Source organism: Plecotus auritus (assembly GCF_963455305.1).
Source record: "Plecotus auritus genome assembly, chromosome: 5".
Taxonomy (NCBI): Eukaryota; Metazoa; Chordata; class Mammalia; order Chiroptera; family Vespertilionidae; genus Plecotus; species Plecotus auritus.
Window position 1 is genome coordinate 97,966,421 of NC_137776.1, and position 69,573 is coordinate 98,035,993.

The window sequence follows — 69,573 nt, forward strand, 5'->3', positions numbered from 1 at the left end:
GTCAGGGGGAGGGACATCAGCAGGTGAGGGAAAGGTGAGGGGGGAGGGACATCAGCAGGTGAGGGAAAGGTCAGGGGGAGGGGACATCAGCAGGTGAGGGAAAGGTCAGGGGGAGGGGACATCAACAGGTGAGGGAAAGGTCAGGGGGAGGGGTCATCAGCAGGTGAGGGAAAGGTCAGGGGGAGGGGACATCAGCAGATTGAGGGAAAGGTGAGGGGGAGGGGACATCAGCAGATTGAGGGAAAGGTCAGGGGGAGGGGACATCAGCAGGTGAGGGAAAGGTCAGGGGGAGGGGACATCAGCAGGTGAGGGAAAGGTGTTGGGGAGGGGACATCAGCAGGTGATGGAAAGGTCCTTTCTCAAGCTGCTTGGCCACAGTGTGGCACAGGGAAAGCGGACAGAAGGCAGAGGGCGTGCGGTTCGGCTATTACTGGGGCAGTAAATTCAAGATGGGGGGTGAAGGAAATGGAAGAAAGATGGCTCGGGGCCAAGTCCCTCAGGGTCTGGGTGAGGGAGGTGAGGGATCTGGACTTGTGTGGGAATGGAAACCACTTGGTATTTTAAACACGGGAGCCATGGGTCCAGAAGTGTTTCTGAAAGACCCCCTTGGCAGCCAGGGGTGCACTGAAGGGAGAGGCAACAGAGGCAGTGGCCACCAGGATCCTGTCATGTTCATGCAGGAGGATGTGACAGGTCTGAACTGGGAGATGAGGGAGGGACAAAAATGATCCAGAATTCTTTAAGAGACCAGCCAGAGGACTTGGAGACAGACACGGGAGCATGGAGCAATCGGGAACACCTGGAGCGCCAACAAGCCCCACAGGTGTGGTGGGAAACACCTGGAGCGCCAGCAAGCCCCACAGGTGTGGTGGGAAACACCTGGAGCGCCAGCAAGCCCCACAGGTGTGGTGGGAAACACCTGGAGCGCCAGCAAGCCCCACAGGTGTGGTGGGAAACACCTGGAGCGCCAGCAGGCCCCACAGGTGTGGTGGGAAACACCTGGAGCGCCAGCAGGCCCCACAGGTGTGGTGGGAAACACCTGGAGCGCCAGCAGGCCCCACAGGTGTGGTGGGAAACACCTGGAGCGCCAGGAGCCCCACAGGTGTGGTGGGAAACACCTGGAGCGCCAGCAAGCCCCACAGGTGTGGTGGGAAACACCTGGAGCGCCAGCAAGCCCCACAGGTGTGGTGGGAAACACCTGGAGCGCCAGGAGCCCCACAGGTGTGGTGGGAAACACCTGGAGCGCCAGGAGCCCCACAGGTGTGGTGGGAAACACCTGGAGCACCAGCAAGCCCCACAGGTGTGGTGGGAAACACCTGGAGCGCCAGGAGCCCCACAGGTGTGGTGGGAAACACCTGGAGCGCCAGCAAGCCCCACAGGTGTGGTGAGCTTACATGTTTTGCAGAAAAAGAAGAACGCCAGGAGACGGCAATCGGAAGGAACATGACTGTAGGGACACCCCTCCAATCTGCTGTGATTAGCGGTGCCCGGTCCTCACGCCTGACTGCAGGGTCTCGGGTGGCCGCTGCACCTCTGGCCTCCATCAGGCAGGGAGAGTCTTGCTTAGGAAGGCTTTGCCGTTTTATTCAGAAGCAATGCCCTCCCTTGCATCGCTGGCCTGGACTGTGCTGTAGGGTGGGACGCGTGGAACCTGTGGCACCTGAAGCAGTGGCATCAGGGGGGCACCCAGCATCCAGGGTGTGCCAGCCTCAGGCACATGAGGTCTGAGGTGCCAGTGGCATCTGGGGAATGGAGCAGGTGAGGACCCCTACCTGAGGCCATAGATGCGAGGTCAGCAGCTCAAAGCCCTGGGCGGAGCCTGCGGCACTGCCCCGCCCATCGCAGCTGCCTTAGCCCTGGTAAGATTTCTGGGTATAAACCTGGGCCCACCATGAACTCACGTCCTTGGGAAGGAGCCGTCCCCACCTGGTCACCTGGCAGTTTGCACGGGGCAGGGCACTTCCAGGACATGAGCTAAACGCTTGGGGGTGGCAGATTGGGGGACAAGTCCTCGCCCACACGGGATCTCGGCACTTCTCCGCTTCTCCGTGGGGCTCTGGCGCTGACCTGGGCTGACAGCGGGAGAGCGGCCCCTGCTGCCCAGCATTGCAGTCCGGCCAGAAGCAGGGTCAGAAGGCAGCTCTGTGCTCACGGTTACTCATCCTCCTGTTTCACTTGAGAGGGGCCTCCCTCAGGGATGTCCGCAGGACAGCCTGGGACAATGTCAGAGCCTGCCTCGCCCTCCTGGCCCACCCTTCTCACCCGCCATCCCAGCCTCCGGACACTGCTCTGGAGGCTTCAGCCCCAGCTTCAGAGCACAAAACCTCCACCTCCCACCTCCACGCAGGGCTCCCCGGCCTCTGCCTATCCCTGGCCTGGGTCTCCCTCTCCTGAGCCCGGCTCCTCAGCAGGAACCGGAAGCCCCACAGGCCTCTCCAACTCAACCGTGACCTCCTGGCCAGACTTGCCTACTCCTCCCCTTGCTTCTCTGCCTAAAACGAGCCTCCCTGGAACCCCATTAACGCTGAAGGCTCAGCAGACACCTCCTCCCGGTGAAGCCAGTGGCTTTCCCTCCAGAGCCTCGTGCACACACAGGTCACAGCTGCTGCAGCCAGAACTGCTTGCTCCCCAGCGGTGAGCGCCCAGGGGAACCACTTCCATCCCCGCCAGCCCTGCCCTTCTGGGAAACATGCGGGAATGAGCGTGTGGGAATGAGCGTGGGAGCCTGAACTTACACAGGGGACCTCCTGCCACAAGCCTCCATGTGGCTGAGGAGGCTGGGAACCAGTGGTGGGACAGGCTCTAATGAGGGAAGCAGCAGGGACAGGGAGGGCGGGGTGTCCCTCTGGGACCTGGGCCGTGTCCCCGGCACACACTGACCTCGGCGTCGGCCCTGAACGGACTGGACGGAGAAGCTGGGGCTGAGCGTGGGCCCCACGCACCAGGCTCAGGCTTTCCCTGTGTGCCCAGCCAAGGCTCTGACCCACCCACCGCTCACCTGCCAGCCACAAACCAACCTCCTCGTGCCTATTACCTCACCTGACACGGAACCCTGGCCCCTGACCCCAAGCTCTCACGTCTATTAAATCACATCACTCAGGGCGGCACCTAGCAAACTTCTTTTTTTTAATCCTCACCCGAGTTTATTTTTTCATTGATCTTTAGAGAGAGTGGAGGGGGGGAGAGAGAGAAAAACATCGATGTGAGAGAGACACATCAACTGGTGCCTTCCGCCCACCCCCCAAACCTGCAACCTACATATGTGCCCTTGACCAGAAATCACACCAAAGACCCTTCAGTCCCTGGGCGACATTAACCACTGCGCACCAGCCAGGGCCCTAGCAGACTTCTTGGCACACAGCTGGTTCTGTAAGCCCGTCTTCCCTCGCTGTCCCCTGGTTCCTGCCATCTGCATCCCATCCAGCCTCCAGCAGGACCACCGTCAGGGGCGAGGGGCGAGAGGTGAGGGGCGGAGCCTCTGTGGGCTCTGGGCCCAGTGGAACCAGCCTGCTGCCCAGCACACGCCCAGGCAGGGGAAAGCACAGGTACCCAGTAACAATGCACAGGAGACAGGAATGGAGAGGAAATACGCACATTTTCCGAGCGCTTCTGTCAGGTTTTGTTTCATTGTTTTGAACACTAAGATTTATTTTCAAACAGCACACAGACGTCTGCGGGGCAGGGCTAGGCCAGACAGTGGTCTGGGTCCTAAGGTGTCTAGGGAGACTGGACCCCACCCCCAGCAGCGGCAGGAAAGGAGGACCCTTGCCCAGGTGGCTCAGCCAAAGCTTCAGGCAAGCGCGGCGGCTCTGCAGCCCCCGGGCCCACCCTGGGCCGGGTACCCGGCAGTTGCGGACCCCAAAGGGCGCTGGCAGGTGGCGGCAGCCAGGAACTCAACTAGGGGCACAGCAGCATCGGACACTGGCGACTCAGCCCCACCTGCCGGAACCGGCTCTTCGGAAAACAACCTCCTCTTCGGGAGACACCTCTTGGCTCAGGTCTCTCCTCTCAATTCCCTTTGCTTTCCAAAAAGTTCAAAAACAAAAACAGAAAGAAAAAAACACACATTTCTTGGGAGAAGGTGTTCTTCACACACCAGAGAGCCGCCCCATCGCCACTGCGGCCCTCACTGAACCCGCTCCGTGAAGTTCTCGGGGAAGACGCCCTGGCACTTGTCCAGCTCCTTGTGCTGGTTCCAGTCGCTCTCCTTCACACCCATGAGCCAGCCTTCGTCCTGAGGGAGCATAGCGCAGGCTGATCGATCGAGTGGCCAAGGAGGGTGCTTGGACCCTGCAGGGTGTGTGTGGCTGGGGATCTGCTGAGAAGATGTCCCCTCCTCTAGCTGTCAGCCCCCAAAAGAACGCCTCGTCCAGGCAGCATTCCCTGCTAACCTCCCCAGACCCAAGCCTAGCTGCTCAGGACCGTCCGCCCTTCAGCAGGTGGGTTAACTCGGTCATCTGGCGAGGCCTTGTCACCCTGGACCCTGCAAGTCAGCCTGACCGCGGCCCTGCTCTGGGCGTGTCTGAACAGCCCTCAGTCCCAACCAGGAGCTCCCCACCGTTCGTGGGCACCTCCCAAAGACATCGCCACCCTCCCAGACCTCCCTGAACAGCTCCAGACAATATGCTGAGCTGGCCCAGTAACAGCTTCCAGAGTGACCCGAGGCCACCCCACCAGCTTCTGCCCTAGTCCTGGCCCCTCCCAGGTCCTGACCCCTCCCAGGTCCTGACAGCCTCCCGAGCCCCAGACCCTGGCCCCAGGCCTGTGGCTGAGCCGTCACTGCCCTGCGGCTGAGCTACGCCTGGTGCCCACCTACATTCTTATCGCTGCACTCTGTCATTTGTCCTATCTGAGCCACTTCTGTTGGCCCCAGATGACCAGGCAGGGGCCAGAGGCCAGGATTCTGCTTCTGAAAACCCCGCCCAGCCCAGGGCTGGCCCACAAGGGAGACCTGAGATTCAGGAGAACCAGCTGACCCAGCACCAGGCCTGGGAAATCCTTGTTACTCACTCCCAGCCCAGTGTGGCTGTCAGTACCTGGTGCCCTAAAGCCTGCCCAGGACCCCCACCCAAGTTGGCCTCCTTCCAAACGAGCCCTCCTCCCACCCTCAGCCACCTGTCAATTAAACCCCACGGACGTGCTGATGACTAAGTAGGTCAGTCCAACTGGGACCCCTGGGCACCGCAGATGTCACCTGGATATCAACGGGGCACCCCGACCCCGTACCGACACCGCGCAAAGGGCCACTCGACGCCCACAGTGAGAGTCCTGCTGCGGCCACAGCCAGTGCACACAGCAGCCATCCCAGCCCAGGAGACAGTGCTGCCTCGCTTGCCGGCCCTGCCCCTACAGAGCTCTCCCTGCCCCCCGCCCCGCCCCCGGGGACAGGCAGACAAGGAGAAGCCACGCAGGAGGCAGGAGGCAGCTCTGACAGGCATCTGGTGAGAAACGCTGTGACACAGCGGGTGCTCAGGGTTCCTGCAGAGAACACACACTGCCCTGTGGGCCCGAGTCCCATGTGGATGAGTGAGCAAGCCTGGAGGGGGCAGCACGCAGGGCCACAGAGAGGGCCCCTTAGTGGCAGGAAGCAGAGCAGGAGGGTTCATAAAGGGACGGCCAGGGGCCCTGCCTGGCAGGAGGAAGAACGCGGGGCAGGGCAGGGAAGTGTGGAGAAGGAAGCCTGCAGAGAGCTGAGAGGCGGAGGGAGCCTGAGTGAGACAAGGAGGCACAGGAGGAGCAGGCACTGTGCGAGGAAGAGAGTGGGGAAAGAGGAGAGACACGTGGGGGACGAAGGAAGGGAGCAAGGCAGGGAAGGGGGAGTGATGAGGACAGGTGAGGATGGGGAGCCCGCCCGGCCAAACCCCGGCCCACCTGCTCCTCAGGGTTCTGGAAGGGGATCACCAGCACCACGTCCCCCGCCTTGAGCTGCAGCTCATCCGTGTCGGTGGCCGCGTAGTCATGCTGGGCCTGCACCTGCAGGGGTTGGCGGGAAGCTGCATACCCTCCCTCGAAGGCCCTGGGCCCCCCCTGCAGCCTGTGCTAGACCAGGCCTTGCGGGGCTCCCGTGGGCCGCGGTGGCCAGGAGCACGGGGACGCTGTGCTAGCTCGCCAGTTGGGTGGCAGGCGTAGGAGTGAGGTGGCTTTGGGCCAACTACACAGCCTGCCTTCCCATCTGGACAGGGGTGTCCCTACCCTCAGGACACCTCGGGCAGTGGCCGGCAAGCTGGGGGTCAGGCCGGAGCTTACCTTGAACATGAACCCCGGGGGCAGGTCCATGCGTGCAGCCCCGCTGCTGCCCTCCACCGTGCCGTTCACTGCGGAGAAGGTCTCCACCACCACGGCCGGCAGGGAGTTCTGGGAGGGAGCACGGTCCATGAGCAGGAGGTGGGTGGAGGGGGGCAGGGGAGGGATGCTGGCCCGGCGCGAGCCCAGCCTGCCTCAGTCTCCCCCACAGGAACTGCAGCTGGACAGAGTGGAACAGGCAGCACACAGAGCTGGGGCACAGGCAGGCGGGCAACAGACAGACAGACAGCGGGGAGGAAAGGCAGGGCCCAGCCCCGAGTCTCACCGAGGCTGCTTCACCGGCTGCTGTGTCCCCGGGCTCCTGGGCTCCGGCCCCAAGTTGGGTGCCCCCCACCACCTCCAAGGCCTCTGCTGGCTGCAACATAAACGCGGCCGGGTCAGACACGGGGCCGCCGAGGACAGGCAGGGGCCACAGGGCAGCACCACGTGGTGCCTAGAGTTGGCCAGTGTCACTGCACAGCACAGGGAGCCCCTGGAGGAGAACGAGGTCCTGGACTTGGGAAGCAGCTGGCCCCAACATCGCCCTCACAGGCCCGCCCCTAGGCCCAAGCTCGGGCCCAGCCTCAGCTTCCGCAGCCCTGCCTGGCCACCTGCCCTCAGGCTGCTCCCGGAAGAGGACGTAGCACAGGCTGGGCACCGTGATGGGGGCCTGGGCAAGGTCGAGGGATGCCACCTGGCTGCAGCCAGGCTGCCCTGGGTCAGCTCCCACACTCGGCCACTTCCAGCTCTGGGAGCAATCCGCACCTTCCTCACTCTTCAAAGGGAATGGACAGTGCAGGGGGAAGTAAGTGAGAAAATTCTGACAAGTTCTCACCCTAAACCAGTGGGTGCTCTACATGCTCCTCCCTCCCCTGTGAGAGGCCTGCGCGGGGGGCTAGGAAGGGGAAGGGGCTGCTCTGAGCCAGCCACCCCGAACACAGGTGACAAGCCCCATCCTGGGGCACGGGCTCCTGGCCCTGGCTTCACCCTCTGGCTCACGCAGCATGTCCATCCTGTGCTCCCTCCTTTAGGCTCATCTTCCGTGCTACACCCCCAGATTCTGGGGGCAGATGGGGCTGGCAGGTGAGCACTTACTTGGGCAGGCCCCGGCTCGGCCGCCTGGCTGGGCCAGGCCACAGCAAAGGTGCCCTTGGCAGCGCTGGGCTCCCTGGAAGGTAAGCTGCCAGCTGGACCCTCTGTGGGCTGGTAACGGCCACCAAGGAGAATGGGTGGGAGGGCGGGAGGCAGGGAGGGAAGGTGGTGGGCAGGGCACGAGACAGAGACAAGCATGAGCGGCCAGTGCTGGCAGAGGGGCGCGGGTGCCTGCGGCGGGTGCTGGCCAGAGCCCCGGAGAGATGCCGACCCTGTGGGGCACCTGCCTCCACTTCCTGGGTCCCCCTGACAGCGACAGGCAGGTGGGAACGCACCGCACTCGACACCCTCGAAACCTGCTCGTCAGAATGGCCCTGCCTGCTTCCCCAAGCCCTCCAGAGGTCGGCCCTTCAATGGGGCTGTCCCAGCTGCCCAAGCCTGAGCCGCGGAACTGTCACCAGCCCCTTCCACAGGGCAGTCCCTGCCCTCGGTTATGGTACCATGTGCACGGCAACCTCCTTTCCCTCCCACCCGCCCTGTCCCCGAAGCCCCGATGCAGCCCCGTGTGCCCCCTGGGACAGAAAACCTGTCAAAGGCAAAGACCCCACCCCAGGCCTCCCGACAGGAAGTCCAGCCCAGCCTAAAGACAGCATGTCCATCCTGGACACCCAGCTGGTCGTGGTGGAGGCCGCTCACAGGCCCTGACGCTGGGTCACACCAGGAGGACCCTTCTCAAGTGAAACCAAAGAGCCCTTTCCCATTGGGACTGGCCAGGGGCAGGAGTCCACTGAAGAGAAGGAGCAGCTGGAGACGCAGCTGCGGCCAGCGCACAGGAGCGCGGCTGTGAGTGCACACGTGAGCGGGTGGCCCCACGCGGAGGAGCGGCCCCGGGACCAGCGCCGAGCAAGCAGGCTTACCTCCCAGAGGTCCCAGGGGATGGGCTGAGCGCAACAGAGGGAGAAGCACAGAGTTAGCACAGGAGTTAGGGGTGGGGCAGGCAAGCAGTCCCGGTGACCCCACCCCATGCCCACCCAGGGCCCTCGAGCCAGCAGGCACAGGTCAGCCTGAGCCGGGCTGGGTCCCCAGAAGGCTGAGTCCTGGACACCTCTCAGGAGACTGCAACCCCAGGCCAGGGAACACCCCAACAGGGCTGCCACCAGGAGAGGCACGGGTGCTGGGAGAAGCCGTCCACTGCCAGGTGAGACCAGCTGGCCCTTCCCCAGGGCCCCGCCCAGCCCTGCTCTCTTCCATTCCTCCCGGTCAGGACTAGCAGAGGTGGCGAGGACCCGGGACAGAGTGGGAGTGGGAGCAGAGCCTGGGACCACATGGCCCACACGGCCGGTGGGCAGACGTGAGCCCAGGGCCCAGTGGCCCAGACACCGGTGGGCACACAGGTGGTGGCGGATGGGACCAACCTGACCAGAGGGTGTGGGCGCCTTCACTGGGCTCGCCACGGGCGGCAGGGGGTCAAAGTCCAGGTCCAGCAGACTGGCCTGCTCCGAGAACGGCCCCGGGGCCTCGAACTGGGCGGCAGCGGCAGAGGAGGAAGCAGTTAGTGACGGAGAAGGCACAGCACAGGCAGGCACGGCTGGCACGGGCACATGGGCACCCGCGCAGACAGGGGCCCCTCACAGGGGGCAGCACGTCCTCGCCGAACACCCTGGTGCACATTCCCACCCACAAGCCCGGCCCCCACCTTAGGCCCAGCCGCAGGCCCCCACCTGCCAGGCTGCGCCAGCCCACCCGCCGCGGGGCTCTGCCTCTCGCTCCTGCACCACCAGCTCCCGGGACCTCACCACACACCCTAGAAGCCCAGGCAGCACACCAGGCTGGCAGGACCACAGGGGGCCCCTCGGACAGGCTCGGTCTCCCTCGCGGCCCCGTACAAACATCCACCCTGTGTGACAACCACCCCATCAGCCAGCTCCAGGGAGCGAAGACAGGGCCGAGCCAGACACACTGCCGAGGAGCCCAACCATGAAGGTGGGTCCCCAACACCTGTGGCACCTGTTTCAAATGAAAGATCCCACCCCAGCCACCCCGAGATTACCATGCAGGGGTCTGGGCGCAGCTCAGGAATGGGCATGTGACAGGCACAGCCGGAGACGGGAACACGGTGGCCCCCGCATGCTGGAGGCCCAGCCCCACTGTAAGGGGGGCCTCACAGCCCCAGAGCCGTCTGCAGAAGACGGCCCCCCAGCATCGAGCCCGGGGGACATGCCGCCCTCCATCGTGTGAGGGTCTCCCCTGGCCTCTCACCCTCCTGGGGGCCATACGCCCTGGAGCCCAGCCCCGCTCTGCCTCTCTTGATGGCACCAGCACTGATGGGAGCGCCCTCCAGCCCTGTCCTCCGAGGTCCTCCGAGACCTGGGGTGTGCGGAGGGGCTCCCCAGAGAAGCCTGCTCAGCTGAGGTCTGGCCTCAGGAAAGCCCTTCAGGCCTAAGAGCACCTGGGGCCGCTGCCCCACATCTCAGGGGACAAGGCACCCCCTCACCCAGTGCCGAGGCCATGAGACTCACGTCCTGGACAGGAGGCCTGACCGACTCAGCCCAGCCCCTGCCTCTTCCTGCAGGTCAAACCCTGCCCGATGAGCCTGGTGCGGGGGGTGTCACTGCTGTCCCCACAACCCTGCCTCTGGGGAACCCATGCACAGGACACGCCAGGTGCGGCCTCTGGGTGCTCCAACCGGCCTGCGGGAGCCACTTCCCTCCCCTGGAGCCCCACACCTGCCCTTTCTCAGAAGTCACCCAGGCCCCAGCAGCTGCCGCCACATGCTCCAGGGACCCGGTGGCCAGGCCAAGGGCAGCCCACGTCCTCCTGTCCATTAGCCCAGCACCCCTGGCACCCCTGCCACGCCCGCCACGCACAACCAGGACCACCAGCCCCGCCCCAGGCAACACACCCCCGGTGTACACTCCCCTCCCGCCGGACAGACTCCGTGTCCCTGCAGAGAGCGAGGGGCAGCAGGGCAGCGTGCGGTGAGCGTGCAGACGGAAGCACCGGGGCAGGTGGTCTGGCTGCAGGGTAGGCCCGTGGCTCACCTGGCAGCCCTCAGAGGGCGGCTGGGAACTGACCAGGGTCATTATGGAAGTGGGGGCACTGCCTGGCCAGGTTCACAGTGCTGGGCACGGACAGAAGCACACACCAGCAGCCAGCAGCCCAGCAGCCTGCTGCCCTGCACTCAGGAGTGCCCAGCCGGCGTCCCCACCTCTACAGACAGGCCGCCACGCCGCCGGGACCCCGGGCCAGGCACTCTCCTGTACCCACGTAGCACCCATACTAAAAGTTCCTACTTCTGACCTGAAGTCCTCCCTGGGGACTCGCCGAGAGCCTGCCAGCAGAGAGCATGGTCCTCAGATCCACCACCTCTCCCATGCTCACACCTGCTCTGCCCAGCACCCGGCCTCTGAGAGGCTGCTACACAGTCCGAGCGAGTGCCCCAGGCAGGGCCACCGCAGCAGCAGCCCAACCCGGACCCACCACAGCCTGGGACTAGAAGTCCACACAGAACCAGGCCGCGCGGGGCCAGGGCCTGGCTGGGAGGCCCAGGACCCAGGCTCAGAGCAGGTGGCTCCCTGGTCGCGCTGCGTATGGTGTAGGCCGCTGCAGAGCGACCCTCCGCTTGGCCCTTCTGCTGTCCTGCTGGGAACACACTCAGCACAGGAGCTCCAGGAGTCCCGAGCCCACCACTCAGCCTCCTGGCTGTCTCTGCCTGTAGCCCTTGGCAGTCACCTGCCCCAAGAAGGACCCCCCCCCCCACCCGCAACTAGCAAGGCCTCCGTGCTCCCACCCTTTCAGCCGTAGCATCAATGGCGCCAGGAGGCACTGCTGAGATGATCACCTGCTAGGACCACCTGCTTACGTGCCTGAGGTGGCCACAGTGCATGCTCAGAGATGGATGAAGGATGACGGATGAAAGCACAGGTGAATGAATGAGTGAGTGAAGGGAGGCGCAGGGCCAATCTCTCTGGCCAAATGCCTGGCTCTTGAGGCAGAGGCACAGGGTGTGGGATGGAGGGAAGGCCATGCACGCCCCAGAGAGCAAGAGGAAGAGAGAACTGGGCCGCGGAGGCCGCGGCTGACCTGGGAGGGGGTGGTCACGCTGATCTCAGGGATAAAGGTGTCACCAAACAGGCTGAGGATCTGCTCCTGCTTGACCTCCTTGGATGGGGTGTGTTTGGGAGGCGGAGGGACGGGTGGGCCTTTCCGGAGCTGAGTCCACAGCGGGTGAGGGGCCGCGCAGGGAGGCGCAGGGAGCACAGGGGTTGGGGGGAGACAGACAGAGACAAAGCCAAGGTTAGTCACACATGGGCCATGGCCCCACCCAGGCAACTGGGGAAGATGAAGCAAGGAGTCACTGCTCCCCAAGACAGACCCCAGGACCACGCCACCCTCCCAAGGGAGGAGGTCCAACACCCTGTGCAGAGAGAAAGAGAAAAGGGAGGGGAGAGAAGGAAGGGGGAAAGAGGTGAGAGGAGAGAAGACGAGGGAAGAGAAAGGGAGTGGCCCAGGAAGGCGTGCCAGGTGAGAGGCTGGGAAGCAGCCGCCCAGCCTCCTCGCCCTGCGGCCTCGCCTTGCACTGCTCCACTGCAGAGCTCAGCTCAGCTCTGCCTCCAGTCACCTGCGGCCCAGAGCAGGGCCCGAAGGAGGCTACAGAAGGCAGTCACACCCCTGCCTTCGGGAGCCTCAGGCACCTCACAGAGCACCTGCCCGAAGCACTCATCAAGCGGGGCTGTCAGTCTGCCTCCCAGGCGACTGTTAGCTTCGATGCAGGCGATGCGGAAGTGCTGCTCAAAGGGGGGCTCTCGTCACTGTTACCATCTGTGTCCTCATCTCTGTTGGGTGGGGTGAGGCACAGGCCCAGCAGAGCTGCTGCCAGGAGTGGAGGGCAGGGACAGCCCACGAAGACACTGCGCCCTCCCTCCCCCTCCAACTCCCTGCAGAAACCCACTGGAAGCCTGGTGGGCAGGGGCAGGGGCAGGGGCAGGCTTCTCCTCAGAGGCCACCAGAGCGGGCCTGACCCCGCCCACCTCGCAGAGCCCTCCCTGGACCCTTTCACTGTCCCATGCAGGAGAGAGAGGCCAGGACAGCGCAGCGGCCGCCTCCGAGGACCTGGTGCTCGGGTTGAGGGCCCGAGCCTGTGTCCTACATGGAAGGGAAGATGGAGGAAGTAAAGCCACCCAAAACCGAGGGGCAGGGGGGCGCTGCAGTGGGCGGGGGCACAGTGAGGAGGAAAGAAACAGTACAGGTGCCCCTGCAAGGGCCAGGTCATTAAGGTGATCCTGGGCCAGGCAGGGCCAGAGGGAGAACAATGCCAGGCTCAGCTCCCTCTGGGCAAAGCCTCTGGCTCCAAACCTGCCCAGGCCCGGGCAGGAAACAGAACTAGGAAAGAGGAGGGCAACAGTGAAGCAGGAAGACAAGCAGGAGAGGGGACAGGCCACCGAGAGACCACGCCTACCTGAGACGGGGACTTGGGCAGGGCAGCCCCGGGGGTGGCCGCACTGGCCAGTTCGGGCTCATGGTTGACTCTGACCTCAGGGGTGGCTGCAGGGGAGCCATCCGGCGGAGGCGAAGGGCTCTTGTTCTCTTTTGCAGGGGCATTGTCACTGCGGAGGGAAGACAGAGGGTGTCCAGTGGAGGGAGGTCCTAGCGCCGAAGAGGACATGTGCAAATCTGCAGGTGTGTGTGGGAGGGTTGTGCACATGCGGATGCACTGGGGTCCATGTGCGTGAGAACATGTGTGAGTGTGTGAGCATGTAGAGCAGTGTGCAGGATAAGTGTGCATGTGAGGATGCCCTGGGGTCCCTGTGCACGAGAACATGTGTGAGTGTGTGAGCATGTAGAGCAGTGTGTGGGTCGAGTGTGCAGATGCCCTGGGGTCCCTGTGCACGAGAACACGTGTGTGTGTGTGAGCATGTAGAGCAGTGTGCGGGACGAGTGTGCATGTGAGGATGCCCTGGGATCCCTGTGCACGAGAACATGTGTGAGTGTGTGAGCATGTAGAGCAGTGTGCGGGACGAGTGTGCATGTGAGGATGCCCTGGGGTCCCTGTGCACGAGAACATGTGTGAGTGTGTGAGCATGTAGAGCAGTGTGCGGGACGAGTGTGCATGTGAGGATGCCCTGGGTCCACTTGCAAGAGAACATGCATATGTGTGTGTACATGTAGAACACTGTGTGAACCCGAGTGTAATGAGTGTCCACATGAACTCACTGGGAACATGTGATGTGCCCACGTGTGAGCTGCGTGTCCCTACACCTGAGGACTGGAAGCAGCACCTGGGGGAGCTCTGAGCTGGGGGCCTGTGGTCCCCAGGGGTCAGGGCAGCCCAGTGGCCTCACAGGCCCCAGCTCGCCAGCAGGAGAAAGCCAAACACCCTAGAGGCAAAGTGAGTCCCCACCAGCCGCATATCAGCTCCTGTGCTCCGGCTGGGCCGCTGAGCTGGACCGAAAGGCCTCGCTGCCTCCCGCCTGCCCCCACTCACACCCGAATGCCTGGCTCCCCGCCCGCGCCGCGCCCCTCTGCCCACGCCACACCTCCGCCCACACCACACCATCACTGTCTCCGAACCTTGGCTCCCAGGGGCCCTTCTAGGAAGACCTGGGACACCCCCGAGGCCATGGCGGTAGGAGAGCAGAGGGTGCCTTAGAGCCCAGGGTGGGATGGAGGGTGAGGACTCTGAGCCACAGCGTTCAGCACGAGAACCAGGCAGCTGTGTGCACAGGCCTCCACGTGGATGCAGAGGGCCAAGAGCAAACCCTGTGTTTGTGCTCAGACACGCTGAGACAGGGCTGACCGACACTAGCCACTAGCCCGGTGGCTGCGTACATTTACATTCAAGTGGAATCAATTAAGAATCCAGCTCCTCGCCCTGACTGGTTTGGCTCAGTGGATAGAGCATCAGCCTGCGGACTGAAGGGTCCCAGGTTCGATTCCGGTCAAGAGCATGCACCTTGGTTGCAGGCACATCTCCAGTAGGGGGTGTGCAGGAGGCAGCTGATCGATGTTTCTTTCTCATTGATGTTTCTAACTCTCTATCTCTCTCCCTTCCTCCCTGTAAAAAATCAATAAAATATATTTAAAAAAAAAAAAAAAGAATCCAGCTCCTCAGGCACACTGGCCGGACCAAGATGCAGCCACATGCGGTGCGCGGCCACATGCGCAGGGTGGCTCGAGAAGGGCACAGAGAAACTGGTCACCGGGGAGGGGCCTGGGCGGCGGACAGCCCGAGACACTGCTGGCACTCCCCGTTACTGAGTGAGTGTCCTGGGAGGTGTGTGCTCCTTGAAGATCAGATATGAGGACAGATGCAGGCACACGCCACTTCAGCACTACCCTGCCCGCGCCTCCCAGGCTCCTTTCTGGCCACTGGCCACTGTTAACAGTTGACCAGTGCACACACGGCTCAGGCTGCCTGCCACCATCCCCCCGCCCTCCACCCGGTGCCCCGCCGCACACCACACGGCACAGCGCGCTCTGGCCCCGCGGGCAGCACCACACGGAGGGCAGGTTAGGGGTTAGTGGTGCCCTCGGAGCAGGCAGGAGGCATGCACGGGCCCCAGCCGGATGCCGGCCTCGGCCCCCACAGCACGCAGTGCGGTACCTGGGCTTCTTCCTGCGCAGCCGGGAGAACAGTTTAGCTTTCTTTCTGTGGGGGCGGACGGGATGGAGGCCTTCACCCGGGGAAATGTGGGCTGTGGGGCTGGCCTGTCCTCATCCCTCCTCAGAGCCACTAACACGGGGCTGGGCAGAAAACCAAGTCTCCCCTAACACTCAGGGGCCACGAGAGGCCGGGGCTGCCCTGGCCGCCACGGTCCAGTCCCAGGCCCCGGGATGTGCTGACGAAACGAGCGGAGCCTGGTGAGCTGCAGGGCACTCGGGCTGGGCAGCACGGAGCTCCGGGGCCCGTGTCCGGAAGGGGTGGGCTCCGCTGCCAGTGCGGCCCTGGGCCAGCTGAGCAGGCCCCTGTGGGGAAGCAGCTCGCAGCCTCCAGCCCTCCTTCCCCTCCAGGTGACCAGGATGGTGACCAGGATGGCCACTGCCCGCCCGCCTCCACTCCATCTGGCCGCTGCACAGCTCCTTGGCCAGCAGCGCAGCAGGGAGGCACCTGGGAGGTCCCCCTTGGCCTTCATTCCACCGCCACTCCACCCCAGCGCTGCTCAGCCAGGGCACGTTTATATTATTGTCAGAGGAGAAGAGGAGCAGCAATATTCACTGAATGCCTCCTTAGTCCTAGGTAACCCTGACCACCCAAGAAGCAGAGTCGGTCCCCCCTCCTATAGACAGGAAAGCGAGGCTCCTTGTCGCTCCCACACTGGGTGGTGACCCGGCAGGAAGGAAACTCCCAGACGCACTGCTGTTTCCCAAGGGCCGCCCCCTCCTCCCTCACTCGCGCTTGCCCCTCTGGAAGGGGTCTCCTCGGAGGCGGTGTGGCAGGACAAGGCTACCCTGGCTGGGGTGTGGAATGCCAGCCCGGGACTCGGGCTTCCCGGGAGCAGGGGGCAGGGAGGGCGCCACCCGCTCTAAGAGGATGCTCACTTCCCAGAAGCCCCACACCTGGGGGTCAGTTACCCCCCCACACACCTTCCCACCTCCCCGCACAGCCCCGGGCGCCTGACACCCTCCCACCTCCCCGCAGCCCGGGGTGCCTGCCCGCAGATGAGGGCATCAGCTGGGCTCAGGTGGTGTGCAGACTGCCCTGCGAGGGCTCCTCCCCATGGGAGGCAAGGAGATGGCAGTGCCCTCACCTGCACAGGCAGGCCAAGCCGGGAAGGCCAAACCCAGGTGACCACAGAAGCAGCCCTGCCCCAGCCTTGCCCAAGTTCTGAACCACAGAGCCCACCCACGGCCACGGCCATGCCCCTCCCCCCCAGCAGCCGGAGCACGGCGCCTCACGCACCTGGGCTGGGCCTTGACCGTGAAGGTGTTGCTCCCGTGCTGCTTCTCCAGGCCGACCAGCACGTCGTTGAGGCTCTGGTTGAGCTGCAGAGGGAGAGCACCAGGTAGGAGGGCCTCTGGAGCCACCCACAGCCACTCTCCCCAACGCCCTCTGCCTCTCCCTCGAAGCCCTCCCGCACCCGTCCCTGCTGGAAGCAGCTCTGCTCCCATCAGTGGGAGCTGCGAACCCACACCCCACACCAGGAAGCCAAGGAGCGAGGTGGAGGAAGTGGCTGCCCTGCTGACAGCTACCGTTTCCAGGACCATCTTTCCTTTTCTTTCTACTCGTAGAGATTTCTCAAAACGCCACACAGAGCTGGCACTGTTTGAAATGTTTAAGCTGTTCTTCAAACTAACTGTGGATCTGAACTGTGAAGTCATCCTGCCAAGATGCTTCCAGGCCACAGCCACCTGCCAGGGGAGTCCCCGGGCACAGGCAGGTCTGCCCCTGCACACGCGAGTCTCACTGCCGAGAATCTGTCCCTCTGGGCTGGCTGACAGGAAGCTCCAAGATTCACCTCCTCCTACTTTACATAAACGCTTTCCTCCCCAACCCTCTCTCTCTGTTTCCATTTTCCTAGGCTGTCTCAGGTCTCTGAAGGGAAAGGGGAAAGAAGGCAGAAAGGGGGCGGCTACACGGCGGGAAGTCCACTCGGCGTGACGCGGTAACTCGGGGAAGGCCACACGGGCTGCTCCCACTGGCCGGGCCTGGGCCCCCAGCATCCCTTCACTCCTCCAGGCACAGCCAGAGACCCGCCCAGGGCACAGTAGGAGGAGGCTCCAGTCGAGTCTCCCTCAGCTCTGCTCTCTAACACCCAGTTAAACTAACATGAAAATAACACAACATGGGGCATAGGCCCATCAGACCCCTTCTCACACCAGGTTCGGATAAAAACAGCCCTGGTTCAATGTCTAAGACACATGAAAGGATATTAAAAACTGAAAAAATTCTAGCTATTTATTTGCCTACAAATTGGGAAGCCACCACCATTTTCTGACACAGCTCCCTGGGCCAAAGCTGCCTGAGAACAGGTTACAGTATGAGCAGGGCTGGCTCTGCGCAGCTGCAGGGAGCGGGACGGGGGCCAGGGCGTGGGACCTGACACTCCGCCCACAGGCCCCTCCCCACCCCCCACCCTCGCACACCGCAGCTCCTGGGGGGAGGGAAGCTGGCATGGGGAGCTCCTCCCAGGGCCAGAGGGGCCTGTGCTGGACCTGGCAGGGAAGCGGGAGATCGGAGATCACAGGCCCGTCCTCTGCGGGCCCTGGGCGGGGCACACGCACTCCCACCTTACTCATCTCCCGGTGGAAGTTCTCCTCCAGGCCTGCGATGCTCTGAAACGTGTTGACGTAGAAACCTACACGGCTGCGGGGGAGAAGGGCGGAGACAAAATGAACACACAGGTCAGGGTGGGCAACCAGGAGAGCCGCGTACATGCCGTCCACTCCACCCTCGCCTGAGACACGGCCCTGAGGGGCGTGTACCCCGACGGCACGAGGCACAGCGGTGGGTGCAGCATGGGAAGGAGGCGAGAGGCAGGCGCCACCTCCTGCCCTCACCTGTTCCACAGGGATGGCAGCTCCTCCTGCAGGTCCACGTTCATCTCCTCAAACACCTTCTGCGCTTTGACCAGCTCCTCCTCGGCCTGCAGGCAGGACCAGTCATGGCTTCTGCCGCCTGTCCCAGCCCACGAGCGAGGCCAGGCCAGGCCACCCCAAGACTTGCTCCAACCTCCCGCCCAGCGAGCTCAGACAGGGCTCTGGGCAAGGAGGGTGGGACCAGGCAGCCCCACCCTCGCAGCCCCTAGGACCCTGCACCAGGCCCTCCAAAGCCCTCCGAGGGGGCGGAGCAGCCATGGCAAAGAGAACCCCTCTCCTGCCCCGTGGCCCAGGAGGGAGACGAGGGGTGAGTAGGGCACAATAAGAAGGTGCAGGCATGGGCCGGGTGCCGGGGCACAGGACCCAGCCACGGGGACCCTGCCCACCTATGTGAGCCCCCAGGCTTGGTGTCAGCCTGCTGCCCAGCTCTCTGGGCCCTGCTGTCCCCTCACAGGACCCCCTACCCCCCTTCTCAAGGCACCTCTACTCAGTCTCTGCCACCAGCCTGCATTCACCTCCCCAACAGTCTTTCCCGGCCCCCCTCCCTACCTCCTCTCCTCTGTCACCTATGCACCCCGCTGGAGGGCAAGGCCCTGGGGGCATGAAGCTGGGCAGCTGGCAAGGTGCCTGAGCCTGCTCCAGCCTCCCCCTGCCCTGCGCAAGCCGGTGCCCTCCAGCCGCTTCCACCCCCGCAGTGGTGCTGGGGCCCAGGCAGAGCCGATGGGGGAAAGCTGCAGCAGCGCCCACCCCCCCAAGGTGCAGGGCCGTCACCAGACCCCGCCTGGAGGGCTCTGCCAACTCTCCTGGAGGCACGGCTGGAAACAGTGACTCAGGGGGTGACTGGGACTCGGTCTGAGTCACTGCCCAGGAGCGTGGCAGGCTCCACCCAGGACCACTTCCCGCAGCAGCCTCTGTTCTCAGGCCTCTGACAAAGGCAGCATCTGGCTGGAATGCCGCATCGCCACAAAGCACCAGGGTCCCGAGCCCACAGGCCTGCCCACCCACCTCAGGCACCAGGACCAGCTCGCGCTGGCCCTATCTGCACTGTGCCAGGCTGAGCCCTATGGCTTGGGGTGCAGTGGGAGGGGAGAGGGACCGCCATCTCTCCTGACTACAAGTCCCTTCAGGCTGCTGGAACTTGCTCAAGTGAGCGTGCCCTGGCCCAAACTTTAAAACCTAATTTAAAAATTAAAGGTAGAAAGGGAGGGAAGGAAACGCATGCCTGGCTGCTCCTGGACGGAGCGGCTCTGGCCTGGGCAGCCTGTGCTGCCTGGGGCTGCTGAAGATGGTCTGTAAAACCGCAACACGAGTGGCCCCCACACTGGGCATGAGCGCCTGGCACTGCCCTACACGCCTCCCTCGCGACAACCATGAGTCTGGCTCTAGGCCCCTGACCTGGGCACCGGCCTTGACCGTCCCAGCCTCGGTGCCTTTGGAGCCCGCCTCTACCCCACAACGCAGGCCCTAACTCCCCAATAAACTATCGTGACCAGGACGATGGCAACGGCACAGTTCTCGGCGCTGTGTGCCAGCACGGTCCCGCATTCCAGCAATCCTGCGAAGAACAGCACTACTCCATTTAATCCCCAAAGGTCAGGGCCTGAGTCTTACTCCTGAGTCACATTCACCCCCTGGGTCTCTGAGCAGCAGGGAGTGCAGGACAGCTATGGGAGTGTGGGGAGAGCTTGTCGCCCCAGTGGCTCTGCTACGTGCTGACCAATGGACATGAGCAGCGGACCCAAAACGGGCTGGCTCGCCATGCGCCAAGGCATCAGGGCCCTGCAGGCAGGTGTTGCCCTCAGTCAAGCCCTGGGCACACCTGGAGCTGGTCAGCTTGGGAGTGCACAGCCCCGCCAACTCACACTGTTTCTGCAGTCAGGCCAGCCCTCAGGGCAGCTGCAGGCCCCCAGCACCCACCTCCCAGGCAGCCAGCCACCCGGGACCCTAAGGCTGCCCCACCCCTTTGGCGTGAGTCAGGGGGAGAACCAAAGGAAGAATGCTCAAAGTTGAATCCAAACGGGAAAGCCAATTTGGCTGAAAGGCGAAACATCTGCAGCCAACACCAAAGATGACATCACGTGCTTTAGCTTCCCCTGCTGCACCCCAAGGGTCGGGATGTGGGCCCTCCCAGCAGGATCTCCAATCACACCCATCTCAGGAGCCCCAAAGCTGCCACAGGCCTCACCCCAGACCCCAGTCTCTCAGGGAGATTCCTGGCCCACAACAATGTTCACCTGGCCTCCGGCCAAACCTGCCTCAGGAAAATGGCAGAGAAATCACGTCTCTGGCCAGTGGCCCAGCCCCTCTGGCCAGAGTCCCAAGCTCTGCAGAGGCCCACTCGTGCTCCTGCACCCCCGCAGCAGAGGAGACAGCGGCCTGTCACAGACCCTGGGCCTCTTCCTCAGACCCTGGAGTTCCTGGGCACTCTCCCCCGAAGTGAGCCCTAGCTCTGGCCTAAAAGAAATCAGGCAGCAGGTCAAGTAAGAAACTGGCCACCAGCCCTGCTGACCTGGCGCCCGCCACACCAGAGGCACCCGATACATGTGGCTGGGACGATGGACTCAGGAGGTGGCCCAGCAACAACGGGCAGCTGCCCAGAGAGAAACCCAGCCTCCTGGGTTGGGACTGTTGCCTGCCCCCACACCAAGAACATGAGGGATTCAGGTTCCAGGTCATGTCAGTTTCTCGGAGAGAAAACCGTACGGCCGCCTCTCCCAGGGCCCTGCACCCAGCGGCCTGCACACTGAGCCCCGAGGAGGGCAGAACTGCCGTCGTAGCATCCCTCCTTGAGGAAGCCTCCGGGACCACTGTGTGTAGGCCGTCCCCCGGAAACTCCCCAAGGGCCGCCCCCAGGCCTCAGCACACCAGCCCGGGTGAAGAGCCCTCCACGTCCCCTCCAGGGGCTTTATGGGCTCACATTTCCCAAGGGTCCCCATGAGTCTGTGGCAGGACCACCCACACAGAGCCTGGGCCAGGGCACTAGGAAATGGCCCGACTCAGCCACTAAGCGGCTCTGGGACCCTGGGCAGGAGACTCTGCCTCCCTCAGGTTTTCTCCTCAGAAAATGCAGACCACCTCACAGTTCTGAGGCCCGAAGGGCAGCACGTGCCAGGCCAGAGCCCTGGTGCCAGCAGCCCCTCCCTGCAGGAGCCTCAGAGGACAAAGGGCTCCAGACTCTCCTGGCCTTCTGGACACTAGGGTGTCAGTCTCAGGACTGCCAGAGCCCCGACGCTGAGCCCACCCTGGCTACCCAGAGCCCCCAGCCTCTGTCCCTGAGGGCCCCCAGGGCTGGTCTGCAGCAGGAGCTCCCAGCACAGGCCTCTGAAACCAGCCCTGCCTCCAGCCTGGGAAAGGCCTCCCGCCCCCGCACCCCACCCCGCCCCCACCCCCGCAAGCCAGGGCAGTGCAGACAGGACAGGGCCACAGACCAGAAGGCGCCAGCGCGTGCAAGGTTAGAAGCCAGTGTCACCTGATTTCGGAGCAGGTTAGTTTGAGCTACGAGATGAGCCTGAAGTTTGCCTTGGCACCACTGGGGGGCGGCTTTCTCAAGCAGCGAGACAGGCTGGGGAAGGGAAGTCAGGTGAAGGAGAGAGGAAAACAGGAGGGAGACGGAGAGAAACAGAGACAGATGTTAAACACCAAGTCCAAAGGTCTGGAAGGCTGACAAACAAGCTGCTGCCCTCCAGGGACCTGGCCCCTCAGAGGCCGAGAGATTTAGGGGAGCCCCAGCAGGCGCAGAGGGGTGAACTCCAACTGCAAAGCAAAATGTGAGAACTGTTAGCTGGGGCGGGGGTGCAGCAAGCAGGACCTGCCCGGGGCGGGGCTCTCCCTCAGGCTTGGTGGAAAATGGGACCCACCAAGTCCTGCGCCCCCCACCCCCCCAACTCCATCCCACCGCCTGACTTGTTCCAGCAGACGCAGGCTCGCATGGATCCTGGGGCGTCCACTCAGACACCGGCTGGGTGAGGGCCTCGCCCCTGCAACCCAAGCCTCTCCTTCAAGAATGTGCCACAGGGAGCGGGTGGGGGGGGGGGACCAGGGGCTGGACAGGTGCCACTGAATGAGCCAGAGGGGCCACCCTGGGGACCACCCCCGGGGACCATGAGGACCTGTCACCCACCACCGAGCTCTGGGACGTGCCACCTGTCACAGGTGGCAGGCAGGGGCCAGGGTGCAAAGGGGCAGGTGAGCACAGCCCTCCCCCACTGTCTCCCAACAATGCCCTGGCCCCTCACCTTGGCAATTTTGGCTTCATCCTTCTTTTTGGCAGTTTGGAGGGACTCGTAATGGTGCCGGGCACTGTCGTAGTCCACCAGCTTCCGGCCTCGCTTAGCGATGCGTGACTGGGAGAGAGCGGAGGAGAGGGCTGAACAGGCCTGGCCATGGCTGCCAACTGGTGACCCAGCAAAGCGGGACCGGAAGGAAGCCCAAGAGCCGCGCAGTAGACCCCGCCAGCAAGGCTGTTCTCGCCTCTGCACTCTGCGGCCCTTCCTTACACACAGGGCACACCACCGCCTGGCACACATCAACCCACGTCAGCGCCCACCAGCCATCGAGGCCGAGCCTCCTGCTGGGCTGGCCCTCAGGCCCTGGACCATGCCTCTGGCCTGGCTTCCCTTCTCCAGGGCCACGCCGTCAGCCCTCTACACTCCCACTAGACCAGTGGTCGTCAAACTCATTAGTGAACAGAGCCAAATGTCAACAGTACAACGATTGAAATTTCTTTTGAGAGCCAAATTTTTTAAACTTAAACTTCTAACACCACTTCTTCAAAATAGACTCACCCAGGCCGTGGTATTTTGTGGAAGAGCCACACTCAAGGGGCCAAAGAGCCACATGTGGCTCGCGAGCCGCAGTTTGTCGACCACGGCACTAGATGCCTCTGGGAGCCCCAGGCAGCAGCATGGGGGGGTGAGGGGCCAGCGTGGAGCATGACCCCCATGGGTCCGGTCCAGCACTGCCGTCACCACCTGGCTCCAGACACCTCTTCTTCCACGGCAGAAGCACCGGATCTGGGGCCTCGGTGGGGACACTGGCTCACTGACAGCGCAGCACAGCCCCACGCCAGCAGGGCAGCTGGCTTTTTGAACATACAGTCACACAACTACACCAGATAAGGGGCGATGCACAAGCACACACAGCCTAACACGAGGCCCCTTCAGGCGGACATCCCTGACACATCTTATACAGTCCCACAGACTCCAGGCACCGCCACACACAGGCACACGTACTGCGGGGCCTCTTCCCCTCACCAAGACCCAGGGAACAGGGCCCCCAGCTCCCAGCTCAGAAAGGCCCTGTCTGGGCTGGCAGGCTGGTCGCAGCAGGAGCAGCCCTGGAGGGACCAAGCGCCAGTGGCAGGGATGCCTGCCTCCGAGCAGGTCACTGCGGTGCCTGAGCCAGCCCCGGCCTGCCCCCATCCGGTCCCTCTCTCCCTCTCGTTTTCCTGCATGAGCGCCAGACGGGCAGCCTCTCACCTTGATATCAGGGAACTGACCCAGGTACGTGTCCATGGTCAGCAGTGCCTGGTCCACCAGCTTCTGGTGGTAATCCATCCAGAGCAGGTCGTTGTTCTGAAGGAGGCAACAGAAAGTGAGTCCACCCCAGGGCGCCAGCCACCCCAGCCCACGGCTCTCGCCTCCCAGGAACCTTGGAGCTCAGCTCTTGCCCCATCACTTCAAGGTTTGGTGGCTTCTCAAAACCTCAGTTTCTTCATCTGTAAAATGGGCCAGCAGTCGAGGCCAGCAAGGCCCCATGGGAGGGCCGAGCCACCTGCCCCTACTCACCTCAGCGATCTTGTTCGCTTCGTCCCTGCCAGGCCAGTCGGGCTCATACACCTCTTGCAGACACTCGTTCAGCTTCTTGGAGGCCTCGTGCATGGCTGGGGGGCAGAAGGGCCATGCTGCAGCCAGGGCCATGGGGACCTGGGATGGCGGGTCCCCAGAGGCCCAGGAGGTATGTGGGCCTCCACCAATAGTCCTTGCCCTTTCCTCACAGGCCCTGACACCTTCCCAGCTCTTTATACATCATCTCCACATGGGAAGGCCCCGCCCTGCATCCGTGAAGTCTGGCCCACCCAGGCCAAGTCTGCCCCTTACCTTTGACAGAGGCCAGGTAGGTCCGGAGATCCTTCTGCAGCCGGGTGCCCTCATTCTGCAAAGAAAAAGACGAGAAAAGGTGAGGGCCCAGGGGCACGCCCTGTACCCCACCCTCTCCTTCCTGCACTCCGCAGACAAATGAAGGCTGTCCTCATCAGGACATGGGTAGGGCGAGAGGAGAGAGACGTGTCAACGCCCAGGCCGGGCCTGGCCCCAGCTCAGCCCAGCACAGCAGCAGTGCCTCCGGCCACCCACAGGTACTGAGCAGCCAGGGCGCTCTCGGCTCCACCCCGGCTGTGGGCCCGGAGGGACATGCATCCTGAGTTGTCAGCACCTGTCTCTCCAGACACTGCTCTCAGCCCTGTAAGGATGTCCTGGATGGGACACAGGCATGGCCGGTGACACGCACACGGCCCAGCACACGTGTATGGTGGAACTGCTGCGCGGCAGACCTGCCCTCAGGCAACCATGGACCCGTGACCAATGTACAGACACGTGGGCGAGGGCGGGGGCACCTTGTTCTAAAAGCTCAGACAGTGCCCAAGACCAGCAGCTCCCACTGCATTGTGCCAGGATGGAGGGGGGCCCTGGGGAGAAGAAGCCCTAGAAGGGGTGGCCTCGCCCAAGGACAGAGAAGTGGGGTCATGTCAGGACTCTCGGGACGCTGGCCAGCTGAGAGGGAGGGTGTAGGATGTAAGAGAAAGGGTCACCAGGGGAGTGGGCCAGGAGTGAAGCTACCATCATGCTGGGCCTGATCCGCTGGGGTCCCCTCCAAACCCAGCTTCTCCCTGCCAGACCTCCACTTCCCACTCCCTGCAACAGCCCCAGCGACCGCGGACTCACCCCCAGGGAGGAGTGGCCCATGGCCTAGGTGCTGCACTTGCCTGGGCACCAGGATGTACCAGGGCCCCTTTTGCCTCCCAAACAAGGCCACACTGTGAACAGGCACGTGGGGCACAGATGTGCAAGGGCCGCCCACGTGCAGCTGCAGCTGGGCCCCTAAGCCATTCGCAGTCAGCCTCCAGTCGGGCGGCCCTGCCCCGTCGATCTGCTTCCGAGCAGGGCAGGGCCCGGCCAGCACAGAATCTGTGAGCTCCCTTCCACACGGGCTCCTCCCCTGCCGGGCCTGGGAAAGTCTCTGCAGCTCCTGGAGCTCTGAGGCTCCAGAAGAGCAGCAGGAGGACGAAGTTCTGGACCCGCTGCCCCGGGGCCTGCTCTCCAGGCTAGAGTCGAACAGCACCACAGCCCAGGACCCGCGCCCAGTGCAGCTATACGGCGGCAGCTTGGCCAGCACCCCATGTCTCCGCTGTACCTCCCTCCAAAGGGTGCTCCCACCACCCCTGAAGACTGAGCCCATCTTCCCAGTGGGCCCGGGGGCAGGGGCCTCCCCTCCTGCATGGACCCCAATGGCTCCAGCGGCCTCTTGCTATTCCACACCAGTGCCAGCAGGGATACCCGCTTGGAGCAGAGCCCGGGTGGGCCCTGGGGCGGGAAGGACAAACACAGCAAAGACGAGGCCTGGGCTTCAGGCTACAGGTGGCCCCAGGACCCCGGGTGCTTCCAGGTTGCCAGAGCTAGGTTCATGCGGCGCAGGGGGAGGGACAGGAGGCCTCCAAGACTCGGAGCAGGGAGGGCGGACAGGTGCGCTGTGATGAGTGTCGAGGGGGCCCAGTGGGGGATGTGAGAACAAGTGACGCAAGGTGACCTACACCCGCTCCTAGGACCCACCTCCTAGGAAGGGCTAGGAATTTGCTTCCTTGAGCCCTGACTAGCCTCAGCCCTGCGCTCAGTGCTCACAGGGAACAAGCAGACGCCTGCTGCCAGCGCCCAGCCGGCCTCCACCCACCTCTTCCAGGTCCTGCCATCCCGAGGCCGCTGACCTCACTCCCTCCAGGACAGTGCCCTACACCTTTCTAAATGCTGGCACCACCACCACCACCCCGCCAGGACTCAGTCACCCCCACACCTGTCAGATCCAGAACTGCCTGGTCACCTAAGCCCCGCAGAGAGGTTACCCCAAGTCTCGAGTGAGGACTCAAGTTTGCCCCTCTAGCTCCCACCCTTGGCCCCTGAAAAGCCAGTCCCCCACCCACCTGTGGGCGGGAAGAGGGCCAGCTTAAGTGGCCACTGCACATGGCCCACCAGGGCACCACAGCACCAGCTCCCTGCCAGCCCGTCAGGCTTCCTGCCCGGCCCCTCAGCCTGGAGATCAGCGCAGCTCCGTGCCCAGAGCCAGGGACCCCGAGTCATGACTCTGAGCAACAAATGGGAAGGGCAACCCTCCTGTCACAGCCCTGGGGCCAGGCCACAGGGAACCTTCACTCCCAGGGCGCTCTCCTCACCTTCTGCCAAACCGCCCGCCTGCTCAGGGGCAGCCCCCTCGCCCCCAACCCAGGCTGCTCAGCAGCTGCCCTAATACTTCCCTACAGGCCAGCCTGCTGCCCTGCACCGCGCTCAGCTCCAGCATGAGACCTGGGAGTGGAAGGTCTGCCTTTAAAACCCCAAGCCCCAGCATCAGTTGCGTGGCCGTGGAAGACCTTACTCTTTCTGAGCCTCAGTGCCTTGTCCGTAAAATACAGAGGACATTAGCAGCCATCTCACAGACGCAAGGCAAGCCCAGCCAGCGCGGCTCAGTGATGGAGCATTCACCTATGACCAGGAGGTCACGGTTTGATTCGGGTCAGGGCACATGCCCGGGTTGCGGGCTCGATCCCAGTGTGGGGCGTGCAGGAGGCAGCCGACCAATGATTCTCTCTCATCACTGATGTTTCTCTCTCTCTCCCTCTCCCTTCCTCTCTGAAATCAATAAAAACGTATTTATTTAAAACTAGTGGCCCGGTGCACGAAATTCGTGCACATTAAAAGGGGATTAATTAGAGGAAATAACTTAATATTGCTATTTGCCCTTTCTCTATAATAGAAGTGTGAGAAATGAAAGAAAATTAGTAAAATTAGTATAGGAAAATCTTCCTCTGGTCACAGTCTGGGGCACACCACGGGACCAAGAGTCAAGTCCCCGCCCACCCACATGCCCCTCAAAATTGCGTGAGACCCAGACCCGGCCGCCCCCCGCCCTCCCCCAATTGGGTTAGATCCAGACCTGGCTAGTCCCACCCTTGTCAAGCCGCGCTGGGCAGGGAACGTAGCCTCAGGTCCCCTGGCCTGGCGCCAGGATGGGGGGCGTGGCCTGAGGTCCCTCGACCCAGACCATGGTGGGGGGGCGTGCCTTGAGGTCCCCCATCAAGCCCCGCCAGGTGTGGGACATGGGCTGAGATCCCCTTTCAAGCCCCGCTGGGAGGGGGCATGGCTTGAGGTCCCCCATCAAGCCCGGGGCGCGCAGCCTCAGGTCCCCTGACCTGGCACCGGGAGGGCGGAACAGCCTCAGGTCCCGTCAAGCCTCATCAGCAGGGGGGTGCTGCCTCAGGTCCCCTCTGGGCAGGGGGCGTGGCCTGAGTTCCCCTGACCCAGCACTGGGGGTGCACCTTGAGATCCCGTCAAGCCCCGCCAGGCAGGGGGGTGCAGCCTCAGGTCCCCTGGCTCGGTGACGGGGTGGGGGGCGGGCCTGAAGTCCCCTGTCAAGCCCCACCTGGTGGGGGCGTGGCCTGAGGTCCCCCAGCCTGGCACTGGGGCTAGGGGAGCAGCCTGAGGTCCCCTAGCCCAGCACCAGAACGGGAAGCGCACCTTGAGGTCCCCCGTCAAGCCCTGCTGGTTGGGGGGCACGGCCTGAGGTCCCCCGGCCTGGCGCTGGGGCGGGGGGAGTAGCCTGAGGTCCCCTAGCCCAGCACCAGGACGGGAAGTGCACCTTGAGGTCCCCTGTCAAGCCCTGCCGGGTGTGGAAGGCGGCCTGAGGTCCCCTGTCAAGCCCCGCCGGGTCGGGGGCACAGCTTGTGGTCCCGTCAAGCCCCATGGGGGCGGGGGAGGGCGTAGCCTCAGGTCCCTGCTGATTGCTTGTTAAGGCTCCTTATGGGAACTTGGCCTCAGCTGTGGGTGCATCCATCTTTGTGATGGAGTGATGGTTAATTAGCATATTCCCTCTTTATTAGATAGGAGGATTAAAGAACAAGAGATGGAAGGCCCGTGTCTGTAAAGCAGGCATAGCACCTGGCCGTGGACGATCCTCTAGGACAGTGGTCGGCAAACTCATTAGTCAACAGAGCCAAATATCAACAGTACAACAATTGAAATTTCTTTTGAGAGCCAAATTTTTTAAACTTAAACTTCTTCTAATGCCACTTCTTCAAAATAGACTTGCCCAGGCCGTGGTATTTTGTGGAAGAGCCACACTCAAGGGGCCAAAGAGCCGCATGTGGCTCGTGAGCCGCAGTTTGCTGACCACTGCTCTAGGAACACACACCTACAGGGCTTCCAGAGAAGCACCCACCGCTGAGGCCAGCTGAACCACGGCTGCCCACAGGCTTACTGGAGACAGAGCCAGGAGCAAACACTTCAGGCTTCTGGTTCACAGTCTATTTCACAGAGAGAAAAGTGAGGCCCGAGGGCAGGGGCTCGGCCAGGGCCACAGAGGTAGGCTCTGCCATGCTGCCCACCAGGGACCTGAAATACCTCCTATTGATGGTCTATCAGACAAGCAGCCATGGGGGCTCCGATCCCTGCCTGAGAGTCAGCTAAGCTCCTTGGCCATCTCCCTGCAGGCTCCCAGCCCTCTCCCCTCTCCCCTCTCCCCTCTCCCTGCAGGTTCCAAACCCTCTCCATCTCCCTCTCCCTGCCTCCCTCTCCCTGCCTCCCTCTCCCTCTCCCTGCAGGCTCCCAGCCCTCTCCCTCTCCCTCTCCCTGCCTCCCTCTCCCTCTCCCTCTCCCTCTCCATGCCTCCCTCTCCCTACCCTCTCCCTCTCCCTGCCTCCCTCTCCCTCTCCCTGCTTCCCTCTCCCTCTCCCTCTCCCTCTCCCTCTCCCTCTCCATCTCCCTCTCCATGCCTCCCTCTCCCTACCCTCTCCCTCTCCCTCTCCCTCTCCCTGCAGGCTCCGGGGCCCTGGCTGTCCGTTCTCAGAAGAAAAATGGCCTTCCCCTGGCTCCCATTCCAGCTGTAGGGCTGGTGGTGCCTTCAGTGCTTTCTGAGACCTCAGATGGGACAAGGAGTAGAGAGGCCTGGTCCCTCCAACCGGTCTGCCCATGCCAGCACTCCCTCCTCCAGGCAGTCTCCTATGACCTGCTGACCCCTCCTCTGTGCTCCCTGCTCTACAAATCAGCTCTTGACAGTTTCCACCCACAGCCACCGGCCCCTTTCACCAGCTCCCCAGGCCTGGGGCCACCCCACTCACCAGCTGCTTGTTGAAGTTCTGGACACACTGCTCGAACTGCTCGTCCTTCGTCTCATCGGCCTTGCCCAGTTTCTGGAGGACCTACCGAGGCAGGGGGAGGGAGAGTGTGCTCCTGAGAACGAGACCAGCCCAAGCAAGAGTGCCCTTAGCAACACCACAGCCCCTCCCACCCCAACCAGGGTCCCGGAGGCCTGGCCAGTACCACCAGCCCAGGTGCTGGGACCATCAGGCCTCCTGGCTGCTCTGATCCCAAGGGCAGTAAGGAGCCCACCAAGGCTCGGACCCCACCCTCTCTCCAGGGCTTGCCCATCACCACCAGGAGGACCTACGACAGGCCGGCCCTGGTGCCTGAACCGGGAGGAGGGAGCTTCAAAGACAGGATGCGGAATCAGGTGCCCCTCATTGCTGACCTCACACACAGGGTGCTCCACCCCACCTGGTGGCGAAAAGTGAGCTAATCACGAGGGGCGAGGGGCAGCCCCACCTGCCCACAGGGCTCCCCACAGAGCTCCCCCACTGCACTCAGTACCTGGGCTGGAGGCCATCACCCAGGAGGAAGGACAGAAAGGTGCCAGGAGTCAGGCTCTGTGTCCCTAGCAGTCAGCTCCCAATCTGAGTAGGTTTTCAGATATGACCCACCCCAGGCACCTGCTCCCACCTCCACAGCCCAGCAGGCGCACGCGCGCGCCTGTGCGCGCGCGCGCGCGCACACACACACACACACACACAGCCACACGCTGGGGAGGAGGTGGAGGGCAGAGGTGAGTAAAGGCAGAGAGAGAGACAGACAGACAGACAGACAGACAGACAGACAGACAGAGACCAGCCAGGAGAGGAGCCTGAGAGGAAGCCAGAAGGGCTGGCCCATCAGGTTCTCCCTGATTCCCCTCTTAGGTCCTGCTCCCCACCCCAACCCCCTACCCCACCCCAGTTCTCCAGAAGAGAGAGAGGAGGTGAGGGAAAGAGAAGGGAGGAGGAGAGAAAGGAGGGGGAGAGAAGAGCAGGAGAGAAAGGCACTAAATAGAGGCATGGAAGGAGGGGGAGGGCCATGGGAGAAGAGCTGAGAAAGATGAGCTGGGAGCAGAGAGGGGATGCTGAGGCAGAGATGGGGGAGGGTCTGCAAGAAGAGGGAAGCCGAGACCAAGACGGAGCCAGAGACTGCCATCTGCGGCCCTGGGCAGGCACCTCCATTAAGAGCAGAAAGAACAATACTGACATGCTCTGTAGAGGCAGTGGCCCGAACTCAACAAGAGGAGAGGAAACAGGCGGCGTGCAGAGGGGGAAAGCTGGGACCGCCAGGGGCTGGGCCGCACAGGACCCGGAGCCAGCCTGCAGCTGCCTGAGACTAGCAGGCCACCACCATCACTCACTTCAGCCACCTTCTCCCTTTGAAGACCCTGACGCGGGCCTCGAGCACCAGCTTCGCCCACCCAAGCCCCAGGCTGGGGTCCGGAGGGGTGTGCAGTTCCAGAGCAGAGCCCTGACTGGCCCAGGAAGGCCTGTGTTCGGAGCTGCTCCTTCTCTGGCTGGCCCAGGAGCCACAGCAGCCATCAGCGCTCAGGTTCTCTCTTACCACACAGCACATTTGGCATCTCTTGCTGAGTGCCTGCTCAGATCCAGACACCTCTGCTGGGGCTGACATTGGTCCAGCTCTAAGAGAGAGGGAGGCACATGGGCCTGTAGGAAAGCCCAGGACAGAAATTCCATCTAGCCTGGGCAATCAAGGAGGACTTCCGGGGGAAGCTACAGCTCAGGCAGAGAGAGCTTACAGCAAAGGCAAGGAGACCAGAAAGATGAGGGTACATTACCAAGGAATTTCTCATCACTCAAGGCAACTAGAGGTCGCAGAGGACAGTGAGCAGCAGGAAGGCAGGGATGGGCACTGGGGAGCGGCCCGTGAACAATTATGTGCCACACGGTCAGGACACAGTCTACTGGGAAAGTGCAGCTGGATACCGAGCACCGACGCTAAGGTGAGAGGAGGGAATGAAAGCAAGCCACCACCACACCCAGGGCAGCCACCGCCACACCCGTGGCAGCCACCGACCTCTGGTCCCGTGGAAATCCCGTGGAAGTGCCTGAGCTTAGGCAGGTGTCTCACCCCTATCAGATGCCCACCACCTCCAAAGAGAGAAATGGACCCGTGGGTCCAGAAATCCGTGGGACCACCAAGGAAGCCAGGGGCTCCGAGGGAGCAGAAACAGGGCCTGGGCAGCCGCCCTCAATCCTGGAGGACCAGGGAGGTGGCCCTGTCGTGCCCTGCCCTCCCCTTCTCCCCGAGGATATGCAATGAATCACCAAAGATTCACACCCGCCCTCAGGACTCGCAGTGCGCAGGCAGCTGAGTGCTCCAGCCGCCGCCACAGCCGCCTGGGCAAGCTCCAGGACTGACCTTGGCCAGCTACAGACCATGCCAGGCAGTGAGAAGGCCCTGGAAAGCAGGGCTTGTCCTGCGCTCTCAGCCTCAAGTGCCTGGTCTGGAAGATGGAGAACACTGGCACCCACCTTGGGCCCATGTCTGCAAAACTCACCTCTCGGCCTGGCCCTAGCACATCCTCGAGAAGCAGCGAGCCCTTCAGGGCAGCCCTCACACACGGGGCCAGCCCGACAACAACCAACCCTCACACCAGGTTCAGACAGATGGCATCGCAAGATGTTGGACACACACACACTGATCATGTATGCACGGGAATGCATGTACACACAGCAAACGACTACTCCTTCCACACCTTGCTCTGGCGATACCTTCTCTGTGAAGTGCCCCTGCCGCACACCACTCTGTACCACATGAGCCTGAGACCCATCCCCGCATCGCTGTGCAATGGTGCCCGAGTGTCTGCCGCCGGCCCTACCCTAGCCACGTGAACAGCCTGAGGTCAGGGACAGCGCCCAGCTCTCTGTCCCCGGCTCCTGTATGGGACTAGGCACAGGTCAGACACACATGTTCTTTGTGACTGCTGGCTAAACTGAGCTGTGGGCTTTGAGGGCATAGTCATGACTTTGAACAAAATACCCATCTCTCAACTTCAGTCTCTTCCTCTGCAGTCCTCTATGGTCATGGATGGAAAGTGCAGAGAAAAGCTTGCAGGGGAGGGGGCCCCTAGGACCAGGAATTGGCATTCCTGCTAACACGAGGTCTGGTCGTGGGTATGAGGCTGACTCCAGGGGGTCCCGCCTTAAGCAGCAGCCTGCACTGTGGCCAGGCCGGGAGGCTCTGGGAGAACGCGGGCTAACTGCTTCCACCTCTCCACACCTCAGCCCCACCTCTGAGAGGGAGGGACAGCGCACCACAGCGTGGGTGAGGCCAGAAGAAAGGCCCAGTGGACGCACGCTGGTCTTGGCTTTGTCTAATCCCCATTTAACCCCCCTTTTAGAGATGAGGGAAGGGGACACGTGGTCCAGGTCCCTGTACACAAGGAGCTCCCAGTGTTGCAACTGGAAGCAAAACCAATCTGAACCCACCTGTCCGAAAGCAGAGGCCAGGACACAAATCAGTCCAAAAACCCCACAGCCTCCACTGCCACTCACTTCCCACTTCCTGTGCCCTCCACTGGACAGCTGCCCTGCCCAGCAGCTGGGCCCGGCAAGCCAGCCCTCCCGCCACCCACAAGCTGCTCAGCCTTCCAGGTGTGTGCCCATCTCCATGGGAGGCCCCAAGGCTGCGGTCTCCAGCCTCGCCAGGCCTTCACCTACTACACACAGACCCTCCACCTGCAGGATGGCACGGGGGGGGGGGGGGGCGGGGGGAGAGGGGTCCACGGAGGGGGCAGGAGGCCGCGCAGGAGGGAGGTGGGAGTGCAGGAGGGAGGAGGGGGCGCAGGAGGGAGGAGGGGGTTGGAAGGATGAGCAGAGCAGGGTGAGGAGGAGACCTGATGGCGCGTGGTCAGGATCCCACTCTGTCCGGGGTTGTGTATTGGGAGGGGGGGGAAGGGCCACACTCTCATGCACTTATCACAAGGGTCTTCCTTTGCAACAAAGAACAAAGGAGCCTTTTGACGAGGGGCTGAGAGCCGCACACAGGCCCCCACCCAGGTGCTGCCCAGCAGGACTGCCCGTGACCCAGGACGCAGCCCCTCAGTGTCACTGGCTCCTCTCACCACCTCTCAGCTCAGCCTCTCACCACCTCCTCGGAGCAGCAGATAGCAGCAGCGCCGCAGTGCCTGTGAAGGGCACTCTGGTGACACTCTGAAGTGACAGAGCAGCGCTGGGACAGGGAGGAAGCTGCCTGTGGCCGGCCTGGAAGAGCTGGGCTCCCCAGCCTCCGCTGCGCCTTTCTCAGCACTGGAGCCGAGCCCTTCCTCTGCTCCTCCACCAGACACAGCTGGGGACAGGCAAGCCCCCGGACGGGTGCCTCCGCACAGCGATGCTGCAGGGCCTCCCAGCCCACAGGGCAGGGGCCAGCTATTGGAACTAGAGCAGTCCCCACCCACCACAAGTCTCCCTCCTCCCAGGTAAGTGTCCACCTCGGAGAGCAGGTGGCGCTGAGCACAGACACCGGGACACCAGCCTAAGGCCCTGGAGCCAGGACTAGCGCTGCGGCCACCCCAGCCATGCTGCAAACCCAGAGGGCAGGGGGTTGCAAGGAGCTCGCAGGCTCCCCTCGGCGCTGACCTGGGCGGCTCTGCCCGCTGAGCCCTGAGCCCGGGCCATCCTCCTGGGGCCTTGACTCCCAGAGGGGCCGAACCCCCACACTGGTGGGGACACATGCCCCCTCTGAATGGCATGGCGCAGGGCAGCAATAAGTACCTTCTAGAACAGGGGTGGGCAAACTTTTTGACTCGAGGGCCACAATGGGTTCTTAAACTGGACCGGAGGGCCGGAACAAAAGCATGGATGGAGTGTTTGTGTGAACTAATATAAATTCAAAGTAAAGGAGCGGAGGGGAGAGCAAGAGAACCGGATAGAATAGCCGGATCCGGCCCGCGGGCCGTAGTTTGCCCAAGGCTGTTCTAGAACCACAGGCTGGGGAGGAGGAGGGAAGGCCGTGGGAGCAGGGCCCACATTCCCAGTCAGCTCTGCTCCCAGGCGCTGGGCCTGGTCCTGTCACGGCCGCCGCAGGCCCCATCTCCCCGCCTCCCCACCCCGCCCCAGAGTGTCCGCAGAACTCCAACCCACACCCACACACACTCACACGCCCGAGGGGCTTCATCCCGCTCCCCCAAGAGACCCACCACCCAGCCGCTGACCCCCAGAGGCCGAGGCCGTCACCTTCCTCATCCTGCAGCCCTGTCTTCTCAGCAGCCTTGGTCTCGGAGTGAGCCTGCCTGTGGGGGTGGCACCACAGGCTGCTTCCTCCCCGCAGAGCTGTGGTCGGGACCACAGGACAGGACTGCACATCCTGGAACCCTCACGCGGGCTCCCGACAGGCAGGTGGAGGGCCAGGTTTTCCCACAGCTGGGCCCATTCCGGGGGTGACACCCCCAGAGGGAAAAGTGAGGCAGGGCCACTGGAATTGGGCCAAAAGTCACCAGTGACCCTCCCCTCCCTCCCCCCTCCCCAAGACATGCCCAGATGGGATATTCTGCCCAAAACCCCTGTGAGTGTCCGCCAGGCCGGAGAGGGAGCTGACAGGCAGAGCCCATATCCAAATATTCCTAGTTGCCCCCAAATATTCCTTATGTCTCTGTTGTTTTTAGATCTGGGATCCAACATGGTTCCCACATTGCTTTTGCATGCCATGTCTCTGTCTCCTTTCCTCCAGAATATTCCCACACACACCTATGGGTTACTGGTTATCGTACACATTCTTTTCTCTCGTGATACTAACAATTTTACGAGTACAAACGAGTCACACAGAGAATGTGCCACTCTCTGGATTCATCTGATTACTTCTTTGTGACTAAATTCAGGTTAAACCCTGTTCTGGCAAGAAGACTACAGAGGCGCTGCTGTGTGCTTCATGCCACATCACGTGGGATGCCCGGCGTGCTGAGCTGACCCCCGGGGGCGGCCTGGCCAGGTCTTTGCTGTGAAGGTAGCATTCCTCTTGCTGATGGATGAGGCATCTGAGGGGCGAGGCACTGCCACTGTGTGGTCTTGTGAGGCCGACAACGCTTCACACAGCGCCTCACCATCCAGTAACACTCTGCTCCTCCAAGCGGGTCCACGCACCAGCATCAGTCATCCGGAGCCCGGCCGGCACAGACACAGAAGGTCGTGTCCCCCTTCCCGCTCAGACCTGCTGCATGAGGCCTGCATCTCAGCAAGGCCCCGCTCGGTGCGCCCACGTCCCAGTCAGTGCACTCTCTGTGCCTGGCCAGTTCCCAGTGCTGCCACCATGCCCTCCACCTTGCCTGTCATTCTACAAAGGACAGCCTCCCCCGTGCCCCGTGGGGAGGGCATGCTCACAGACTCAGGTCTCCATTTTGCATCAGTGAGTTAGAACCGCCTACCTTCATTATTCTCTTTCATGCTCACACTCTCTTATATTCAAATGGCCACGCAAGCCTCTGGATGTGGCCCGGTCTCCAGCACTTCCTCACCTCCTCCCACTACAGATGCTGCCGGCTCCGCCATTGCCCTAAGGAGCCCTGGTGCCCTTTCAGGGGCGGTGTGCCCCTGGCATCTCATGTAATCTCTAGGCCATGCCCAGGGCTGTGAGCTCACCCCCACTTTAGAGATACTGAGGAAATGCTGAGACATTAAGTAATGTGGACTCTTTAAGTAATGCCTGAAGCAGCAAAGGCAGGGCTCTGTGGTTTGTGGTGGTGAACAAGTGTGGCTCGGAGCTCATGTGCACTGCAAACCAGTGCGACTGACGGCCCAGCCGCCGCCCTCTGGCCCACCACTGCGTCCTGTTCAGGCCCCAGCGCGCTGCAGCCTGCAGCCCTCACAGCGCCTGCCCTCCTCGGCCTCTTCTAAGTGGGCTGGCATCCGCTGAGCGAGCAGAGCGCTGTGTGCCCTGGGGGCTGGCCAGGACCAGACCCGGGGATTCTGGCTCCTGGTCCCTTCACCAGGTGCCTCTCTGGGGGTGACTGCAGGAGGGAGCAGCTTTGTCTTCTGACCCAGCCCAGAAACTCTGCCTCTCCCTCCGGGCCAGCGAACACACTCTGAGGGGAGCAGGAATCTGCCTTCGGAGCCGCAGCGCTCTTCCAGGCTGGTCATCTCCAGTGGCCAGAGCTGCTGCTGGGCTCCTGGCTTGAGAGGGGACCATGGAGAGAGGGGCTAGAGAGAGAGGCCTGGCCTCCCCGGGAGGTGTCAATCCCATGGACCCCTTGGCCCGGCTCCAACCCAGCTGGAGAGAGTAGCAGCTCAGGGTCCAGAAAGGAAGTTTAGGACACGTGGCTGAGAAGCTTTGGCCAAAAACGGCTCCTTAGCCTCCTACAGCACCAAAAGGCTTTGCTTACAGCTTCCCAAAGGCTCGATGACTTTTTAAGAAGATAAATATTAAACACTAGAGGGGTCCCTCTGCCTGGCCTGTGCCCTCTTGCAATCCAGGACCCCTCAGGGGATGTTGGACTGCCGGTCTCAGCCCAATCTCCATAGGCCAGGCTGAGGGACCTGCAGGGATCGGGCCAAAACCGGCAGTCCAATATCCCCAAAGGGATGTAGTGTGTGAAGCGGCAGGCGGCCAGGGAGGAGCCTGAGCCCAGGCCGGGTGCCGCTCCTGCTCATCCCGACCCTGCTGCACCTGCCGCCGCCCAATAAGCTCACTGTGCAGCGCTCCCGCTGTGGGAGTGCACTGATCACCAGGGGGCAGCTCCTGCGTTGAGCATCTGCCCCCTGGTGATCAGTGCACATCATAGCGACTGGCCGACCAGTCGTTCGGTCGTTTAGGCTTTTATATATATAGACTAGAGGCCTGGTGCATAAAATTTGTGCACTGGGGGGGGGGGGTTCCCCTCAGCCCAGCCTGTGCCCTCTCTCAGTCCAGGACCCCCCCAGGGGATGTCCAAAGCCAGAAGTCAGACATCCCTCTCACAGTCTGGGACCCCTCACTCCTTACCTCCTGCCTGCTCACTGCTCCTTAGCGCTGCCACTGAGGCAGGAGAGGCTCCCGCCACCGCCACTGCGCTCACCAGCCCTGAGCCCAGCTTCTGGCTGAGCGGCACTCCCCCTGTGGGAGTGCACTGACCACCAGGGGGCAGCTCATGCATTGAGCATCTGCCCCCTGGTGGTCAGTGTGCATCATAGAGACCAGTCATTCTGGTCATTCCTCTGGAACAGTCATTTAGGCTTTTATTATTATAGAAGATTGGCCTTGGTCAAGAGCCAGGAACTGCATTCCATCCCTAGGAGCCCAAAATGCTCCTCAGCACTCTAGGCCCCATGAAGCTCCCCTCTGCACACGCACAGCTCCCCTCTGCACATGCACAGCTCCCCTCTGCACATGCACAGCTCCCCTCTGCACACGCATAGGTCCCCACACACAGGTCCCCTCTGCACACGCACAGGTCCCCTATGCCCATGCACAGCTCCCCTCTGCACACACACAGCTCCCCTATGCACACGCACAGGTCCCCTATGCACACGCATAGGTCCCCATGCCTACACAGCAGGCACACACAGCACTCACATGTTCACATGCTGATGCTTGCCACCTGTCAGTGCACACACACATGCTCCCCAACAGGGCTCCTGCCCAAGGCCCTTTGGCTGCCTCCAGGCACAGCAGGAAGGTGGCAGGAACCACAGAGGCCACAAAGCCAGGCAAGAAGCAGAGCAGAGGCCAGGAGAAGCCGTGCGAGAAGAACCAGATGATGGAGGAGACTGAAGAGAAAACAGAGAAAGGAAGCCAACAGCAGCCCAGGCAGAAGGGCCCAGCTTGGGGCGGTCCAGCTCTGGGCACATTCACGGTGCACAGGCTGCCCCTGAGAGTCAGGCCTGGCTCAGGTCTCTCTGCCCCCCACCCTCACTTGGGTCCTGTTCCCCCAGCTGGCTGCCATCCCCCTTCCTCCCAGGGCAAACACCGTGAGCTCGGCTCACACTGCAGAGGGGACCCCTAACCAGCATATTCCATCTCTCAGCCACACACCTGCCCAGCCCAGCAAGCTCTCCGAGGACACCAGAGGCAGGCACTGTACCTGCCCCTCCTTCTGAGCTCCAAGGAGCTTCACTGAAATCACACAGCAAGGCCTGATCCCAGCGAGCCAGGTCCAAGGACCCACACTGAGGGGGCCACAACCCCTGACACCCTTACGGGTGGTGTCATGTCCCAGGGCAACCGGAGATGGTGACAGTTGGTCCCATTTTACAGATGAAGAAACAGGCTCCGAGAAGTCACTCAGCTAACGAGTGGCAGAACCAGGACCCCAAACCTGATGATCCCAAAGCCCCAAATCAACTTGTGATTCCCAAACAGGGAATAAAAGGCAGCCTGTCCAGGGTTTCTTGCAAAAGATTCACATTCCATCTTGCTGCGTTCCAAAAATTTTACTGGTAAAGATAACACTTTGGGGATATAACCAACATAGTGAGACAGACTATGCAGCAGAATTCCAAGTCTGCAAAGACTTTAGCAATGACATGTAAAACTAGAAAACATTTTCAGGTTCCTCCTGCCCCCCAAAGCTCCAGGGCCTCTCCCCACTCGGCGACCTGCTTTTAAGTCTGTGTTCTGGAAGTCTCTGGGCCGGACACCAGTCCTGATCGAACAGCTGACTGACCAGGAAGCCACTGGTCTTTCTTGGGAGACTGCACCTTAGAGTCCTTAGACTGCCTAGCTGATCGGCAGGGAGCAAGTTACCTCCTTCCTCTTTCAGTGACTTTTTCTTTCCTTCATGAAATGCTGGCGAGATTGAAAAGTGATGTTTGGTTTCCTCTTTTACATCCTCAACAGGACACATAAAAGCTCAGCCAGCCCCACAATAATGCCTTGAAATGGGACTGCTTGGTCAGAAGCCCCAGTGCAGAAATGGCCTCCCAGCCCAAGTCCTTCCCAGGGTGACGGTCCCAGGGGGCTGAGGGAGGGGTCTCCTCCACACCCATCTCCAGGGAGAAAGGAAGCCTTGCCCCAGGTGGGGAGTTTCCAGTTGCTCCAGGCTGCAAGACTCCCTACCCTCCTTGCCCAGCCCCTCCCAGGGCCTGAAATTCCACCTGGGCAGCAGATAAGCCTGTGGAAGTGGGTGGGCTGGTGGCTGGGCCAGCCTGGAACAGAGCACAGGGAGCAGAGGCAGCAGAGACAGCAGAGGCCAAGTGAGGCTGGTGAAGGTGCGGGTGCCTGTGAGAACCAGCTGGGCTGGGGCCGGGGAGGCCACAGAACAGCAGCAGCCACTCACCAAAGGCGCCAAAAGCCTTACAAGTGGCCTCTACATCCTGTGAGGAGATAGAGGGGTTCCCCAGGAGAAGAAACTAAGGCTCAAAGCCCTGATCTCGAGGCTGAGGGAGAAGCTGGAATGTGAACACAGCTAACAGCCAACCTCCCTGGGGGGTCTGCCCGGAGGAGGTGGGGCTAAGGCAGCACTAGAGCCCAGGGCGTGCTGGGGGGCCCTGGCTGGTGGGACAGGCTCCCCTCCCCTCAGGTACCCTCCACCAGGCTGGGCCCATTCCTAGCCTCACAGAACCAGTAGTCCACAGGCGGCAGGAGGGTTTCTGAAGGGCCAAGACCACCCAGAGGAAGGCTGCCCCTTACAGAACCAATGCTAACAGCCCTCCCTCCTACCCATCCGCCCCACCTAGCGACACTCCAGTGAGGAAAGGGCTGCTCACCCGCTGCCCCTCCTTGGTGCCCCACCTGACTTCACCCCTCACAGCTCAGACCCAATGGCCCCTCCAGTGAGGAGCCCACACCCTGGACACCGGGCCTTGCCCGCTGGGCTGTGAGGCTCCGCTCTCCTTGGATGCCCTCCCCAGGCTGCCTAGCTCTGATCTGCAGGCAGGAAAGCACGGTCCCTGCCCTGGAGGGGCCAGTGCCCCAAGGGACAGCTCTATGTCCACCAAGGAGAACCCTGCAGGGCACATGACGGGGGGGGGGGGGGGGGGGGGCGGGGAGGAAGGGGGAAGGGAGGTGCTACTCTTAGGAAGTAGCTCAGGGAAGTGACACCTGAGGAGAGAGGGCAGGCCAGGCAAGCGCAAAGGCCCTGGACCAAGGCCGATGTGTCTGAAGAGAGGGCTGTAAACAGAAAGGGGGTTTTTATGGAAAGTAGTCTCCCAGGGTGAACTGGGCAGGCCGCAGTGGGCTCTCACACCCAGGCACACAGTTCTGGGAAAGGCTGGCCCGCGCTGTCAGCCAGCCCTCGCCACCGTGCCTGCATCTAGGCTCACACACCTTTGCTACATGGCAGTGAGACCAAGGGGATCAGCCCTAGAGAGCACACCGCGTGGTCCACCTTCAGGAGTTTTCTTTTCGCTCCCTCCCCGCATGACTTCAAGGGCGAGGAAGAAGGGCCAGCCAGCACTGCATTTCTTGGAACACATGAGCCTTGCTCCCTGCATATGCCATCTCCATCAGTTTGGCTCAAATAAACTCATAAAATTCTCTACAGGTCTGGACATTTCTTACACTGACATTGAAGCCCTTTGGCCTGACCTGCAGTTTTTAAAGAGCTCAGGCTGCTGGGGGGACGCCCTGCAGGGCAGGACGCACAGAGCAGCTCAGGAGGTGCTGCAGTGACACAGAGGCGAGAGCAGGAAATGGTGAGAAGTGGCCAGCTAAGGGGTGACATAGAAGTGAAAGGGACTCCAGGGTGGAGCCATGGGAAGGAAGGAGCTGCCATCATCCGAGGCAGGGACACCTGGGGATCCTGGTGAGTCTGCGGCACCTACAGATGTCAGGAAGGGAGGTGGGGACTCACCAGCCAGGGGCCCTGGGTGGCCAGGAGAGACCCCACCATCAGACTCCTGCCGCTCCCCATTCCCAACCCACCTGCCTCGGTCACACCCCGGGTGGTGACCAGCTCAGTGTCTGCTCTGGGCAGCTCTACAAAAAGGTGGTGCGAGTCAGGTGGGTGGGTGGGTGGGAGGAGCACCTACTGCTGGGGCCCTGCTGGTGGGAGGGGCCTGGGCAGCAGGGGCAGGGAGAGGTCCACGCACACAGCACTGGCTGGGACGCACATCTCTGCGCCCTGACCGCAGTGTCGCAGAGCCGCGTCAGGGGTGTGTGGGGTGGACAGCTGTGAGTGTATAGGAAGAGGGCACAGCAGAGAGGTGCCTGGCTTCCTTCCCACCCCATTATGTATCTACCCGAGACCCCTCCCACTCAAGCCAGAAACCTCTGGCAGCCCCACCCACCGCGGCCCCACCTGCCCCTCGCACCATGGGCTGGGGCTGGCGTGGAGCCAGCGCACCTGCTCCCCATGCTCACTAGCTCACAGGACGTTCCTCACGGTGGGAGACAGCACCGGCCACCCATCTCCCTCTCCTGGCCCAACACCCCTCAGCAGCCTCCTCACCCTCAGCTGGGCAAGCCCTCCACACACCCGGCCCTTTTGGTAAAAGGGTAAAACGATAAGGGCCCATGGGAACCATGCAGCAGCAGAAAGGACTGGCTCCTTCCCACCACCAGAGCCACCATGGCAGCCCATGGCCCCTGCCACTCGGCATCCCAGTGCCAAGCAGACGGACGCAGCCACTCTGTGGAGAGGCTGAGAGAGGGCCACAGCCAGGCCTCCGCCGCCTGTCACGCAGGGCCTTCAGGGGCCAGGCACGCCCTCCCCTGGCCCAGCGCTCCACACCACCTGTTCAGAGATGTCAGCACAGCCACCCCCAAGCCGCCGCCCACCTGTCCCCTCCATCCAAGCGTGTGCTATTCTCAGCCAGGCTGGATGCTGCCATCAGCACAGTAGACTCCGCCCCAGGAGGCTCACCGCCCCTCATCAGCTGCTTCCTGAGCTCAGGGAGAGAACAGCCTGTCCAGAGGGGCAGCAGGCGTGGCCCAGCCCACGGCAGAGCACAGGCGGGGGGAGGGGGACAAAGCCCTGCCCACACCCACCTGCCTTTCCTGGGGGCCAAGCAGATGTCTGACCAGTAGAGGGTCATGGAACCCCACAATCTTCACCAGGAAACTTGCTTGCCTCCTAATGCCCGACCATGCTGGCCCTTTGGGCCACCTCCTCCAGGCAGCCTTCCCTGACCCCACCCGAGACATAGAGACTCACTTGTCCCTCCAGAAGCCCTCAGCCCTTTGCATGTCTGTTCCTGTCTGAGCTCAACCTAAATGTGCAACCAGGTTATTCACTCATTTTCCCAATTCGAATCCTCCATTTCCAGGTCTGTGTAGCTGGAACTATTAAACAGAACGGTAAGGAGGAAGATATGCAGTATTGTTTTCAAACACTTTATCACTATTATTTTGGTTGTTGTTATTTTTGTTATTCAAAGGAGTCGCTCAATGCCCAGTCAGCTTTCAACAGCTCCCACCCAGTCCTGCCCGCTGAGGGCGCAACAGGACACGGCAGCAGGGAGCCTGGCCCGCTGCCCCCAGGCCTGGGAGCAGTGCTGGTAGCTTCCCAAGTCCCCAGTGCCTGGGAGGCACCACAGGGACTCCCCACTTTGTGGATGGAGAATCAGGGGGTAGGGACTTGCTGGTTCTGGAATGGCCATGCTCCCATCCCAGCCCAGGGCTGACTCCACTGCAGGTCACCGGAGCCAAGGAAGGAGGAAGGTGGGAAGGGACTGGAAGAGGAGGGGGTGTTTGATCAACTTACAGTCAAAGGTCAAGGTTGGGGGAAATGGAGCAAGAGGGGACCACGAACACACTAGGGGAGTCATGTGGCTGCCCCAGCCCTGCCGGGGCGGGGGGAGGGGAGGGCAGGATGGGCTTCCCAGGCTCCTCCTGCTAGCCCTGCACCCACTATGCTGGTGCTGGCGGGAAACGGAGAGGTAGGAGGAACAATGCAGAGCGGGGACTGACGGAAGGCACCATCCTCCAACCCCAGCAGGTGCCGAGGTCAGCACACAGTGAGCAAGCAGGGGCTCCCCATCTCCGCAGAAGGCCGTGTGCCTCAGGTCCATGCCCAGGCGCCAGAGCAGGGCAGGTCCCGGCCCACCTCCACCCTGGAGGAGGGAGAGGGCCCGCTGAGCACCCAAGACCCAGCTCTAGCTTCCCAGACTCAGCAGTGTCCGCGAGCCCGGCTCACCATCCAAGGGGTCTGGGCCTGGCCACATCCTTCCTCTCAACACTGCCAGGCTCCCTCCAAAGGCTCCAGAAGCTGATGCGTGAGGAAGGAAGCGGCGGCAGGGGCCCCCCAGAAGCACAGCTAACGCCAGCCCCACCCTGCCTGCTGGGGAGGAGCTCAGGCCCTGGTCCCCTTCCCCCAGGCCCTTCCCAGGAGAGCAGTGCCACCCATCCCTTTTGGTAAAGAAGACGACATCGAGGACCGGCCAAAGAGGCACAGAGAAGAGCAGTGGGCCAGGCCTGGGTCTGAACGCCCAGCCCCAGGCCCAAGGTCAGCCCTTGGCCACCCCGCACTGTAGCTCTGGACACTTCCAGATGACAGAAAAGCTACAGAGATTCCTGCTGCCCACAGGGCCGGGCGCCGGGTGGGAGGGCTGGAATGGTAGGGGGTCTGTGTTGTCACCTGGCCCCTGGCCACTAGAGGCCCTCTCTGGGCCATCCCCTCCCGAGGCCTCAGGCCCCACCATCTGGATTTCAAGCTGGGCCTGGACTCCCACACCCCAAAGAATTGGGCCCACAAGCTGCCACCCCAAACTTGTGACCACAGGTATGAAATGGAGAAACTGTTCTCCCGTTTAATCCTCAGAAATAAGAAAACCGAGGCTCAGATGAAACAGTGACTTGCAAGGTCCAGGCCTGAGAGCCGAGTGGAGCCTGTTTCTCGTGCCGCCACACGACTTAAGAGGCTCTCCAGCACCTTTCCCACCCCTTATACACGGGAGCTCACACTCCAATTTACCTGGGTCACAGGCTCCACCCTCGAATACTCGAGGTCCAGGACGGAGACGGTTATCCCACTTTATGGAGGAACAAACCAAAGCGAGAGGGGCCAGTACCTGGTCCCAGTCCCAGGTGGAGGGAGGAGCGCAGGCGCTGGTTGTGCTGAGAGCCCTGCGCTGCTCAGGCCTCCCTTCCCTCGCCACTCAAGAGTGGCACGGTGCTGGCGACAGACCGTGGGGGCAGCCTCCCCTGGTCTCCTGAGGCAGAGCGGGCACGGAGACTTGAGAGGGCAGTGGCACAAAGGCGGGACACAGGCCTCAGGCTCTGTCCGCTGCAGCCAGGGCTTCCCAGGGAGCCCAGTCAGCTCTCCCCACAGGCCCTGCACACACCCGCCCTCAGGGCAGCTCCCAGCATGCCCGGGCCAGTGGACCAGGCCCAGACCCCATGACAGGGCCCCCACCCAGGCCACCAGACCCAGGGCAGTGCTCAGCACCCCCAGAAAGGACGAGGGCTGCCCTGGTGTGGCCTCCTCCAGGCCCTCAGTCCACCGAGCAGGAGGCCAGGCTCGGGGAAGAAGACAGCCCAGCTCTGCCAGGCCTGCGTCCAGAGCATGCGGCCCGAGTCCCCAGGGAGCAGGTGGTGGGGGACACAACTAAATCAGCTCCTGGCTTAGTGTACATTTCAGAAAAACAACATGCGGGTCCTGTCCCAGGTTCAGCAAATGCATCCAATTAATTGTGGATTCTTTTTCTTGGTTTAAGTCACAAGACTCAACTTGTAATTCTGGCCATTAACATGCTTTAAGGCTTCCTGGCCCCAGGATCCCCCCAACTCTTTCTTTGTGGGAGGTGGGGGCTGTGGAACTGGTGCCCAGCTCCCCTCTACCTGAGGCTCCCTGGGGAGTACAGTTGAGCCAGCTCCGTCCAAATACAACCCCTTCGCCCCACCCTCTCACGGAGTCTTTGGGGGATCCCCAACACACTGAGGGGCCAGCTCTAGGATCACCTTCTCCTCTAGTGTGCCAGTCTCCTAGGGCACCCAAGTGTCCCCCACTAAACACACACACACACACACACCACAAGTATGCCCCACAAAGGGAGCCCCACACTGGTTTTCATTTGAAAACACTTAAGCAGCACATTTGCACTTGAATAGTCATTTGTCACTGTCACCCTCTAATTCCTTGGGTGCAGGGATGGCGGTGGCCGCTCCCGGGAAGGCCAACTTGGGGCCACCTCTGATGACTGAAAGGGAGGAAACCCCAGGGGTTCCGCGCCTCAGTGCTCTCCGCTGTCAGAGGCCCACATCCAGTTCTACTACTCCACAGGCCACGGACAGACACATGGGAAAGGGTGGGCGTGGAGTCCTTAGTCAGTTACAGGACACCCTGGCGATGCGAGGATGTCCTCCCTCCTGACCCATCTAGACCTGCAGCCGACAGGCACGCAGCTCCACGTCCAGCGCAGGAATCCTGGGTTCCCCGCACCTTAAACCGGGGGCTCAGGCTTCCCACTTCCCAGACACACTCGGGGCCCAACCAGGGCCCCACCCAAGTCTCTCAAACCCTTGCTCTTCTACACATAGGCCCCATGAACGAACAAATGAATGAGTGAATGACAGGAGACCCTCTCCTCTGTCCCTAGCTCCCTGCCCCTCATCTGGCCTCTCAAACCACAACCCCACCTGGAACCATTTGCCCTCCCGCACCCCATTCCACCTCGGGGAGGCACCACACCTCTGGATTTAGCTTCCTCAGAAGATACAGGAAAAGGGGGATGCATTGCAGTTCAAGAATCCTGTCTTAGGCAAAGACAAATGGCTCAAGACACAAGGCCGGCTGGTACACAACGTGGGCTCTCGGGGCTTCCCCAAGATGGCCCGCAGGCAGACACTGACCACATCCACCGCCTCCCGGGCCCTCTCCACAAGTCCCGGCAGGAGCGCCCCTTCCCACGGACAGAGCATGGAACAGGGCTCCGGGAAGGCGTGGCTGCCAAGGCCCCAAAGAGGGCAGGTGGTCACTGGGACCCTACTCCTTTCTCTGCTCGGGTCTGTCTTCCTCCCACATAAACCCCTCACTGTCTTCTCCCCTCTCCCTCTCCACCCACTTCGCCGCCCATCCCCTGCCTGGCCCTGAGACAGCGCTCAGCGGGCTGGGGAGCTGGCACTGAGAGAGCTGATGCCTCCTAGAGCAGAGACAGGGGAGCCCCAGCAGACAGGGTGGAGGAAGCAGGGGTCCCCCTGAGGGGTCTCTCCCAGCCTCGTCTCCCTGCACCAGGTCTGTCACTAGGGCCCAAGGGCGGGCCCAGGGCTCAGGCATGTTGGCCATAGTCCGGGGAGAGGCTGTGCTGAGCAAAGGGTCCAAAAAAAGTAGCAGCAGCTGTTGGAAAAGGGGCCAGGCCGCAAAGGCTCTCCTGGTGCCATGTGCCTTCCGGCCCCACAGCCTGTTAAAGCACCTCAAGCCACAGGGTTGTGTGGGAACCCTGACCACGCCAGGCAGCACTGCCCCCAGCCTCCTCTCACACATGACCCCACTGATGTCCACTCCCACCCAGGGGTCTGCACTTACAGCCATGGTGTCCTACCAGCCCACCTCCTCTGAGAGCTTCCAGCTCTGACCCAGGAGAGCCATCTGGTCATCAGCCTGGCCTTGAGGGCTGCGTGAAAGGGGTAAACTGACCCATGATGGCCCCCCAGCTCTAAAGCTCTCTGAGCTCAGCATGTCACTGCTCCTCGGTGTCACCACTCCTCAGATGCCCCAGACAGACAGGGGCAGGTATCCATGCAAGGCAGCAGGTACAGGCGCTGCACCCAGCCTTTCCAGCAAGGCGAAGGCACAGGCCACCCAGCCTAGGACCCCTGCCCTGAAGGATAAACTCGGGACAGCAGCCCTCCCCATACCCTTGCCTTCCTGGACAGGCTGCATTCCAACCTGCCAGGGGGCTCGGGACTCCCCCTCACCCCAGCGCCTCCCCTTCCTAAGAAAGCCAGGGCTCCCAACGGCCCAGGACATGAGGCGCTGGATCCTCAGTGAGCCCAGACTGGGAGACGGAAATAGCTGGGCCACACTGAGAAAGGAAGGTGAGCAGGCTGGGGCAGATGGCATCTGGGCAGAGCCGCTGGTCCCTCTCGCCCTCCAGGGCCTGAGCCCCTCTCCCTCACACACATTCCAGCCACCCTGAATGGCTTCTAGAACATCCCTCCCCACCCCACAATCTACCTCCTTGCCCTTCAAACCCAGCTCAGGGGTCACATCTTCTGGGAAGCCTTCTTGGCTGCCCAGGATGGATGGGCAGCTCTTCAGGGCCCTAGTGCCCTTGCCCTACCCCGCCCAGTGCTGGGCTGGGCACTGTGTGGTAGCAGGGTCTCTGTTCTAAGCACCCTCAGCCCCTTGCCTCCTGGCCCCCCAAACCCGGGGCAGGCTGCGGATGCAAGGATGGTGCTGGCAATGCAGAGGTCATCCCAGCCCCTGCAGATGATTCGGGGTAAGAGGTCGAGGTGTCTAAACCAGGAGCCAACCCCATGGCCTACGAAAGGCCTGATGGCTCCAGGACGCCCTGCTGAACTCAGGCCTTGGAACCAGCCCCACAGCCTGTGGTGGATGCCGCCTGGAGCCACCCCCACTCCCTCAGGCCCAGACGCATGCTCGGTGCCCCACTGCCCGTGACCTCGCGCTGCGGAGGTGGAGATGTGGAAGCTCATTGGCCTAGCGTGAGGTGGGAGCAGCAGTGGGGACCCGGGCCCGTGACCCCATTACCAGTGCCATCCTCTCATCCATAGCCTGCCCGGGCAGGGGGCAGGATGCAGGGGTAGGGGCTCAGGGTACTGAGAGCAGAGACCCTGCCCCAACACGATGCCCACTCTCAAGGGCACCATGGACAGCTCTCAGTGCCAAGAGCTCACTGCCCACCGCCAGGCTCCAGCTCCCACCCTTGACCACACTGCGGTCCTGACCCCACCCCATCTGCAGGGGCACTGGGGCCTGAGCCAGAGCCCTGGGTGAAAAGGGATGTTCTGGAAGCAGAGAGAGGAGGCCTGGCAACGAATGGAAGGGAGTGAGGGCAACAGCGCCCTGGCCCGACAGCAAGTCTCAGGCCCAGCAAGTCCCGGTCAGCAATGGCCAGCACCCGAGTCACCTCCGAGCTTTCTTAGGTTTGAAGAGCACCCATGCAGAGGCCCAGGCTGTGGCCTAAAGCCAGGCAGGACTCCCCAGAAGGGCTCCAGCCCATTCCTGGAAGCCCCATTTCTGGGCCCAAACAGGGCCGCCCTGGCTCAAGCAAGCACACCCTATGTGGAGGAGGTGTGGGCAAGGGTACCTGGGTCCCCTGAACAGCTGTGGTGGGACGGGGTGCCCTCCATCTGATGCCAGGGCCTGCACTCTCACTGCTGCTGCCTCTGCTCTCTGAAGGCCTGACATCCTGCAGCCACAGCCCCTCCCTGGCACCCTGAAGAACGTGCATCTGTGCAACAAGTATGCACTAGCACGTGTGTGGCCTGCTGGGGACACCGAGCACCTGGAGGAGGCAGGACCTGGCTTCATGGAGCAGGTATTCCAGGGTGCTTCCCCAGGCCACCACGCACCCACCTGGACCCGGGAGAGCTGCTCCCTACCCACAGGGCCAAGCTCCCAGAGCAGCAGGGCCCAGACTTCTAGACTCCACTTCTGGGAAAGTATCCCGTGTGTGTGTGTGTGTGTGTGTGTGTTCAGCAGCAGGACTATTTCCTCCCCAATAACATTAAGAAACAACTAGTATTACCATCGTTTAATCAAAGAAACATTTAAACATAAGTAGACAGATATAATCTCAGAATAAAGGGTGTTCTTTTATATTGAACTAGAGGCCCAGTGCATGAATTCGTGCACAGGTGGGGTCTGGCCGGTCCACCCCGATAGGGCTGGGCCGGCGGGGGTGGGGGGGAGAGGGGGAAGGGAAGGAGCTGCGGGCAGTTGGCAGGCTGGCCCCGCCCCTGGTTGAACTCCTGGTCGAGGGGACAATTTGCATATTAGCCTTTTATTATATAGGATAAACTGGTTGCAGCTTTTATGCTTGGGAAACACACACACACCACATGGCCTCATTTCCATGCAGGAATACCTGGTCCTAGATTTGCATCAGGAAACCCCAGGCTGTCCCTTGGCCCCAGAGCCTACAACACATCCTGAAAGGGGAAAGGTCACATCCCAACAATGTAAGCCTAGATGCTGGGTGAGGATTCAGGGGGAGACTGGGGCCCCAAATCTCACTTATAGGAAAGAGAGAGAAAGTCTTGGGGACCAAAATCTGTTAAATGGCCCCCCTAACAGATAGTCTTCCTGGTCAGGAGGGCCTCACTCTTCTAATTTGCATGTCCCCAGGCAACCCGGACAGCTGACCAAGAGAGCCCACGGGCAAGTCACACCACTGTTCTGAGCCTCAGTTTCTCCATCTGCTGAATGGGAATCTTAACAACCTCACTAGGCTGCAGGAAGGATGAGAATTTTCACCAAGCACCTGGCACGCAGCAGCTACACAATAAACCACGGCTCTCACTATTAAGTTAACATTTAACAAAGGGCACCCTGGGGGCAGGAAGAACTTGCCTTTCTCTTCAAGACCCAGCCTTGGCATGGAGCCAGCTCCCCTGTCTGGTCCAGAACCATGTGGCCTCTTTGGGAGATGGCACCTCTTTGGGGAGGCAAGAACTGCTCCTTTAGGAGACCACGGGCCTGCCCTTTGCTCCGATCCATGTAATCTGTACAACACTTACTAGTACTCTGGGGCACACAGACAAGGCAACTAAGGCTCAGAGAGGTCGGCATGACTTTCCCTGGGTGCAAACTGGTGGGAGGGATCCAAACCCAGAGTTCGAGAGCCGAGTGGTTTTGCCCACCTGCAGTGCCGCCTGGTGCAGCCCCTACACCCTGGGCGAGAACTGCCTTCCAAGGCTGCCAGGCCTGCCCTCTGTCCCTTTCCCTTGCACGTTTAATCCTAAAGGTAGACTTGCCCAAGAGGCAGCTTGGGAAAAACACAGTCTAGACCAGGTGACACCCAACAGGAAGCCTTCCTCCCCAGGCCCTCAACCTGGACACCAGCAGCCTCCACATCCTCTCCTCCCCAATCTCTGCTGTGTGAGGACCCACATGTACATCCACGCCGAGTCCTCAGCACCCGCCCAGGGCCCCTCAGGAAAGGCTGAGCTGAGCCGATTCCTGAGGAAAGCAGCACTCCCCCTCCCCCACACACACACTGCCTTTCCAGCCAGAACATCAGCTCCTGGAGTAAAGGCTTGGTTTTGCTTGGCCTGTACACCCACCCACCCTAAAACAGCGCCCTCCACCCAGGGTTTCATGGAGAAATGAACGAATAAGCAGCAGTACCCCAAGTGGAGGGGAACGTGGCCCAGGCCCACGGTTTATGTGCAGCCAAGTCAAGATCACCGAGAACAGCTGGATTCCCTCCCTGCTGCGGGCTGCCCCTCCACACGCGCACGCACACACACACGCACACACTACTGGGACAAGGGCAACATTTAAGCCCTGATCAGCCAAGGGCTCAGCAGGGATCAGCTGTCCACTGAGGCCTGTAATGGATCCACCAATCCACCGCAGAGGGCCTGGGAACAGCCTGTGAGGAGGGACAGCTCCAGGGGCTCTGTCGCACTGCTCGGCCCCCAGAGCTGGCACTTGCTACGTCTGGGCACTTGTTCAAAGCTTAACTTCACGACACGTGAAGAGGAGCCATTATTATCTACACCAAGCATGTCAAACTCATGGCCCAGCCAATATAACGGTATGTAAGAAATGTTTTAATAAAAATTTCAAAACTTAATATTTACAATATCCTGTTATACGTAATTATTAATAACAAACTACAAAGTTCGCTAATGACTGATTACTATAATCATGTTGCATTTGTTTCCCTTACCCACCTTACACACAGGTGCACCATTTCTCCCCACTAATACCAGCAGCGAATATTTTAGCAGCCGATGGCCACGTCATTAGTCTTGGACTGACTTGTTCGGTGTGGGCAACAGGAAATATTTCGCTTTCGGAGAACAAGAAAAATGGGTTTATTTACATTACGCTTATTAATTTGCGCAGTTATTCAGTGTCTGCTAAGTTAATGTTCAAGAAAAAAATATTAATTTTTACTAAAAGGTTCTATTATTTTATGTTAACGATTACTCATTTATTTCAGCCCTTTGTATTCAGCTTATCTCTATCGAAATAAATCTACGTTTCTATGAAAATTGAAGCTTTTGTTTTTGCAGCCACATACACTTAAATCTTGTTTATTTGGCCCGTGTTAGCCCTTGAGTGTGACAAAGGCTCGGGGGGTCCTGTGACTTGCCCAAGGCCCGCCTGCCTGCCAAGCCCACACAGGCACTCTCTTCTCCTTTGGCGAGACAGAGGCCCAACACCAAGAGGAGGACCAGGAATGCTAGAACCTCCTGGAGAAAGAACCATGGAGGCCAGTCTCAGGTGAAGGAGGAGGGAGGGGCAGAGCATCCTCTCCGTTGTCCAGCGTAGACAACTTTGTGCGGTGCGGGGCCGGCCGGGCCAGGGGCTGGAGAGGGAGGTGAGAAGGGGCCTTGAGGGTTAAAATGCAGGAGTGCATGCCTCGTCTTCTCTAGAACCCACAGAGTACAAGATACCCCTGAATTCAAGCTCCAAGGAAAGGCATAGACCAGGGACAAAGCCAGCCCCAATCTGTTGCCCACCCCCCCCACCTCTGGACTCACCACACACTCCCCTTCTCTTCAGGTGCACGGGCAGCACTGCAGTCCTCACACCCACTCTCACTGTGGTCCATTCCTGTCCCTCCTGGAATAGCCTCTCCGCATCCCATGCGCCCAATGCACTCACCTCCCATGCACGCCCAGGCAAAACAGCTTCTCCCTCACTCTGAGCCCTGCATGAACCAGCAGACTCTACTCAGTGGAGACTCAACCCAGCCAGGCCCACTGGGCCTCAGGGCAGCGTGGGGGCCAGGCTGCCCGTTACCCACACATTCCCCGGCCAACATCCACCAAGCCCCATAGCCACTCCACCCGGAGATGCTGTCAGGAGCCTGTGTGTGCAGATGAAGAACCGTGTACACCAGTGGTCGGCAGACTCATTAGTCAACAGAGCCAAATATCAACAGTACGATTGAAATTTCTTTTGAGAGCCGAAAACCAACTTCTGCGCATGGGCCACGAAGTTTCAATCGCACTGTACGTGCGCGCACGCAAGTGATATTTTGTGGAAGAGCCACACTCAAGGGGCCAAAGAGCCGCATGTGGCTCGCGAGCCGCAGTTTGCCGACCACTGGTGTACACCAATAGCTTGAGCTCAGGGAGAAACTGCTCTGATCTAAGACTGAGAGGCACAGGAAAGCTGGTACAAGCTCAGCGAGAGCTTGGGCCATTCTAGAGAGAGAGCAGCGAGGAAGAGGGGAGGGAGCAGTGGGGGTAACTGATGAGCGGAAGGAGCAGGAAGAGTCCTCAGACATTCGAGAACAGAGAGATGGATGCCAAGGGGAAAGAGAGATGGAGAATGTGGGCGAAGAGGAATGTGTTTGGATGGGGCCTGGGAAGAGGGTCGGGGGAAGACCTAGGGCGTCAGAGGCCCTCCCAGAGACCTGGGTGGTCTTCCTGCTCCCAGCGCCTGCTCTTGGGTGTATTGAGGCTGCTGTGAGGACAAGGACTGGTTCTGAAGGCCTGATTCCTACTGAGGAGGCCAAAATGGATGCTGCGGGAGGAGCCCTGAGCACCAGATGAGCTGGTGCCCGCCTGGCCGAGTGTCAGGGCTATAAATAGCCGCGGTTGCACCTTCCCTCTCATGAGCACCTGCTCCCGCAGGCCCGGCTTTCTGTCCACAGGCTGCCCCTCTCCACCAGGCCTCCCACCAGACACAGGGCATGCTCACCCCTGCAGGGCCCTCTTCCTCCCCACCGCTGTTCCCCCCGGTCCCCCCGCACAAGGCCAGCCTCCTGCAGGCACCCCTAGGAGGACTCCTGGGCATGGACCTCAGAGAGGAGCAGGCCAGATTCCACCCCTGCCCCAGCTGTCCCTTCTCCCCAACCGACCCCTCCCCCAAGGAGCCAAGCTCCACAACCTCTAATCCTGTCATCTGACCCAGCTCCACCTGAAATTAGCTCTGTCCAGCCACCCTACTGAAGCCCAAAAATGGGCACTGTCATTTATAGAGGGTCCAAGAAGCCAAGCACAAAGGGAAGATGACCTCATGGTACCCTGGGCCTGAGCTCTGAGGCAGCGGGGGCTGGGGATGAGCAGCAGTGGCACCATGCTGGCAGACCCTGGCAACCCTTTCCATACTTCCTCCTGTTCTCTCGGCACCAGGCCCAGAGGCCACAGGACCTTACAGCCATACCTCTACGCCAACAGAGCCACACACCCTGCTCCTCACCGCTCCTGGCTCAGCCCAGTCTCAGGCTCAGGCACAGGACACACAGCCAGTTGGGACAGCCCAGCCCACCCATAGGCCAGCGCAAGGCTCCCAAGCCAGCCGCCAAACGTCCTTGTTTGTTCATAAACAGCCACGCATCACCTGCAGGAACCCGCGAAGGCCCCGTCCCCCGTTCCTCATCCCTCAGGAGGCAGAGTGGAGGCAGGCTGGCCGAGGGGTTGGCCAGGCCAGGACCCTGGAGAGACACAGGTACCAGGGGGCAAGGTCTTCTGACCACACTGTGGCCCTCTGAGAGTGGCCGACTGAGAACGGCCTGGCCCTGCTCAGGAAGTGCCCTCCTGCGGCAACTGGACAGCTGGAATCACCACTTACTCATTGATTTGGCAGAGGCAGGTGGGCAGGGTGGGGTATCTGTGAGACCACTGGCAATATGAGTTAGAGGTGGTGCTGTCGCCACCAAAAGGTGCTGGGAGGCCGCAGGTCCTGGCACTCAGGCTATGACAGACTCGAGCAGGAGGGAGAGGTTCCCTGGGCTGAGCCATCAGGTTTCATGGGGAGGGGTAAACAGTGGCTCCAACAAGGGCGTGGACAGAAGGAAGGCTACTTTCTGAGACACAGGGGAAGCCTGCTGTGCCGCTGGGGCTTCTGATGGGGACCCTAACCACTGCCCAGCAGCAGCATGGAGCTGCTTCAGTCCCATGCAGCCCGCTGGGGTGGGCCAGCCCTGGTGCAAGGCCAGCATCCACAGCTGACCAGCTGTCAGCCAACTGCCTATGGCCACAAAACAGGGCTAAAGAGGGAGCAGTGGCAGCGCAGTGGGGTCAGTGATGACATTGGCACTTGCATGGAGGGATAGTCCAGGCCTACTGCCCCTGAATGACTGAAAGATGTCGCTGCAGTGACAAGGCAGCCAAGGCAAAGGGGACCCAGCAGGAGGGCGAGGGCCGCTGGAGGGGCGGGAACTGGTCTCAGCCAACTGTGGGCTTCTCTTTCATCTCTCTGGCCCCTTGGGAACAGGGAGCAGGCTTAGGCCAGAGCTGCTGGCTCCAGGCACTGGGCTCCAGGCACCGGCTGGATTCCCGAGGCGCAGAGGATAAGAGACGCCCTCCCTGACCTGAGGACTGAAGCCACCCTATCTATAGGGCTCTAATCCGTCCTCCAGGCCCTGCAGGCAGAGGGGATGGTGAAGGAGGGGTTGGGAACAGCTGGGGCCGCCAGATCTGCAGTGAGGGCCCTGCCTCCACCACCACCGCCCACCTCCTCAACCCGAAACCAGGATGAGACACAGGGCTCAGGGAGGCGCGGGGAGCTCTCACCCAGGGACCCCCTCCATCACCGTCACGTGGCTTAATCCTTAGGGAGCCCTCAGGCCCCAGCTGCAAAAGTCATTCTTTATAAACAGCCACGAGCCTAGCAAGGGAAGGCCAGCGTCCGCAGGCGCCCACTCGGCCGCACAACGCGCGGTACGCAGAGCCCAAGGTGGGGACCCCTGTCAGGAGCATATAATACGCGTCTCACATTTCAGAGTCCGAACGGGCAGGGGAAGTGGCGTGGGCGGCAGGCAGACCCAACGCATGAGCCAGAGGCGCTGGGGACCAGGCGGAGCGAGCGGACCCCCGCCCGGCCCGCGTATCCTAACACCCCGCGCCCGCCGCGCTCCCGGCCCCAGGGCTCCGGTGAGCCCCGCGCCCTCCTCCGGCGGCTCCCCTCCCGGCTGGGGTCCCGAAAGCCGGCCGCCACCCCTCCCCCGCGCCGGAAACGCGGAGCCCCCGGGGGCTGCGCAGCCCTCCGTTCCCCGGAACTTCCAGGCCGCAGGCGCCCTCGGGAAAGGAAGCCCAGTCCCCGGCACCGGCGGACACGGGGCAGAGGAAGGCGGGCACCGGGCGGAGGCGGGCGGGAGAAGGGCGTCCTCGGGAGACCCTGGCGCCGCCGCCGGGACCGGGGGCAGCCCCTCCCCCGCGCTGCGGGCCCGGAGGATCCGCGGGGCCCGACCGCCTGGGGCGCCACCCCCTCCCAATTTCGCGGCCCTCGGCCTCCAGGGCGGGGTTACCTGGACCTCGCCACCAGAGGGGCGGTCAGCGTGCGGAGAAATACCCAGGGCCCGGGAGGGGGTACAGCGGCCCCGCGGAGTCCAGGGGGCAGATGCTGCGGGCCCCAGAGGGAGCCCAGAGCTCGGGGAAGCGCGGCGCGCGGACCCCGAAGGCCTCGGCAGCGGGCGCCCGGAGGTGACAGCGCCGACCCCGGCGGGACGGAGGCAGGTGGCGGGGCCACGCTCTCGGCTCGCTCACCTTCTCCTGCGCTCGGGTTAGCTTCTTCTGCATGTTGCTGGCGAACTTCCCCGCCGTCACCCCTTTGCTGCCCATCTCCGCCATCGCGCCTCAGGCCTCGCCCGCTGTCGGGCGCCGAGCTCCGAGCCCCGGCCGCCGAGCTCCCAGCCCCGGCCGCCGGCTCCGGTCCGGCTCCCTCCGCGCACTGGAGAGCGGAGACCGCAGCGGAGGCGGGGCGTGCGCCCGGGAGCCGGCGAGCGCGACGCGGACCGAGGGAGGGACGCAGGGAGGGGGCGGGGAAGGGCTGGGCCTGCGGCGGTCAGTCTCCCAGCCCGCCGGCCCGCGGACGCTGCCTTTTCAAGGGCCTCTCCTCTCCCGCGCGGGAACCGCTCGGCGGGTTTGGGGGAGCGACGCGCACGTGGGTTGGGCTTCCGTCAGCCGGACGCCCCGGACCGGGACTAACGCGGCAGCCGTGGGTCCCGCGCCGCCGCGGGCCCGGTTCCCCTCCCAGGATCACCTCCTGTGGCCCAGGAGGGGAGGCCAGGTGACACCCAGCGCTTTCACGAAGCGGAGGCGGGGTGGCGATTGGTACGCGCTCCTGGAATCCGGGAGCCCTGCCTCCGCCCCGGCCTCTGCCCCGCTCCACACCAGCCTCCTCTGGGCCTGCACACTCACCGATGTCCACCTGGGTGCTCTGGAGGCCTCCGGACGTGTTCACATTTCTGTCCTGGGCACCTAACCCCATGCCAGCCAGGCGCCCAGTCTTCCGGTTTGCTGAAAGTTATTTTACAATAACAGCCCAACATTCCTGAGCGCTCGCTGGGCGTGCACTCCGCCAGGTGCCTCCTGCTCAGCATTGCTGCATTCAGTCTCCATAACAGCCCTATGATGTGGGTGTTGCTACTAAAATGCACTTAACAAAATAATACAGCTACTATTTTATCAATTATTCTATTAATAATGATAGAATTATTATTCCCATTTTACAAATGAGGCAGAGTTCTGGCTTTCAGGCTTTTGCCCACTATACCCTGGGGGTCTCCTCTTGCTCGCAGGGAGAGAAAGGGTTAATGACCACTATTTAAAGAGAAGATAAGGTCACTGCTAACCAACTTTGCCAACAGACCACTGACACATATTCAACATGGATACATACAGGTTGGGGCAAAAGTAGGGCTACAGTTCATATGGAAAATAATACAGTAATCTATGTGTGTGTGTGTGTATATATATATATATATATATATATATATATATATATATATACATATATATATATATATATATATATGCCTCAGCAAACCAAGACCAAAGGACCAGTCGCTATGATGTGCACTGACCACCAGGGTGCAGACGCTCAATGCAGGAGCTGCCGCTGGTGGTCAGTGCGCTCCCACAGCCAACCTCCCCGCTGCCTGCGGTCCCTCCCCCAGCCGGCCCCAATCGGCCCCCATGGCCGGCCAGGCAGAGGGACCCCACCTGTGCATGAATTTGTGCACTGGACCTATAGTTAATAAATAATACAAGAATAAACTGACTTACAACTAGAAACCTACTTTTGCCCCACCCTGTATGTATTCTACCAAAACCCCTCTCCCAAATCATATCAGGTCTTTTAAAGAGATCACATCTCTTCTCAGGAAGGTTTCTCAGGGACTGTGGGCTGAGTTGAGTGGAGAGAGGGGCCTTGGAAACCCTGCTGAGAATGAGGAGGCCTGGACAGGAGCCAGGGAAGGGGTCCCTGGAAGCAGCAAGAGCTCATAAGCCAAACCCCCTATGCAAGTGGAGAAACAGGCCCAAAATTTAGAGGTTCAGCCTGGATTCCCCAGCCAGTTCTCTCTTCCCTCTGCCTGGGAGGCCCCCTGCACTCTGGATCCTCCTGGGAACTCCCATTAGTGCTTAGCACCTAGAAGTGAGAATCTTTTTTTTTAAATATAATTTTATTGATTTTAGACAGGAAGGGAGAGGGAGAGAGAGACAAAAACATCGATGAGAGAGAATCATTGATTGGCTGCCTTCTCCCACTCCACACTGAGGATCCAGGCCACAACCCGAGCATGTGCCCTGACCAGGAATTGAACCGTGACCAGCTGGTTCATAGGTCAACGCTTAACCACTGAGCTGTGCAGGCCAGACTTTTAAAAAATCTTTATTGTTGAAAGTATTACATACGCCCCCTTTTTATCCCCATTGACCCCTTCTAGCCGGCCCCGCCCCCTGCCCCAGGCCTTCACCACACTATTGTCTGTGTCCATGGGTTATGCATATACGCATACAAGTACTTTGGTTGATCACTCCCCACCTACTACCCTCCCCGCCTTCCCTCTGAGATTCCAGTCTGTTATATGCTTCTATGTTTCTGACTCTGTTTTGTTCCTCAGATTATTTTATTCATTAGATTCCACATATCAGTGAGATCATGTTGTCTTTCTCTGACTGGTTTATTCTGCTTAGCATAATACTCTACAGGTCCCTCCATGCTGTCTCAAAGAGTAAGAGATCCTTCTTTTTTTACTGCTGCATAATATTCCATGGTATACATGTACCACAGCTTTTTTATGCAGTCATCTACTGATGAGCACTGGGTCTGTTTCCAGATCTTAGCTACAGTAAATTCTGCTGCTATGAAATAGGTGTGCATACATTCTTTCTGATTGGTGTTTCTAGTTTCTTAGGTTATATTCCTAGAAGTGGGATCACTGGTCACATAGCAGTTCCATATTTATTTTTTTGAGGAAACTCCATACTGTTTTCTAAGTGGCTGCACCAGTCTGCATTCCCACCAGCAGTGTACTAGGGTTCCCTTTCTCCACATCCTCGCCAGCACTTGTCCTTTGCTGATTTCTTGATGGTGGCCATTCTGACAGGTGTAAAGTGATACCTCATAGTCATTTTAATCCACATCTCTCTGATGATTGGTGACTTTGAGCATTTTTTCATGTCTCCTGGCCATTTGTATGTCCTCTTTGGAGAAGTTCTATTTAGGTCCTTTGCCCAATTTTTAATTAGAATGTTTGTCTTCCTTTTGTTAAGTTGTATGAATTCCTTATATATTTTCATGTATCAGACGTATCATTGCCAAATATGTTCTTCCATACAGTGGGATTCCTTTTCGTTTTGTTGATGGTTTCTTTTGCTGTGCAGAGCTTACTTTAATGTAGTCCCATTTGTTTTTTTCCTTAGTTTCCTTTGCCATAGGATATGTGTCCATAAACATATCACTAAGAGAGATGTCTGATATTTTGCTGCCTATGTTTTCTTCTAGGATTTTAATGGTTTCATGACTTACATTTAAGTCTGTTATCCATTTTGAGTTTATTCTTGTGTATAGTGTAAGTTGGTGGGCTAGTTTCATTTTTTTTTTGCATGTATCTGTCCAATTTTCCCAACAACATTTATTAAAGAGACTGTCTTGAATCCATTGTACGTTATTGCCTCCTTTGTCAAATATTAATTGAGTGTAATGGCTTGGGTCAATTTCAGGGATCTCTGTGCTGTTCCATTGGTCTATATGCCTGTTCTTGTGCCAGTAGCAGGCTGTTTTCATTACAGTGGCTTCGTAGTATAACTTGATAGCTGGTATTGTGATTCCTCCAACTTTGTTTTTCTTTCTCAAGATTGCTGCAGATATTCGGGGTCTTTTTGGGTTCCATATAAATTTTTGAAGTATTTGTTCTAAATCTGTGAAATATGCTGTTGGTATTTTAATAGGGATTGCATTGGGAAGGATGGACATTTTAATGATGTTAATTCTACCAATCTATGAACATGGAATATTCTTTCACTTGTTTATATTGTCCTCTATTTCTTTTTTTTTTTTCCAATACCCTATAGTTTTCTGAGTACAAGTCTTCTACCTCCTTGGTTAAGTTTATTCCTAAGTATCTTAATTTTTTGTTGCAATGGTAAATGGGGTTGTTTTTTTTTCATTTCTCTTTCTGAGAATTAATTATCGGTATATAAAAATGACATCAATTTTGGGGTATTGATTTTGCATCCTGCTACATTGCCAAATTCATTTATTAAATCTGGTAGTTTTTTCATGGAGTCTTTAGGGTTTTCTATGTACAATATCATGTCATCTGTGAATAATGATAGTTTTATTTCCTTTTTTCCAATTTGGATGCCTTTTATTTCTTCTTCTTGTCTGATTGCTGTGGCTAGGACTTCCAGTACTATGTTGAGTAAGAGCGGTAAAAGTGGGCATCACTGTCTTGTTCCTGTTCTTAGGGGAAATGGTTTTAGTTTTTGTCCTTTGAGTATGATGTTTGCTGTAGGTTTGTCATATATGGCCTTTACCATGTTGAGATATGATCCCTCTATTCCCACTTTGCTGAGAGTTTTTGTTTTTAAAAAATGCTGTTGGATTTTGTCAAATGCATTATTGGTATGATCCTGCAATTTTTGTCATTAAATTCGTTTATGTGATGTGTCACATTTACTGATTTGTGACTATTGTACCAGCCTTGCATCCCTGGAATAAATCCCATTTGGTCATGGTGTATGATCTTTTTGATATATTGCTGGATCTGATTTGCTAATATTTTGTTGAGGATTTTAGCATCTATGTTCATCAGGGATATTGGCCTGTAATTCTCTTTCTTTATAGTATCCTTATCTGGTTTTGTAATTAGGATAATGCTGGCCTCATGAAAAGAGTTTGGAAGTGTCCTTCCTCTTGGATTTTCTGAAACAGTTTGAGAAGTGTAGGTATTAGTTCTTCTTTGAATGTTGGTCAAACTCCCCTGTGAAGCCATCTGGACCAGGGCTTTTGTTTCCTGGGAGTTTTCTTTTTATTAATGCTTCAATTTCATCAGTTGTTATTGGTCTATTCAGGTTTTCTGATTCTCCCTGATTCAGTTTTGGGAGATTGTATTTTTCTAGGAATACAATAGTATTTTCTTACAATCCTTTGTTCATAGTATTTTCTTACAATCCTTTGTATTTCTGTGATGAAAGTTGTTACTTCACCGCTTTCATTTCTGATTTCAATTACTTGCATCCTCTCTCTTTGTTTCTTGATGAGTGTGGCTAAAGAGTCATCAATCTTGTTATATCTTCTCAAAGAAGCAGCTCTTGGTTTCATATATTTTTGTATTTTTTTTTAGTCTCTATGTCATTTATTTCTGCTCTAATCTTTATTATTTCCTTTGTTCTACTTACTCTGGGCTTTTCTTGTTGTTCTCTTTCCAGTTCTATGAGTTGTAGGGTTAAATAGTTTATTATAAATTTTTCTTGTTTTTTGAGGTAGGCCTGTAATGCTATGAACTTCCCTCTCAGGACTACTTCTGCTGTGTCCCAAAGATTTTGGGTTGTTGTGTTGTGTTCATTTTCATTTGTTTCCAGGAAGATTTTGATTTCTTTCTTGATCTCATTGGTAACCCATTTATCTACACTAATAAAAGAGAAAGATGCTAATTGATCGTCACGACGCCCACCAGCCAATCAGGAGTGAGTATGCAAATTAACCCAATTTGCATACACAGGCACCCAGTGGCCAGGGGTGGGACGTAGGCGTTTCGCACTGCCCCAGCCACTCTGGGCCTCTGGGCAGCGTGGGAAGGTGAAAAGGTGGCTCCGGGTGGAGCGAAGGCTTTGCCAGCAGCAAGGGTAAGGAAGGCCCATTCTACACGAATCTTCATGCATCGGGCGTCTAGTTGTTTAATAACATGCTATTTAGCCTTGATGTGTTTGAATGTTTTTGGTTGTTTTTATTGTAGTTGATTTCTAATTTCATTCAATTGTGATCTGAGAAGATGCTTGATATAATTTCAATCTTCTTGAACTTGTAGAGACTTGTTTTCTGTCCTAAAATGTGGTGTATCTATGTGAATGACCCTTGGGCACTTGAGAAGAATGTATATTCTGCAGCTTTGGGGTGAAATGGTCCTTAAATGTCAATTAAATTGATCTGATCCAGTGTGTCCTTTAGAGTCACTGTTTCTTTGTTAATTTTTTTGTCTGGAATATCTATCCCGTGAAGTCAGCATGGTGTTAAAGTTCCCTACTATGACTGTATTGCTGTCGATCTCTCCCTTAAGCCCTCTACAGTTTGTTTTTTTAATATATGTAGGTACTCCTATATTGGGTGCATATAATCAGAGTTATATATCCTCTTATTGGATTGAACCCTTTAGTATTATGGATTGACCTTTGTTGTCTCTTGTGATGGTCTTCATTTTAAAGTCTATTTTGTCGGATGTGAGTATTGCTACTCCAGCTTTTTTTTTCATTTCCATTTGCATAGAAAGTTGTTTTCCATCCTTTCACTATCATCCTGTGTGAGTTCTGAGGTTGGTCTCTTGTAGACAGCATATAATTGGGCCATGTTTTTGTATCCATTCAGCTACCCTATGTGTTTTGATTGGAGCATTTAATCCATTTACATTTAAGGTTATTATTGATAGGTACTTGTTTATTGCCATTTTAATTCTGTATGGCTAGGTTTCTCTCTTCTCCTCATTACAGCTGCCCATTTAATATTTCTTGTAGTGCTGGTTTGGTGGTGATAAACCCCTTTAGCCTTTTTTCTATCTGGGAAGCTCTTTATTTCACCATCTATTTTGAAAGCCTTGCTGGATATAGTAATCTTGGTTTCAGATCTTTGCTTTTCATTACCTTTAGTACTTCATGCCATTCCCTTCTGGCCTATAGAGTTTCTGATGAGAAATCAGGTATCAGCATTATGGGAGCTCCTTTGTAGGTAACAAATTGCTTTTCTTTTGCTGCCTTTAAGGTTCTCTCTTTGTCTTTAATTTTTGACATTTTAATTATGATGTGTCTGGGTGTGGGTCTATTTGGGTTCTTCTTGCTTGGGGTTCTCTGTGCCTCCTAAACTTGTGTGACTTTTTCCTTATCAGGATAAGGAAGTTTTCTCCCATTGTTTCTTCAATCACGTTCTCTATTCTTTTCTCCCTTTTTGCCTCTTCTGGCACACCTACTATTCTAATACTGTTATGTTTCATGTTGTCCCACAGCTCCCTGAAGCTGTCCTCCTATTTTTTAATTGTTTTTTTTTTCTTTTTGGTTCTCTGATTAAGTGATTTTTCAATCCTGTCTTCTAATTCACTGATTTGATCCTCAGCTTCCCCTAATCTACTGTGTATTCCTTCCAATGTGTTCTTTATTTATGCTATGTCATTTTTTATTTTTGTTTTCATAGTTACTATATCTTTTCTCATGTTGTTGAGCATCTTTGTCATCATTACTCTGAACTCTATATCAGATAAATTTCTTTTCTCCATTTCATTTATCTTTTCTTCTAGAGAACTCTCATGTTCTTTCATTTATGAGTTGTTTTTTTGCCTCCTAATTTTGGCTATCTATTTGGATTTGTGACTCAGTATTAGGTAGATCTGTTACACCTCCCAATCTCTAGTGCAGGACAGAGTCAAACAGTGTTTCTGACTAATTAGATCAGGCAGAGACTCAAATCCTCCAGAGATCGCCTCTGCCTACAGACTGATGGGATTCCCTCTTGAATTGCCTTCAGGCTATCGTCCACAGAGTTTTTTTCTACAGGGTGGGGCAATTGCTTCTATCTGGAGGCTAATTGTTATTCTCAATCTCTTAATGGTCCTCAGAAATTCCCCATGGTGGGAGAAGGTGTTTTCCAATAGGGTGGGTCAACTGTCTTTCCCCAGGCAAAGCTTCCTGTATAGCAAATGTCTGAATAAGAAAGATGACCTCTGCAGTGTGATGGAATGGCTCAGCACAGGAAACTGAAGTGTCTGCTTTTTGAGCTCTAACCCCAGAGTCCCAGATCTTGGCTTCTGCTCACACAGCTCCAGTTCACTCTGCCCTCCCTCTGCTGGAGCACAAGGTGGGTGGATCCACAGGGAATTTTGTGCATTGGCCTTTTAAGAGGCTGCCTGCATTTCCAACCATCTCTCCCATGTGGGCAGCAACCCTGCTTCTTTTCACAGCCAGATGTTATGAGGGTACCCTTCTCCATTCTGGTGCTCTCTGCTGGGGGGCCCAGCTTGGGCATTAGACCCCAGAGTTCTCAGTGGCAACTCCCCACAGCTGAGATATCTCTCCAGAACTTCAACTGCTGTCTGTGGGAGCCCAGCCTGCTTTTCAGCACCTCCGCCATTCCTACCAGTCTCTATGCAGTTTCCACTTTCTGTCCTCAGTTTTCAGGATTCTCTCTAGCGAGTCTTCTGTTGATTATTCAGGAAGTTTTTCTGTATTTTAGTTGTAATTCCAGTTTGGTCCTCGGAGCGTGTCTGTGCAGCATCCACTTACTCTGCTGCCTTTTTAATCTCTAGCAAAGTCATTTTTTAAATTGCGTTACTTAAAACCAGAGGCAGATACTCTCACATACTCTCTAAGAGTGTGACTGATAGGGAATTTCTAGAAAGCAGTCTTGCAATATGTATTAAGAATAATAAAAAAAAAAAGAATTATCAAAATATCCATATTCTTCAGCTATAGAATCTCAAGTCTAAGAAATAATTCAAAATTTTTACAAAGCTTTAATAACACAGATGTTTATCACATTTATTATAATTGTACAAAACTGAAAACATGCAAGTATGAGCCATTATTATCACTGTTGTCATTCATGTTTGCTCACTCTCTCAGTCTGCAAACATTTCTGAGCACCTTGCAAACATTTCCGAGCACCTACTAAGTACCAGCCCTGGGCCCACTGCAGAAACAGAGGCTTCAAAAAAAGGCCTTTTAGTGGTACATCTTGTGTGGGGAGGGGTTTGGGATCTGGGAAGGAGCAAGGCTCTTTGAAGGGGTGATACTGAAGACCTGAAATCAGCACTGACAGAGGAACAAGTGGGGAGCCTGGTGTCTAGCGGAGCCCTTAAATGTTGAGGCCGGAAGAAATGATCAGACAAGCAAATGTCCAGAGCATTATTGGCCTGTCTGTCCTTCTGCCCCTTCAGCACCCCACTCTCTGAGCCCTGCATCTCTCCAACTTTCCACCTCAGAGACCATGGCCCACCATTTAGCCCACCCCCAGACATGTGCAAAAGGCTATTACCACCTGTGAGTAACTAAACTACAGTATAGACATACAGGAAATGTTTATCAAAACAGTAATGCTCAAGAAGTTTTTTATGATGGTAAAGTGCCTGAAATGTGTTGTTAGCATAATACAGGATATTAAATTGCATACCTGTATACTGCCAACTGCTGTCCAAATACGTTTGGTGTCTCTGGATAGAGCAATTCAGAGTGACATTTTTTTCTCTTCTTTTTTATTTTCCAAATTTTACACATGTATTGTTTTTGTAATCAAAAAGAAATGCTGCATGGCTGGTGTGGCTCAGTGGATTGAGCTTCCTCCCATGGACCAAGAGGTCCTGGGTTTGATTCCCAGTCAGGTTAAATGCCCAGGGTTTTGGGCTCAATCTCCAGTAGGAGGCATGCAGGGAAGCAGCCAATCAATGATGTCTCTCATCATTGATGTTTCAATCTCTCCCTTCCTCTCTACCTAAAATAATTAAAATCTAGCCTATATAATAAAGAGGTGATATGCAAATTGACCATCACTCCAACACACAAGATGGCTGCCCCCATGTGGACACAAGATGGCTGCCACAAGATGGCCAGCAGAGGAGGGCAGTTGGGGGCGATCAAGCCAGCAGGAGAGGGCAGTTAGGGGTGACCGGGCTGGCAGAGGAGGGCACTTGGGGGCAACCAGGCCTTCAGGGGAGGACAGTTGGGGGGAACCAGGCCTGCAGGGAGGGCAGTTGAGGGTGACCAGGCAAGCAGGGGAGGGAAGTTAGGGGTGACCAGGCCAGCAGGAGAGGGCAGTTGGGGGGAACCAGTCCTGCAGGGGAGGGCAGTTGGGGGGGACCAGGAAAGCAGAGGAGGGCAGTTGGGGGGACCAGGCCTACAGGGAGGGCAGTTGGGGGTGACCAGGCAAGCAGGGGAGGGCAGTTGGGGAGGACCAGGAAAGCAGAGGAGGGCAGCTGGGGGGACCAGGCCTGCAGGGAGGGCAGTTAGGGGCAACCAGGTCAGCAAGGGAGGGCAGTTAGGAGTGACCGGGCCAGCAGGGGAGGGAAGTTAGGGGTAACTGGGCCTGCAGGAGAGGACAGTTAGGGGCAATCAGGCCACCAGGGGAGCAATTAGGCATCAATCAGGCTGGCAGGAGAGTGGTTAGGGGCAATCAGGCAGGCAGGCAGGTGAGCGGTTGGGAGCTAGCAGTCCTGGATTGTGAGAGGGATCCCAGATTGGAGAGGGTTCAGGCTGGGCTGAGGGACACACCCCACCCCGTGCACGAATTTCATGCATATATTCTATCTAATAAAGAGGGAATATGCTAATTAACCATCACTCCATCACAAAGATGGCTGCACCCACAGGTGAGGCCAAGTTTCCATAAAGAGCCTTAACAAGCAATCAGCAGGGACCTGAGGCTATGCCCTCTCCCACCCCCGTGGGGCTTGACAGGGGATCTCAGGCTGGCAGGGCTTAACAGGGGCTCTCAGGCCACCTTCCACACTCGGCAGGCTTGACAGGGGACCTCAAGGTGCACTTCCCATCCTGGTGCTTGGGCTAGGGGACCTCAGGCTGCTCCCCTGCCCCAGTGCCAGGCCAGGGGACCTCAGGCCGCGCCCCCCACCAGGTGGGGCTTGACAGGGGACTTCAGGCCACACACACTCCCCCCCAGCAGGGCTTGACAGGGGACCTCAAGGTGCACTTCCCGTCCTGGTGCTGGGCTAGGGGACCTCAGGCTGCTCCTCCAGCCCCAGCGCCAGGCCGGGGGACCTCAAGCCATGCCCCCCAGCAGGTGGGACTTGACAGGGGACTTCAGGCCATGCCCCCCACCCTGGCACCAGGCCGGGGGACCTCAGGCCACACACCCCGCCCCAGCACCGAGCCAGGGGACCTGAGGCTGTGCCCCCCTGACTGGCGGGGCTTGACAGGGGACCTCAAGGTGCACCCCCAGTGCTGGGTCTGGGGAACTCAGGCCGAACCCCTTGCCCAGGGGGGACCTGAGGCTGCACCCCCCTGCCTATGCGGCCTGACAGGGGACCTGAGGCTGTTCCCCCCTCTCGGTGCAGGGCCGGGAGACCTGAGGCTGCGCGCCCAGCCCCCCCTGCCTGGCGGGGCTTGACAGGGGACCTCAGGCCATGTCCCCACCTGGTGGGGATTAATGGAGGACCTCAAGGCATGCCCCTCACCCCAGTCTGGGCTGGGGGACCTCAGGCCATGCCCCCTGTCCTGGCGCCAGGCCAGGGTACCTGAGGCAACGTTCCCTGTCCAGCAGGGCTTGACAAGGGTGGGACTAGCCTGGTCTGGATCTAGCCCAATTTGGGCGGGGGCGGCCGGGTCTGGGTCTCTCGCGATTTTGAGGCACATGTGGGTGGGTGAGGACTTGACTCTGGGTCCCATGGTATGTCCCAGACTCTGACAGGAGAAAGGGTTTCATATACATTTCACTAATTTTCTTTCATCTCTGACATTTCTATTATAAAGAAAGGGCAAATAGCAATATTAAATTATTTCCTCTTATTAATCCCCTTTTAATGTGCATGAATTTCGTGCACCAGGCCACTAGTATATATATAAAAGGCTAAGTGACCATCCAACTGACTGACCATCTGACCAGCTGGTAGGTATGACACGCACTGACCACCATGGGGTAGATGCTCAATGCAGGAGCTGCCAAGCGAGAGCAACTTTGCAGAGTGCCTTCTCGCACTCCAGGACTCCTCGGGGGATGTTGGATAACCGGTTTCGGCCTCATCCCTGTAGGCCAGGCCGAGAGACACCACCTGCTAGAGCAGCCTTGGGCAAACTACGGCCCGCGGGCCAGATCCGGCTGTTCTATCCGGTTCTCTTGCTCTCCCCTCCGCTCCTTTACTTTGAATTTATATTAGTTCACACAAACACTCCATCCATGCTTTTGTTCCGGCCCTCCGGTCCAGTTTAAGAACCCATTGTGGCCCTCGAGTCAAAAAGTTTGCCCACCCCTGTGCTAGAGGGATCCTGCTCACTCTGCAGATGCCCTTCAAGCCGCAGCATCACCCCAGGTGCAGCTGGCTGGGGACGGACCGCGGGAGTTTTGCTCCAGGGCATGTCTGGCCCATCTTGCCCAGTCCCACCCTACTTGCCCAGGGGACAAGGGACTCAGGTCCCCTGGGGGGGACGTGGCCTGAGGTCCCCTGGCCACCTTCTAATTAATTTCCTTTCAATGTGCACGAATCCATGCACCAGGCCACTAGTAAATCAATAAAAACATATTTTTTAAAAATAACATATATTTTTAAAAGAAATGCTATTGAAAATACAAGTATTTTTATTGCAATGTGGGAACTGTGCCCTGAGACTCTAGTTGGGTAACCACAGTGTGACAGAATAGAAAGAGAAAGCACAGAGGAGTGTGTGCTACACTTGCATATCTGAACTGTGAAGTCTGGGGAAGTGGTTTTTCAAACCATGAAGAACTCAAACAAGCAGGGGCAGTCCTCCTTTCCAGTGGAAAGACAAGAGCACCACCCTATGTTTTTCTTCTATTCTTCAAGGATGAATAAGAGGCCTGAGCCAGCACTATGACTGTCTTTATCAGCCTATCTTACAGGGCAAGAATTTTTAGTTTATACTCTTGTGACTGTCCAAATAATCTTGTGTTCAATAGCAGCAGGACCTCTTGCCATCTCTTATGGCTGGACATTTGGAGAACATGAGTTCCCCAAGAGGCACATGGCTGGGGGGACCTGAGCTGACATCACTGGCACCTGGCCATCTCCAGCTCCAGAACAGACCAGCTTCAAACCTTTGACCTGGGCCCTCAGGTGCCATGTCTTCAAGAGACAGGGAGGATCCAGGAGACTCTGCAGGCAGAGCCAGGAGAGGATTTGTCTCCCTAGAAGCATTGTTTCAGGGCAGCATATGTGTGATATGGTGTCCAAGAAGGGTCCCTGACTCAAATTATCCTCACTCTCTCACATGTAAAATGCCACCATGATACTGTGAGAGGGATAGACCAACCTGGAGTCAAGTCAGCTCCTCCATTTACCATTTTTCCATGTTTGACAATATTATTTAAATTGTTCCAGCCTCATCTGTAATATGGGGAGAGGGGTAAATTACACTCTTTAAGTTATCATGGAAAAAAAGAAGAAGAATTATAAAGCCCCTGGGATATTAGAAGTAACTCTGTAAATGGTGGCTACATAGTAGCTGGCAGATGCTATAAATTTGGTCTGCCCAGCTAAGTGTCCTACTTTCGTTAAGAACTCCTTGTTCGATGTGGTTTGAGGCAGACTTTGTCCCTTGTACCATGATGTGCACATACTGCAGGTGAGCCATTCACTGCAGCCCGAACAGCTGGCTCATGGATGAGTACATGACCCAAGCAGAGCCACTAAGAACCTTCCCTGGATTTGTAGGAAGTGAGCCTGTGGGACACAGAAGTGCCTCTTTCAGCTCGAGTTGCTAAGATGGGAGGATGGGATTCTAGAGTGGTCAGAGGCCAGCTTGCCCTCCATGGTAAAGATTCTGCCTAGAAAATTAAGTCAGCGGATTGGGAGCACAGAGAGAAAAAGGCAGAGAGACAGACATAACAGTAATGAGAACTTGTTCCAGTCACACCTGAATCCTGCCCAGTCCCCACCTCCAACGGTCCAGCTATATAAACAAATACATTTTTTTCTTGCTAAAACCAATTTGAGGTCACTTGCAATCTAAAGGGTTGAGACTAATAAAAATTACCATAAATTGTCCTTCTCAAAGACAACCCTAATGGAGGTTTAAGTTAGAGTTCCTCCTGAGTGTCTCTACCTGGTCCATCTGAGTTAATATAGAATGCCCAAACTTGGACAGTTTTGAATGCAAGGGAGTAAACTTATGTAGCTGCACCTGGCCAGTAGGCATAATCTGGAAC

At 58.7% G+C, this 69,573-nt stretch overlaps 1 protein-coding gene across 7 annotated transcripts; it reads right to left on the minus strand.

Moving 5' to 3' along the window:
• Nucleotides 1-3,607: 3,607 nt before the first annotated feature.
• Nucleotides 3,608-56,404, minus strand: BIN1 (bridging integrator 1). Of its 7 annotated transcripts, XM_080670610.1 has the most exons (20): nt 55,743-55,970; nt 29,288-29,368; nt 24,009-24,063; nt 23,697-23,791; nt 23,388-23,483; nt 22,146-22,253; nt 21,380-21,472; nt 17,872-17,957; nt 17,602-17,677; nt 16,274-16,356; nt 14,978-15,022; nt 12,833-12,980; nt 11,458-11,586; nt 8,790-8,897; nt 8,292-8,315; nt 7,378-7,485; nt 6,569-6,658; nt 6,247-6,354; nt 5,872-5,973; nt 3,608-4,234 (listed from the first exon to the last, which is right to left on the minus strand). In XM_080670610.1, the coding sequence occupies exons 1-20, from the start codon at nt 55,824-55,826 to the stop codon at nt 4,127-4,129; spliced, it is 1,827 nt and encodes a 608-aa protein (XP_080526736.1). In that variant the 5' UTR covers nt 55,827-55,970; the 3' UTR covers nt 3,608-4,126. The 7 variants fall into 7 exon arrangements, with proteins under 7 accessions (XP_080526736.1, XP_080526737.1, XP_080526739.1 ...); XM_080670611.1 differs by lacking the exon at nt 14,978-15,022 and having other exon boundaries at nt 55,743-56,241; XM_080670613.1 differs by lacking the exons at nt 7,378-7,485; nt 14,978-15,022 and having other exon boundaries at nt 55,743-56,404.
• Nucleotides 56,405-69,573: the final 13,169 nt, after the last annotated feature.

Excerpts from the sequence above, each read along its gene's own strand:
- BIN1 (XM_080670610.1), bottom strand. The coding sequence starts at position 55,826 with ATGGCGGAGATGGGCAGCAAAGGGGTGACGGCGGGGAAGTTCGCCAGC. Across the intron at positions 16,357-17,601 it reads TCCACCGGGAGATGAGTAAG|CTCAACCAGAGCCTCAACGA; the intron begins GTGGGAGTGCGT and ends CTCCCTCTGCAG. Across the intron at positions 6,355-6,568 it reads CAGCCGGTGAAGCAGCCTCG|AACTCCCTGCCGGCCGTGGT; the intron begins GTGAGACTCGGG and ends GCTCCCTCCCAG.